The sequence below is a fragment of the Rhipicephalus sanguineus genome, chromosome 4 (assembly GCF_013339695.2).
Source record: "Rhipicephalus sanguineus isolate Rsan-2018 chromosome 4, BIME_Rsan_1.4, whole genome shotgun sequence".
Classification (NCBI taxonomy): Eukaryota; Metazoa; Arthropoda; class Arachnida; order Ixodida; family Ixodidae; genus Rhipicephalus; species Rhipicephalus sanguineus.
Genome location: NC_051179.1, coordinates 142,792,998 through 142,865,086, shown reverse-complemented (window position 1 = coordinate 142,865,086; position 72,089 = coordinate 142,792,998). Strand labels below are relative to the sequence as shown.

General features: G+C 46.6%; 1 protein-coding gene across 1 annotated transcript; it reads left to right on the top strand.

Annotated features, from left to right (window-relative positions):
- Positions 1 to 32,579: 32,579 nt before the first annotated feature.
- LOC119391659 (glutathione S-transferase 4-like) lies at positions 32,580 to 68,756 on the top strand. Its single transcript, XM_037659325.1, has 5 exons — positions 32,580 to 32,720; positions 33,409 to 33,467; positions 61,983 to 62,124; positions 67,138 to 67,308; positions 68,619 to 68,756. The coding sequence occupies exons 1-5, from the start codon at positions 32,580 to 32,582 to the stop codon at positions 68,754 to 68,756; spliced, it is 651 nt and encodes a 216-aa protein (XP_037515253.1).
- The last annotated feature ends 3,333 nt before the right edge of the window (positions 68,757 to 72,089 follow it).

The window sequence follows — 72,089 nt, the reverse complement described above, 5'->3', positions numbered from 1 at the left end:
GATTAACGGGATCAGCGACAATCAGTGAGAACGAACAGCTGGACGTGACTTCTTATCGGATCCGTTCGTGAATGCGGCTATAGCGGTCTAAGTGTAGTGACGTGTGAGTTATAGTACAGCTGGTGGAAATCGTGGATGGTTTTTCTGAAGAAATTATCTATGATGCTTACTCTCCTCGACGTGGCAACGAGGTCTTGTGATGCCCTGTCCACATCCAAGCCGTGTTTCACGCAGTCTAAGAACCAGGCGTTGTTGTGTTTTGATAAATCAATGCTGATGTCTCCGGTAATCATGAGGAACGTGGCCCACTCGGCCGACTTATTGTAGGAAGCATTCACCCCGGTTTTTGCGTAATCCACGTGGTCGACGTTGCGGACCACGTGGATGAGTTGATGGTAGCCCAGCGTCTTCCAGGGGTGCTCTGCCTTCGGCTCCGTAACTTTCCGTGCGTCAGCCCCTGTTGTGCAATGGTTACGGTGCTCCGCTGCTGACCCGAAGGTCGCGGGTTCGATCCTGGCCGCGGCGGTGGCATTTTGATTGAGGCGAAATGCTAGAGGCCCATGTATTGTGCGATGTCAGTGCACGTTAAAGAATACTAGATGGTCAATATTTCCGGAGCTGTTCACTACGGAGTCTCTCATAATCATATCGTGGTTTTGGGACGTAAAACCGCAACAATTATATTATTATCACTTTCCTTCTGTGTCAATGTGTATGTTCACGGTTACTGCGTTGATTGAGACTCTCTTATCACCTGTGGAACATACCACCCGCATAAAATGAAGTCTGGTACGCGGTATGTGCCACACGTGACCGAGAAAAATGGTTTCATGTCTTACGCGACCGCTATTTTGCGTTATTTATGTCATCACCAGTGAATCGTGTTTGTCATACACTCATCCTATGCCATGCAAATTTCGGTATATTACAACTGATGGAGACGACCGGGAGAGCGCCCAGACGTAGGCGGCTAGATAGATAGATAGATAGATAGATAGATAGATAGATAGATAGATAGATAGATAGATAGATAGATAGATAGATAGATAGATAGATAGATAGATAGATAGATAGATAGATAGATAGATAGATAGATAGATAGAAACGCCCAAAGTGCCTGAGGTTCGCTAAGAAATGCTTCGCATTTAAAGTAGATACATTTTATAATGTGCGGTGACCCAGGCATAATACAGGAATAATCAGGGTGAAAACACAGGAAATTATGATTGTCTTAAAACACATAGAATGTATTAGAAGAAAATGGCATGATGGAAATTAACGAAGCCGTGATCAGACTGAGTTCGGAAGCAGCAATCGAAGCTGGAGGCAATGCACTAAGGCAAGCAATAAGCAAGTTCAGCGAACGAAAGCGACTACCTCAAGAGATGAAAGAGAATTTTCTGAACGGTCAGAGCTGATAAAGAGCATAGAACTCATTGCCATGCGGTATTACGACATCGTAAAGGTGTGTAAAACAAGGCAACAGCATCAACGCCGCTGCAAGTGAACTGTATGGAATGAAAAGGACCGAACTGTATCTATAAAAGAAAAGCAGGTCAGTGTTACTAGCAATTTCTATGACCTAGTGAAGTTTGCGCGAGACTTCGGTTATAAACGGTACAGTTTACAGACAAGTCATCCAACCTTGATTGAAATCAAAGCTTAACAGTTAATCATATTACACAGACTTTCCACATTCAACTATTGATAAGCTATCAGTTTGGTAGGGCTCTACAAGGCATGCCACGCGGAAAAGCTGCCGGAGAAGACGGCATTACAGTGGATTAAAACCAAAGATTAATAATAATTGTTGGGATAAAACGTCCCAAAACCACGATATGACTATGAGAGACACCGTCGTGGAGGGCTCCGGAAATTTCGGCCACCTGGGTTTCCTTAACCTGAACCTAAATCTAAGCACACGTGCCTGAAGCATTATAGCCTCCTTCGAAAATATGGCCGCCGCAGCCGAGATTCGATCCCGCGTCTTGCGGGTCAGCAGCACAGCCCCATAACCAATAGACCACCGTGGCGGGTACACGAAAGATTTAGGGCATCTGATATTTAGAAAGCTACCGATGTTCTACACAAAACACACAATGCCTTAGGACTTCAAATGTTCAGCGGTTAGGAAAACGGCTATAATATTGAACACGCATTAGATACATAAAAAATCAAAAACTATGCGCCAATGAGCCTGCGTACAGGATGGTACAAAGTATTCATGGATGTGATCTCGAACAGCATAAGAGACACGCATGACTATTATCAACCACGAGAGAAAGCTGGTTTCAGGACATGGCTCTCTATACCAGATCGAAGCCACGTGCTTATTAAAATGATTGTGAACTCTGCTAAATACAGCATACTGTTTATGTGGCTTTCGTAGACTATGAAAAGGTGTTCCACTCAGTAGAGACACCAGCGCTGTTGGAGGCATTTCGCGTCGTTAAGGAATACGTGAAACATGTGAATCCCTTAGCCAAGGTGTACAAAGGTTGCAAGAAAAAAAAAGTCCGATAAAGAAAGGGGTAAGGCGAGGAGATCTATTTTCATGAATGTTGTTCACTAAAATAATAGGAGTATTAAAACGACTACATTGGGAAGAAAGAGGAATAAAGCTTGACTGAGAATATTTCAGTAGGTTCCGCTTTGCAGACGCCATCGTGCTTATCAGCGGCGACGGCGAGGAATACGAAGAAACCGTTGAAGGCCTAAGCCGAGAACGTGGTGTCGTTGAGCTGAAAAACAAATATGGAGGCGATAAGGGTACATTAGGAGGTTCGATGACAAAACGAGATGTCGCGACTATTAACAAGGCCCACAAATGTATGAAGGCGCGTGTACATCTAGGCAAGTTAGTTACAGGGAAATCTAAAATTAGTGCGCTAAGATCGGGAGAGAAAAAAATACAAACGTGTCAAGGCCTAACGTCGAACCATGCTTATTCTTGAACTTACCTGAATTTATACTATAGAAATGTCATTAATCTCGCACCAAGATGCCTAAGGACACAATGCTCAAAAAACTTCTCCCAGTTCCACCCAGTCTAAAGTCTTCAGAAACAGCAGAGCTGCGGCTCTCCTGTGTTTCCTTTGTGATTTTCTGTGACCTTGCGTGGACGACGGTGATTACTTTATTTGCAGGGTAGAGATGCACGGGAAAGGACTTGTTGCAGACCCTGCCACGCTCGCCCCTGCATCAGTGACCCTACGTCCTATTCACGCTCGAACCACACTTTACCGTTTGATTGTGCGGCTCCCGCTTCGTCAGATACCGAGGCAGTTTAGACATTTATGGTTTTATCTGGGAACCAGAGCGAGACATGCTCCTCTGTCGTCAGGCCCAGCCATAGAACAGCTCCAATCCTAAAACCAATGCACTATTAAGAAAACACCACTAAAACACCGCTGTAATATAAAAATATGATAACCTTACTCACCTCAGTTAGCGGGCCACCATCACGAAATTTAGTCCCTTAAGGGCCTGGGTAGAAAAAAAGGTTGGAAGGGGTTGGGGGAGCGGAATTTCAAGGAAATGTCAGCTAACGTTGCCATTTGAAAGAAGGCCTTTATCATATCTCATATATGGGCGACTTACAAACGGTACTTGTAAGGATTTCGAAAACGTATCCATGGAGATCTCCAGAATTAGGAAAATCTGACGCTTTTTGTGAAATGCAGAGTTTCTGTTCTACGGTTATGCTTCAGTTCATGGGGACCTAATGTTGGGCCTCATGAAAAAAAAAATGAGACCAGTCAAGTAGCTTGCCCAAACAAAGCGAGAGGGAGGATAAATGAGGTATTTTCGAGCTGGAGGCAGGGAGGCCCCAGGCAGAGTTACCTCTCGCGGCGAGCAACATGTTATTCAGCAGCCTTTGGCCGCTATAAGATCACCTATTTACCCAAAAACTTTGGAAGAAAAACGTGTCCGTCGGCCTTGCCTGCAAAGTTCATTTCTGACGCGGACAGCTGACCATTGCTGGTGGAAGGCTTATGAACACACCTATTAGGGGAAAAAATGTGGGATGAAGATAGTCCTGTGCAGGCCGCGCAGCTGGCGAAAGGTTCGCGGACCGCATGCGGACCGCGGGCCGAATGTTTGAGACCCCCGCTCTAGATGCTGGTTCTTGTGTCCAGAAAGAACACCAACTTGCACATCTACCTCTTCTAATGATGTACGTACGGGAAGGTTTATCAGCCACAATACCCGAGGTAGTCTGCTTGTCACTGAACAGATTTGTTACTTGTACGGACTCCATGCAGGTGGTTCGAGAACTGCGAAAAGTGACTAGCTCCTTCGATAGTATTTCAGATGTGCACAGACTCATCCATTCGTGCACCGGTCCTCTGCAGGTATTGGGGACCCTTTGGTCGGCCCCGGCGAAAATGGACGCCGATGCCGCTTGCCATTCAGCGGAAGACCGAACCCAGTGCCTCTACTTCGTCTGTCCCGAAAGGACACCCTGTTCCTGCTCAAATGAACATCCCGGCGCTCCACGCCTGCACTCATCCCTCCGCGTGGATCGGACCTTCCCAGCGGCGCAACTGGTTGAAATGCGGAGCTCAGGAGGAGTCGTCAGGGCGCTGCCTAGACTCCGACCATTCGGGCTACTCAGATTCGGCCATTCGGGCTACTCGGGCCTTTACATGGCCCACGCCTACCCCATGCGCGGCCTTGGCTACCACCCCGGTCGAACACCTGACTTACCGAGGCAGACGCACGATCCGCAGCATCGAACGCTGCTGAATTTTATCCCGCAAACTGAACTGTACCTTTTTATTTAACTTATGCCGTAGGGCATACTGGTGCCAATAAACAAAGAGATCTGGCAAGCTAAACTCTTCGTACGCTGCAGGAACTGGAGGTAATGTTTCATGGCATGTTCCCATTCTGCTTTCTTTTACTATTTCGGTGAGATTCAATTCTTTTGCAAATCCCCATAAGCTTGCTTTTGGCAGAAAAGATCCCATTCACATCGCACCGTGGCGCCACTTTTCTTAAAACTGTGCGACACGTTATCATATAGGGGATCACTGAAAACAGTCTGCAGTTCACGTTCATTCGTACTGCCCGCTCTGAAATACAAAATAAAATATGTAAACCTGCTGTTCCTGACGGAGTCGTTTACCCACACGCAGTGAAAAGTTGTTTTCGAATCCAGAATAGTAGAGATAAAACGGTGAACTCCATAAAATGCTTAGCAAGATACCTTTCACTGAGTTTCAGCGAAAATGTATTGTGTATGTAACATTGGATGCCTGAGATGCCTGCATTCAGTGTCAAACAATGAGCCATGCACTTTTTATGTGGCAAAGGACATTTTTTGATGGCTCTCGTTCAGTGCATTCCATTCCCTCTGCTTGCCCTAACGGATACTTTTCGTTGTACTGCATGCCTGAAAACAAACATTTTTATGACGTGCGTCTCTCCCAGTCTGCACTATGAACCCCATAATATACGTGTTTTTTATATGAAGCACAGGTGAATGGCCACTGCGCTATTGTTTGCAGTGTAATGCGTTGGTTGCACTAACATACAGACACCACGCTGGCGCACACCGCCCAATATTCAGTTCCTTAAATATCCTTAACCATTCTTAATTCACAGAATTCGCTGTAGATCTGCACTGGTTCGAGGGAGGCGCAAACGCTCCATCAGCAGTACGACCATCACTTTATACAGTGCAATTACGTGCCCTACGTGCTTTTTAGTGCGCCCCCTCGCCAAGTACGAGGGCATTGAGCTGAAACTCAAGGACATGGACTTCACCAAAAAGCACCACGTCAGGGATGAATACCTCAAGGCCTACCACAATCACACAAATTTATACAGATCAGCAGACCGTTCCTCATAATATGGTAAGGTAGAAAGAAGGCTGGTTCGTTTGGAATGCTTGCACGAAGAAAGTTCCTAGAGAATAAAATATACAGCATGATCGCCATTTCCTTAAGGCGAGGCTTCGGCAATAACTGTTTTCCATTCTTCGAGGGCCGCCTCTGCACCTTCGGCGTACGTAACAATACTTTATTCTGGCCTGTATACAAAACAGTTACATGCCACCGAGATGAGGCAAAAGGAAACAGACGAAACTGTTTCCTGACTAGGCCTACATCCCGGCTCGTGAACAAAAACAAAAAATCAAAACAACAAACAAGGGCAGCGGTAAGGAAAGCGGAAAACATCCAGTACAGCACAATTCACCAGCATTACTGTAAAGAAGTCATGGAAGGTTCATACCAATTTCAAGCGATTTCGCTATAGATGTACAAAACCCTATAAAAACATATTTCATGTCGATATGTCCATCAGAGTAAAGTTGTGATTATATTTACTGAATGAAGAGGTACAATAGTATCCATCATAATTCAGAATTCAAGTGGAGCTAACAATTTGTGTAGCTTAACAATTGAAACGCAGTGAAGTACAACCAGGTGATCAGAAGTATACATCGTAAGTGGCAAAATACATTGCATGCACATAAACACCAAAAAATAGAAAACGATACAAAAAACAAGCACTTCATCCTGGATCGAAGAGTAATCTTACTTTCTGTTTGAAATAATGTAGAGATCTACTTATCTGTGATAATTCTACTACAGAAGGAAAACTGTTACATATACCTACTATTTGATGGTCAAGTGATTGGGTACCATAATTTGTTCTAGATCGAGCTGAAACAAGTGACGTCCTTCGTAAGGTATATACAATGTGACCAGTGAGGTATGTATTGCTGAATGAAGCAAAATCTTGTTTTATACGATTATAAATAAGAACTATCAGTTTAACTTTGTAGCATTCAGTGAAACACAATACATGAAAAAGAAAATAAATTGCTATGTCTATGTCTATCTGGCCTCTTAGTTATTAGCTTCAATGCTTTTTGTTGCATGGTAATTCATTTTTGTGCATCGGTCTTATTACATGTGCCCCAAACTAAGTTGCAGTATGTGAGGTGCGAATGAACGAGAGAAAAGTATAGCTGCTTTGCCACCGAATGTGGAAGAAGATGGTTAATACGGCTTATAACACCAATGGATCGAACCATTTTCATTTTTACATGACTCACGTGATCAGACCAGTTCAAGTCTTTGCGGAAGTGTACGCCCAGAAACTTACAGCTATTGCTACATATTATTTCTGAATTACCAAAATATAGTTTTGTGTTCTGGTTTATTGCTTTGTTTTTAGCACAGAATAGAATGAAATTAGTGTTATTTACAGTAAATCTCAGCTGATTCACCCTCAACCATCCCTGTAATTCTTCAAGCCAACTATTCGCTCTCTGCTCAAGTTCTTTTAGGTTGGGGCCAGAAAAAAGATGTTAGTGTCGTCGGCAAATATGATAATGTTCGAAGATGAAGGAATGTTTACAATATCATTTCTGAACATAGTGAAGAGAAGAGTCCTAATATTGATCCCTGAGGTACTCCATATTTTATTGTTCCATAGTTAGAGCGATTGTTGTTATGTAGCTTTGTGTATTGTTGACGTGCAGTCAGGTAGCTTTTCATAAGGCTTTTTGCAACGCCACGAATTCCATAAATTTCTAATTTTGCTAAGAGAATGTCATGTTGAACCGAATCAAACGCTTTACTGAAGTCGAGAAATACACCGATAGTAAAGTGTTTCATTTCAATGTTTCGAATTAAGATATTTTTGATATAAAGCAATGCGGTTTCAGTCGATTTCACTGGGTGAAAACCGTATTGATGATCACTTATCACATTATTATTATTTGCGGAAAGGAAGCCAATGAAACGTGTATAAATTATTTTTTCAGCAACTTTAGAAAAAATTGGCCGGTAATAACTGAAATTGGCCGGTAATTACCGAATTGTGTTTTCTTTCCACCTTTGAAGACAACAGTAACACGTGCTATCTTTAATCTATCTGGAAACACGCCAGGTGCCAACATCTGATTGGATATATAGGTCAGTGGTTCTACAAGGCAACCAAAGGAACTCTTAATTGGCAATGGCGAGATGTCATCATCACCAGGAGCACAAGAAAATCTAAACCGAATTTCCAAGGTTGCCGTCCTCGCCAATTTGTCCTTTCTTAACAGTCTATTGTAAATTATTGCATTCAGGGAGATATCTTTTATGCGCATTATAAATTGAAATACAGCGCTCTCGCCTATGTTTCAGCAAGCATGGAAATACTCTAACAGAGCTATAAGGGCTAATATTATTGCATTTGTTCTGCAAACTGTTATGAAGTCGTAGAGCACAATTTGCGGTAATAAGTTCAAAAGTAAGAGTTCGTGCGTGTTCGAAAGCATATATTGGTATCAAAGCATTTCGAATAGAAGGGCACTATGAGCTTTCTTTGCAAGGGTCCTTATTGGATTGTTTACAATGCAAGTACTTTAATGTTACTGCGGCTTATTGGAATTTTAGCTTGTTAGATTGTGTTAGATTTAGCTTGTTAGATTATGTGCACTGACGGGTTCGTTGATGGCTTCGTTCATGTTTTCTTCTGTGAATGGCCGACCTAAAGGAACAAATGAGCCTTTGCAACGGAGTATTTGCTGCAAGGCTAGCGCCGATATTAAACACTGTGAAAATCACGCGTTATGTTGCAAAATGAGCAATTGTGTTTTCTCAATGCCTTGCTGACGCACTGGTTCTTTTTTGATGACCGTTTCTATATTCAGTGAGGTTTACTCCTGTCTGCGGTTGCAAAGTAACGAGAGGTATCTTGCTTTTGATGAATGCTCTTCGAGCTGAGTGCTGAAACAGTTACGCTGACCCCATATGTATGCTTCTCTGATTTCAGATTAATCCATTCCACAAAGTTCCTGCGATGGAAGACGATGGCTTTGTCGTCTGCGAGAGGTGGGATTGGTATATTTTCAGGTATATTTCGACGAACCCAATGTGCATTGTTTTAAATACGAAGCATTTCTTAGCGAACTTCTGCGAGTTTGAGCGTATCTATCTATCTATCTATCTATCTATCTATCTATCTATCTATCTATCTATCTATCTATCTATCTATCTATCTATCTATCTATCTATCTATCTATCTATCTATCTATCTATCTATCTATCTATCTATCTAGCCGCCTACGACTTGGTGCTCTCCTGGCCGTTTCGTTAATTGGATGTATACCAAAATTGGTATGGAATAACATGACCGCATTACGAACATAAATGACAGGTCATAACATGAAAATCACGACATGCATGTCATGAACAGCATGATTTACATTCCACGGCCTTGGGGCTCTTACGGCCATTCCGTTAATTTCATATATACCAAAACTGGTATGACGTGACAAGAGTTCATGGCGAACCTAATGACAGGTCCTAATGTGCAAATCATGACACGCATGTCATGTGCGGCATGATTTTACATGACATGGTCTCGGGGCGCACGCGGCCGTTTAAATGAATGGATATATACGTAAACTGGTATGACGAGACATTCCGACATGACGAACATAACTGACACGTGGTAACATGAAAATCATGACACACGTGTCATGCACGTCATGTTTTACATGCCACGCTCATGACGCACTCACGGCCATTTCGCTAGGTTGATAGACACCAAAATCGGTATTGCGAGATGTGACTGTATGACGAACATGAATAACAGGTGGTAACATAAAAAGCATGACATGCATGTCATGTATGTCATGATTTACATGCCACGCTCATGATGCATTCGCGGACGTTTCGCGGGCTTGATATACACCAAAATTGGTATTGCACAACGCGACTGTATGACGAACGTAAATTAGAGGTGGTAACATGAAAATCGTGACATGCGTGTCATGTACGACATGATTTACATGGCACGCTCATGATGCGCTCGCGGCCGTTTCGCTAGATTGATATGCACCAAAATTGGTATTGCGCGATGTGACTGTACCAAGAACATTAATAACAGGTGTTAACATGAAAACCATGACATGCATGTCATGATTTACATGCCACGCTCATGGTGCATTTGCGGACGTTTCACTAGCTTTATATACGCCAAAATTGGTATTGCGCCACGCGCCTGTATTACGTACGTAAATGAGAGGTGGTAACATGAAAATCGTGACAAGCAAGTAATGTGCGACATAATTTACATGCCACGCTCATGATGCGCTCGCGGCCTTTTCGCTCGCTTGATATACACCAAAATCGGTATTGAGCAACGTGACTGTATGACAAACATAAATGACAGGTGGTAACTTGAAAATTATGATATGCATATCATTTACGGCATGATTTACATGCCACACTCATTGTCCGATCGCGGCCGTTTCGCTAGCTTGTATACACCAAAATTGTCATTGCGTGACGCGAATGTTTGACCAACATAAATGACAGGTGGTGACATGAAAACCATAACATGCATGTCATGTATGGCATGATTTACATGCCACGCTCATGGTGGACTCGCGGCCATTTCGCTCGTTTTATATACACCAAAATTGGTATTGTGTGCTGTGACTGTATGACGAACATAAATGACAGGTCCTAACATGCGAATTATGTTATGCATGTCATGTACGGTATGATTTACATGACACTGTTATGGTGCGCTTCCGGCCGTTTAGATAACTGGATATATACCAAAATTGGTACGGCATGACAGGAGCGCGTGACTGGTCATGCAGTGTATATACCAGAATATACGTTTCACTGGCATGGTATATACCACATTGTGCATGCACGCGTGCATGGCAAACATGCGATATATGGTGAACTAGATGCCATGGCATGAATGATTTCATTTGGCTCAAAGATAAACAAAGCGATGTATGCAGGTCTTTGCTGGCTGCTTCGCATTACATCGATTCGCGCAGTGCGTGGGATCTGCCGGATTTTTTCATACCAAGGTCAGTCAAATCCACAGCCGTAACACTTTGCAGATAAGCCTGTAACATATTACCAGCGACTAGAAGCTATCATTGCACTGCGTGTTCGACGTTTATGTTCTGCGTCTGTTACTTGGGTTGCTAGGCGCATGTCCGCAGAAGAGTTCAGCCTCTGCCACTTTGATTGCTGCATTTTTATTCCTCACAGATGAATAACAAAATAACAGCATTCTTCACAAGCGAATGTGGCACGACGTAAAAAAAATGAGGTAAAAAAATTTGGAGGACGCCTGAGCTTCACCTTCAAGAGCAGAACGCGATAGCGTAATCGGGCACCATACGCATCGCCTTCTTAACTGCTAGCCTTGCGTCGGTTCTCGGTGCATGCCTCAACCGTACCCTACAGAAACGAACGACTGTGCGCGTAACATTGATCGTTTCAAACTATCCTAGAATGCATACTGCAAGTACAGTTGTTCAGTTGCCCACTACGCCATAATTCTTCGTTTTGCGAATGAGCGAAGCGCCCACTACGCGTCCGTAAGGCAACATGCGAACCTACGCAACTGCTCACTTTGTTGATGCTTTGGCAGCTAATCATGATTAAATATCTCTGAGCCCTTTGTAATGCGTCGGACTTTAAAACACACACTCGTTGCGCAATTCCCATGTTTTGACATCTGGGGCGATTCTACGCTTCTGCCACGCAACATCACAAGCGTTCAGGAGACTCGTTCTAGTACATGACATTCATATAGTTTTTTTTTTCAAAGCAGTTTCAAGTAATATCGTAGCTCTGTGGTAGACCAATAAAACCTATGCTCACAAACAGACGAGGACAAAGAACACATTTGACACACAGGCGCTAACTTTGAACGCTTTATTGAAGCCAGGGGAACGTAATACATGAGGGCACACGTGACCTTACATGAAGCTGGCGCAGCGAACGTAAAATACGGCACCATCAATGATTTCGCAGGCAACACAATTCTTTGAAAGATAGAGCCCCAACCTCCACGAGATCGCCCACGACGCAGCGCGCGCTTACTGAACGCGCCGTCACAGGGAAACCTCATCTCGCCACCTCAGAGGCCAATCGGGATGCACCAATTACGTATAACGACATCACAAAACAATTCTACCTTTGACGCCGCATTTTTCTGCACCCGCATCCGAAATTTAACAGGCCGCGAGCGCTTACCGCACGCTTACTGCAAACGCACGCGTATCCAAACCTCGCCAAGCTTCATGTTTTCTATCACGACTCGTACCCCAGCGACACGTGCCCCTCGTGCGGATACACGGCGACACTCGCACAGATGCTCTGGGAGTGTAGAAACGCTCATCCCGGCTCTACCTCAGACAAGTGGGAGACGTCCCTCCGAAGCTCACTCCTCGCCGACCAGCAATGGGCTGTCCAGCAGGCCCATGAAGCGGCCGCCAGGTTTTCTCTGTCGGTGCCTACGTGGGTGACGTCCGATACGCGCTAAGCGCGTCCTGCAGGACACAAATAAACCTTTTTCCAATCCAAAATAGACCTATCGACGGCTTGGCCACACAATAATCTCCTAAACTATCTATTTTTACTGCCTCAATTATCTCCCGCGCGAGTTTACTTTTGCTTATTTTTACAATTGTGCATTTATTAAACTTTTGTAGGCACTTCTCTTCCACGCAGTGATATGCGTTACGCTCGGCACTGGAAACACCACGATCGTCAAAATAATCACAACTTCTGCAGTGAACATCCAAGAACCCTCCGCACTTCCTCCTAACATTTCGTGAATGTTCCCTTAGGCGATCATTTACACACCTCCCGCTTTGTCCTACAGAAGTTTTGTCACATTAATAAGCAAGCTGTACACGTCAGATTCCGCACAATCGATGAACTTCTCTTTGTGTTTGTTCTTGCAACCTCGATTGTGAGAAGAACCGGGGTTCGCCATTCTGAACAGTTTTTGAAGTTTCTCAGGAGCAGAAAAAACTACTTTGACATTGGCCTTCTGCCCTAGCTTTTTAAATAATTTGACACGCCATGAATATAAGGGATGATAGCAAGCTTCTGCCGGCCATGAACACCCTGAAAAGCATAAGCCTCTTTTGATAAACTCTTTTGCAGCAAGCCTTCAGGGACACTCACTAGTACCCGAGTGGGATAACCGGAATTGCCCCGCCACAGTGGTCTAGTGGTCATGGCGCTCGACTGCTGATCCGAAGGTCGCGGGATCGAATCCCGGCCGCGCAGGCTGCATTTTTGATGGAGGCGAAAATGTTTGACACCGGTGTTCTTAGATTTAGGTTTGCGTGAAAGAACCCCAGGTGGTCAAAATTTTCCGGAGCCCTCCACTACGGCGTCCCTCATAATTATATCGTGGTTTTGGGACATTAAACCCCAGATATTATTATTACTGGAATCTGATAGCCGGAGGGTTTGTTCGTGAAAACTTACGCCTATTAGTCCCGGACACGATTTATGAAACGCATTAGAAAGGCATAAATTCACGATACCCCTCTTGACTAGTTTTGAATGGGCGGAATCTTAAGGAAGAATTGGTTTTTAGGAGTTTTTAGGAGTTTTTTTTTTGAGCCGTGCTGGACATGAAACAAGCGTTTGTGTCACATATCAAATTTATTAGAAACAAGTGCATGAAAACAATGATTATTTGAAAGGTTTTGTCGCGCACGAATTGGGTCAGTGACAGAAAATATCTCATGAATCTATACAAGAGCTTTATACGCACACGTATAGACTATGGAGCTATAGTCTATCAGTCCGCCACACCAAGCGCTTTGAAGATGTTGCATCCGGTACACCATCTAGGTATCCGCCTTTCTACAGGCACCGTCAGGACAAGTGCAGTAAAAAGCCTTTACGTAGAAGCAAACGAATGGTCGCCGAAGTTGCAACGAGCCTATTTGGCGTTCACGTATTTGCTGAAAATAAATTGAAACGACAAACATCCTGCATACTATGATGTAAACGATGTGTCCAGCTCTTCTTTGTTCCATAACCGTCCTGCAACAAGAGAGCCATAATCTCTGCGTGTAGGAGCTCTTGCTGAGGAAATTGACGTCCCACTTCTCGAACACCAGCTGATGGCTCCTGCTGAACTGCTCCCGCCGTGGCGATGGCAGCTTATAAACTGTGATTTATCTTTCATACAATTTACAAAGCACGCGTATGTTGAACATATGCGCATGCACTTTCTTGAACTGCGACACAAATATCGTTCTCCTGAACTTTTCACAGACGCATCGAGGTCTCATGTTGACGTATCTTACGCGGCGGTCGGCCCCATGCATGCCGGATGCTCGCATACTGTACTGAAATGCAAGCATATTCACAGCAGAGGCTTACGCGATATTAGTGGCTGTTAAGCACATTAAAGAATCAAACATGCCCAAGGCATTTATATACACGAACTCTTTAAGCGTCGTGAAGGCGTTGAAAAGTCTGAAAAAACACAAAAAAACAGTAATCGTGCGGCTCAATTCACTTTTATGCACCATTTATTCGTCCCAGCAGAACCTTTTGATATGCTGGGTGCCTGGAAACCGAAATATCGAGGGCAATAAACTGGCTCACAGGCTTGCCACATCTGCCCATGCACACGGCTCTGACACGTCCAGGGAGGTCCCTGTATTGAACTTAAAGCCCGCTCTGAAGAAAACACTCGTCACACTGGCAACATCTATGGGACAGCCAAACACAGAATAAACTGCACATGGTTAAGCCCCCATACAGCCACTTAACACCATCATCGACCACATGCTATGTCATGTACTGGCGCTCTTTGGCCATCAGTGGCGCTTGCGCCATAAAGCATAATTTATCATCATCATGTTTACCATGTTTACAATCGGAGAGATGTTCGCTCCACGAAAGGCGTGGAGCGGACGCGTCCTCGAATGGCTGAAACGCACGAGTTCGCACAATTCATAACAGCGCTTTCCTGCAAAGGATAGGGGCCTTATTTTTAATGTATCGCCAACTCTAGATTGCTCAGTTATAGAAGAGCACATCGCTAGCCCGTGCGACCTCCCGCGTACTATGGTATGGGATTCATGCACTACAAAAACACTGAAGAATGCTATATGCAAGTAAAATAGGGTGAGTTTCAACTGAAAATGTCAGACGATAACATTTAACTAACCTACGTGGCTACAAAAAACTTCGCGTAGCTGATATACGTACGCTGTGGGCTAGCATTGAAAGCGCGAGTTGCCCCATATTTTCACGAAAACGTCACGTCTCGCAAGAACGAATCAGATATCTCATGTCACAGATGGCCCGGTTTGTTCACTCATGCGGGAAACATGCAAAGTCATAGTGGTCCTTTCTTTCCAACGCGTTAACACTGAGGCTAGCACAGCCACACAAGGGAGCGACTGCGTAGTGCTGCCATTTTGTCGTCAGTAACCCTCCTCGAGACGATGCTCCTGAATTCCGTTTGGCGGCGCGACAGTCTATGGGTATTGTGAATGATCGTATATGGTCTGGCAGATTGGATAATGAGTTGGCTCTAACGCTGAGTTAGAAAAGCGAGCGTGACTAACGACGGGAAATTGGGCGAGTTGGACTATGACAGAGCTCCTATGGTCTGGCTCGAGCCCCATTCCACTGTTAAGCATGGGCGGGGACCTGAGAGGTCTCTTTCGAGTTCACTTTTTGAGAAGTTTGTGTCTGAGTGAGCCCGACGTAGTATTATGTCCGAGTTAGCCAGCTTGAATAGTGTTCTGGTGGGTATGAATCCGGGTGAGTCCGGGTGTGTCCAGTTCTTGAGCTAAGCGGCGACTTTCTAGCCTGCGTTGTTGCGAGGAGCAAGCGATTATCAACGCACGCTATGACACCGGCCGAGTTTAGAAAGCTTGTTAGGCTTCGGAAGCTCAGTGACAGCTTTCTTTAAGCATTCTTTCTATCCGGCTTCTGTTTTTTTTTTCTGTACTAAGTGTCCGCCTTGTTGCTTTTCTGGTACACCTGTAATGGCTTGTGTTGAGCGGAAAAGATGGCTGACGCCATGACAGTATTCTTTTGCTGTGTGCGTTGTGGACTTCAGCTTATCGGAAATTCTACAGTGGATGCAAGTCATGTTTCCAAGAGATGATATGAGTGAATGTGGCATATAAAAATGCACATGGGAGGTGCAAAGTTTGCAGCCCACATTGCCATAGGAACACATGGTATAGTGGCCTGCGAACTGTCACCCCTCCCCCTCCCCCCAAGGGGCATAGCGAAGAGAGGGCGGCGGGGATTTCGGATGGTTCAAACCTTCCCCCTCGAAATTTTTCAATTTTGCTTGCGTATATATACGCGCACACATACAAACACACGCACCAACATACATAAAGTATGGTTGAATCCCCGCCCACCGGAAAAATGTTTCTGGCGACATGCGCCCATCAAGAAGTGCCTTGTTACCCTAAGGGACAGTAAAGTGAAACAACAAATTAGTTTAGACTGATAAATGATACTCTGAAAACTCTAGTGTCCTTCATTTCGCTACCAAATGTTTATTAACAGGTGAGAAAATGAATGTTGGAAATTTTACTTTAAGTTTCCTGCCGAAATCTCCTATGATGACCTCATGGTTTTCCAAGTGTATTTTTCGTATATTGGCGATATTGGCTCAAGGAAATTTCCTGAAACTGGCTGCATAAAGTCTATGGCCCGCTCAGAGGACAATGGTGTGATAAGTGAAGTGCGTGTTTTGGTGAAGTGCGCGAGTGCAACTAGTGTGTCATTGGAAAAGTGCGCTAGTGCACCGGCGCAAGAAAAACGACGACGACGACGGATTGTGTGGGCGCGCGCTTTCGCGGTGTATTCGGCGAAGAAGACGATGGGCAGACGAGGCGCGTGAATTTCCAACCAATGAGAGACCCCCACGCTGATTTGGGAGAAGCCCGATGGAAGAACGGGGCAGACGTGGCCGGGACGCGACGGAGGCAAGCAGGCGACCAGGGCGCGGGGGTGGCGGCTGAGTTCCTGAGGCAAGGCCGCTGCGGGCTCCCACCTGGCCGTGTACCCGAGCATCAACCATGGTCTGGCGTTGGCCAGGCTGCTCGTCGTCTGGGGGTGGCCAGGCTGGTCTTCGTCTGGCGCTGGCCAGGCTCATCCCGTCCCCGGTTCCACGTCCCAACGTCGGAGGAACGCTGAAAGGGCGCCTACCTTGCTTCTCCCGACGCCACCTTCGAGCGAGCGACGCCTGGACCTCAGGTCTACATTGACTGCGTCTCGCCTCATCAACCCTCGACGTCTGCACGAGTGCCGCTACTGAACGGTGACCGTCGCTTCTCGCATATGCTGAATTTATACACTCTTAGCATGTCGCGGTTGTTTGGTTAGTTCAGCTGATTTCTCCTCTCACTTGCATGCTTTGTTTGTTTTTTTCTCCTATTTCTTTCTTTTTATCTAGTTTATTAAAATATATTCAGTTGTTTTTCTTCTATGCACAAACGGTCTCGTGTCCCCTTTATCGATGTCGGTTTTGACATCCGCTTACATTCACACGAACCTACACGAGAGCTTATTGGTTATTTAACAGCCTGGTGACAATTGGCGTCCGCTACGACAGGACGAGACCGTTTATGCAATTTAGTGTTTTGCACAAGGAAGGGAAATGAGCACGTCAGATCTAATGGCGTTAGCGATACGCATGGGGCTTGAGGGCGATGAGTTGAAGGCATGGCTTGATGAGCGTGAGGCACGAGCTCGCGAAGATAGGGCAGCTGAGCGAGAGGCAAGAAAGGAGAGGATGGAACAGGCGGAGTTGGAACGGAACCTTGAGGCCGAATGCCAGAAGACGATTCAACTGCGTCTTCAACTTGCTCAGGTGGAGGGGGCCAGGGGATCCGCGGCGTCGGACCATGGTCGACAGGTGCGAGAACCGTGTAACGTTAACCCGCACAATTTCATACCCGGATATAACGAAAACCGGGATGACCTTGATGCTTATCTGAAGAGATTCGAGAATGTGGCCACCGGTCAGGAATGGCCTAAGGATAAGTGGGCCACGGCCCTGAGCCTTTGTCTGAGCGGAGAAGCTCTCAAAGTATTTGGTCGCTTGTCTCCAGAAGACGCACTTGACTACGAGAAAGCCAAATTAGCATTATTTCAACGTTTTCGTTTCACGGCAGAGGGCTACCGGGAGAAGTTCCGGCATAGCAAACCTCAAGATGGAGAAACCGGCAAGCAGTATGCAATGAGGTTGGCAAGTTTTTTCGACAGATGGGTGGAGATGTCCAAGACAGCAAAAGAGTATTCGTCTGTTCGAAATCTCATAGTGGCTGAACAGTTTATCAATCAGTGCCATAACCGCGTGGCGCTTTTCCTACGGGAGAAAGATTGTCGCAAAATAGATGAAATAGCCGAGGCTGCAGATAATTTTTTAGAGGCCCAACGACAGTCAAATATGTTGGTTTTTCGAGACAAAACGGAGAACGGCTCCGCGGGAAAATGCGGAAGTACAGCTGGGAAGTCTCTCACCCGATGTTTTGTCTGTGATAAAACAGGTCACAGAGCAGCAGATTGTCGTGCTCGGACGAGACAACCGTACTGTGACTACTGTCGCAAAACGGTGCATGATATCAATGTATGTACGCGAAAGCAGAACGTCACGAAGAAGACTTCTTGTATCTTGTCGCCAGAGGAAAAGGCAGAAGTAGTTATTGATATGCCTGCGGCCAAGCAGGAAGAGAATATGGCCAGTGCGGTAAATACGCAGCCAAAGTCAGGAAAACACCCGATGCCGGTGCTGCAAGGCATTATATTCGGTCAAGCTGCTGCAATACAATGGTGGTACGGCGTTCTTTGGTGCCAGATGAAGCACTGACAGGAACCACGACGGCTTTATTCTTAGCAGACGGGAGCCGGATCAAGGTACCCGAGGCGAAGGTGGAGATTTTTTCGCCATATTTTTCGGGCACGTGTATCGTGAAATGCATGGCCTCCCCGCTATATGACATCATCGTTGGTAATGTGCCAGGGTCTCGTGCTGCTGATAACCCTGACAAGAAATGGAAAGAAAAATTGGATGAATGGAACTTCAATCCGAACGGCGTAGCCGAGACCTTGTATAAGAAGAAAGAAGACCATCGGGTAAAGTATCACTTGGTAGCATGAAGAGCACAAGGGTCCGGCCGGATTCAGCTGCGGTCAACGTCAGCAGTTTGAAGATGAACAAGAGAGAACTCGAGATGGCCCAAGCAGAAGACAAGACCCTCGAGGCTTGCAAGAACAAAGTCGGGCAAGTTTTTTATGGTAGAGGATCAACCCAGTATTCCTTTGTCGTAGAGAAGTCCTTGTTGTATCGCAATTACCGACTATCCTCTGGAAAATTGATACAGCAGGTGGTAGTTCCTCTCAAGCTGCGAAGTCAAGTGTTGAAGATGGCCCATGAGAGTTTGATGGCCAGGCATCAAGGGGTAACCAGAACGACCGATCGGGTGTTGGGTTCATTCTATTGGCCAGGAGTCCAGGAAGAAATTAAAAGATACGTGCGTTCATGTGACACATGCCGAAGAATGTATCCAAAGAACAAAGTAGCAAAGGCACCTCTTGGGAAAATGCCCCTGATTGACACTCCTTTTGAGCGCGTGGCCGTGGACATTATTGGACCCTTAAAGCCGGTCTCCAATAGGGGTAATAGATACATACTGACCATGGTCGATTTCGCTACGCACTATCCCGACGCCGTTGCTTTGTCGGCGATTGACTCCGCAACTGTGACAGACGGGTTGGTGGAAATGTTTTCCCGTGTTGGATTTCCCCGCGAAATCTTGTGCGATCAGGCCTCCTGTTTCACGTCGGACCTGATGAGAGAAGTAAACGATCTGTTGGCAATCAAACATCTGAGCTCGACGCCCTATCATCCCATGTGCAATGGGTTGGTAGAACGATTTCATGGGACCTTGAAACAAATGCTGCGCAAGCTATGCCAAGAGGATCCAAAGTCATGGGATCGATTGCTCGCGCCACTTCTATTTGCATATCGAGAAGTTCCTCAGGCCAGCATGGGGTTTTCTCCTTTCGAACTTATTTATGGGACGTACGTCCGAGGACCAATCAACTTGCTAAAGGAGCTGTGGACGGGAGAAAAGATCGAAGAGGAGATGAAAACGACCTATGGATATGTCCTCGATCTCCGGGATCGTCTGGAGAGGACGCTAAAATTGGCCCATGAGAACCTGAGGCGAGCGAAAAGGATTCAAACATATCACTATGATCGGAAGAGCAAGAGTCGTCAGCTGAAGGTTGGAGACAGAGCTCTTATTTTGCTTCCTACAACAGCGAATAAGTTGTTGATGCAGTGGAAAGGGCCGTTTCCGGTCATTGGGAAAAAAGGCGACTACGACTATTGGCTGGACTTGGGGCATGACGCCAAACTTTTCCATATTAATACGTTAAATCGCTATGAAGACCGGCAACCAGACCCAATTAGCATCCTTTGTGGTCATGAAAGAGGAGGAGACAGATACCCCTCTACCAGCTTGCACAGTTAAGCCGACTGTGGGCGTAGAAGCGGTTCCGATCGGCAGTGGTTTACAGGAAGACAAACGTACAGAACTTCAGAAGATTCTAACCACCTACAAAGATGTATTCTCTGAAATACCGGGAAAGACGAATCTGTTAGAATGCCGACTTCAATTGACGACTTCTGAACCGATCAACACACCGCAGTATCCTTTGCCGTTTGCCATGAAGGAAGTGGTAGAGCAAGAAGTTCAGGACATGTTAAAACTGGGTGTGATTGAGCGATCCCAGTCGCCCTACAATTCGCCCTTGGTACTTATTAAGAAGCCAGATAACACTTATCGCACATGCGTCGACTTCCGTCGCATCAACGAGATCCTGGTTTCCGACGCTGAACCCATACCTAGAACCGACATAATGCTTACAGAGGTGGGCACAAAGAGATATTTCTCGAAGTTCGATCTCACAAAGGGATATTGGCAAGTCCCACTTGACCGGAACTCGAGGCCAATAACGGCATTGTCCACGCTATCAGGTCATTTCCAGTTTATATACATGCCGTTTTGCATAAAGACAGCGTCTGCGGTGTTTACGCGTTTAATGAGAACACTCCTACAGGGCCTTGAAAATGTAGTCCACTACATCGATGACGTTCTCATAACCACGAACACCTGGGAAGAACACGTAGACACTTTGCAACGTTTGTTGCAGAAAGTCCGGGAGTCTGGCTTAACCATCAAGCCTCAGAAGTGCGAAATCGCTGTGGAGTCTATAGTCTTCTTGGGACATCATTTAGGAGGTGGGGATATTCAACCTGTAGAAACTACGGTTTTGAAGATAGCCAGTGCACCTCTACCTGACACCAAGAAGCAGCTCCGATCTTTTCTGGGACTAGCTGGGTATTGCCGAGATTTAATACCTCGCTATGCGGAGAAGGCGCAGCCTTTAACTCGGCTAACCAGAAAAATGGAGAAAAAGAACATTCATTGGACTCCTGAAACAGAAGAAGCATTTCAGACGCTGAAGAAAGCCCTTGCTTCTGGGCCGGTCGTGAAGGCACCAGACCCAAAACGTGTGTTCGTGCTCCGTACAGACGCATCAGACACATGTATCGGTGCAGTCCTCATGCAAGAACACGATGGGGTGTTACACCCAGTATCGTATGCCAGCCGCCAGCTGTTGCCTCGTGAGCGGAATTACTCCACTATCGAACGAGAATGCTTAGCGCTAGTGTGGGTGGTAGAAAAATTTCATATTTTTTTGTACGGAGTACAGTTTGTAGTGCAGACAGATCATCAACCGCTGCAATACTTAGCGAAGGCAAAACACCTCGACAGTAGGGTGCTAAGGTGGAGTCTAGTACTACAAGAGTACACTTTTCATATTCAACATATCAAAGGCTCTGAAAATGCAGGTGCCGACTTCATGAGCAGGTTACAGCCATAAATAGGAATTCAGGTGTTGCTAGAGATGGCAGGCAAAGCTTTTCAACGGACCAGCTGGATATTGGTTACCACATGTGGATTTTTTCCGTGTATATGTGCTCATTAAGACTTTTCACAGCGATACAAGTGTGCATGTTTTCGTGCGAACTCAAAGAACGTATCCTGTGTGGTGAAACACGCATCCTGCAGTTTTTTCCGTTGGAAAAACTTTTCGAAAAAGGGGCATGTTGTGATAAGTGAAGTGCGTGTTTTGGTGAAGTGCGCGAGTGCAACTAGTGTGTCATTGGAAAAGTGCGCTAGTGCACCGGCGCAAGAAAAACGACGACGACGACGGATTGTGTGGGCGCGCGCTTTCGCGGTGTATTCGGCGAAGAAGACGATGGGCAGACGAGGCGCGTGAATTTCCAACCAATGAGAGACCCCCACGCTGATTTGGGAGAAGCCCGATGGAAGAACGGGGCGGACGTGGCCGGGACGCGACGGAGGCAAGCAGGCGACCAGGGCGCGGGGGTGGCGGCTGAGTTCCTGAGGCAAGGCCGCTGCGGGCTCCCACCTGGCCGTGTACCCGAGCATCAACCATGGTCTGGCGTTGGCCAGGCTGTTCGTCGTCTGGCGTTGGCCAGGCTTCTCATCGTCTGACGGTGGCCAGGCTGGTCTTCGTCTGGCGCTGGCCAGGCTCATCCCGTCCCCGGTTCCACGTCCCAACGTCGGAGGAACGCTGAAAGGGCGCCTACCTTGGTTCTCCCGACGCCACCTTCGACCGAGCGACGCCTGGACCTCAGGTCTACATTGACTGCGTCTCGCCTCATCAACCCTCGACGTCTGCACGAGTGCAGACGTCGAGGGTTGATGCAGACTGCACGAACCTACACGAGAGCTTATTGGTTATTTAACAGCCTCGTGACAAATGGGTGGTGGTATCAACTTTTGTTTGACTAAAAGTCACCTGTCTGGTGCCTCAGTGTGGCTCCACGCCGGAAGCGGCTCTTTCAGTGCAGGAAACGATGGCCAGCTGTTTCTCCCGGTCGGGAGTTCTCATAAGTTCATCCCATGTTAATTTTAAGGGAGCTGGTAGGAGCGATTTTCTAGGGGTAAAACCCTCCCATCCCCGCAAGGTGTTGTCTTTAGTAGCTAGTGCATTTTGATTACAAATTTGACAGTTCGGTTTGAATTCTCCGTTCGTGATAATTGCCATTCTATAAGGACTGGTGAGAGAGGGCGTTTGCATGCGGCGTAGGACTCTGGCCTGCGTTAAAGCCTCCGTTCGTTCTTGTAGTACTTTGTGACGTCATTATAGGTAATGGGTGCCCCACCCTGGAAAGCAGGCTCCGAGGGGCGCACCTCCCGGTTTGTTAGACCTCGGGAGGCACGATGCGCCCCCTGATTCTCCGGATTCCTCGATTGGGCAGGGACCCACACAAGCTCGACGGTTGCTTCTCCCCGGTCTTGTTCAAGGATCCTTGCCGCAAGGATGGCTACGCTGGCTTTAACGAAATTTGAAGCGTTTGCTTTGCAGAACGCTTGTGACTACCCATCCGCTAGTTTCTTAATATTTCTGCCTGTACCGCTGGATCTCAGCCTCGTTTCTGGCGACGGTGCAAGTATAGACGTCCCCGCACCCCTGCCGGGAATGTCGACGTCAGCGGCGGCGGTCTCCAGGAAGCGCGCTGGGCTCCATAGGGCTGCGGACAGCGACGAAACCAGTGTCTGCTCGCTCACCAGTGAGGACTGGTCCGATGACGACTTTTAGCTCGTACGAAGCCGTAAGGCGAAGCGAAGAAACACCGGGTCCCCCTTGTCTTCAGGCAAGGCAACCCTGAAATATACTCGGAAGACCGCAGTCAGTACGATTATTTTTGTACCAGCACTCGCTACCGACAACCTGAGACAACTCATCAGACAGTCGGTCTCGGCGCTTCTCGAAGCGACGGTGCCAAATGGAGTAAGGGACGTGAGAGTGAACTCACGAAAAAATGTCCTGGCTGTGGACGTTACACATCAGTCTGCACTGAGCACATTGAGCAGCAATGCGGAACTTGATGGCATAAAAATTCGCTCGTACATCCCACTGGGCAGTGTTACCACTACTGGTGTCTGCTATGTTTATGTCTCTCTTTCCAGCACAGATTTGTACAGTCTGGTGAAGCTAGCAGCAGATGGTATCCCTATAATACATGTGTCGCGCATGGACACATCTCGATGTATAAAACCAATATTCAAGGGTGAATCTCTGCCCTCGCATGTCAAGGTAGGCCACTCTCGGCATCCTGTACGACCGTTCATTCCAAGGCCACTGCAATGCCACAAATGCATGACGTTTGGACACGTGAGTGCCATGTCAGAGCGCGGTAATTTGCTCGCGCTGCGCCGTATCACACGCTGCAGACTGCTGCGATGCCATTGTCCTCAAGTGCTACAATTGCCTCGGTTCCCATGACGCTTGGTCAAATGAGTGCCCCAAGAAACAGAAGGAAAACGAGGTCCTAAAGCAGATGGTGCGAGACCGTTCGTCTTGTCGGGAAGCTGTTGCTACCGTCAGAAAGCGACGCTCCCGACGCCGTCGAGGTTCAAGGAACTCTGTGAATCGCAGTTCAAAGGGGACATCACCTCCTCTGCTTCCTCGACAAGACACGCATCAGTCGATTTCTGAGGACAAGACCGCACCAGAGCAGGACATGGACACTGAAGCATTGCCGGCATTACAAAAGCTGCAGCCAGAGCCACAGCCAGAACCACAGCCAGAACCACAGCCAAAGCCACAGCACAATCCACAGCGACTCCAATGGTCGCAGCAGACATTGACCGAGTCAACGACAGCGCTGGTTTCCCACGACTTGCCCGAGAAAGACCAGGACATTGCTGCGATGATGCGTTCTCTTCTGGACACCATACTCATGCTTTTCAATAAGCAAAACACTCCGACAGCCCGAACTGCCCTGCAGCTGCTGGAGATTCTCGATCCAGTGTTCTCAGCGCTTCAGTAATCAGCTCGCCCACGGCCCTCTCAAATGCCGCGATTCTTCAATAGAACGTCAGCGCGCTGGTGTCATGTAGGTCAAAGAAGTTCCAGCCTCAGTGACTGATCGTACTCCTTTGCAGATGCAGTGCTCTCCTATTCTCTCTCTATCTTCCTCTTTCTATTCACCATCCTCTTATCCCCAGTGCAGGGTGGCAAACCATACGTTCGTCTGGTTAACCGCCCTGCCTTTCCCCTTCTCGCTTTCTCTCTCTCTCTCTGTTATTGCTCGTTTCGAGTCGCTAATGACCGTCCGAGTGGAAGCGCTCGTGATGGCCAGCGCGATGGCAGTGTCTTCCGCCTCCGGAGCGGATGGCACTTTAAAAACAGCAGTGTTTAAGATTCGCCTCTCGCCGGTCACTACACTCACGACGTAAAGGCGTTCGTTCTGTTTTTCTGCATCTACTTACACTGCAGTTTTGTCGTTCTGATACTTGTCCTGCGGGGCCCTAGCTCTGGGAGGCCGCCTTCCCTCATGTCTACCTGCTAACACGTTCATTGTAATTGGCTTGACTGCCAAACGACGCTTAATAGCCTGCTGCAATGGAGCTCTTCCCGCTGATTCCATGAAGAGTTTCAACCCCAGATTGCGTAATACTTGCCTATCCACCTCCGTGCAAGATAAACGGGCCTGCTGTGCAATTTTGTGAGCTTCTATAGGCTCTTCAAGGGTATTGTAAATGCCCAAGTTGAGCGCTGTTTTTGTGCTGGCATACTTAGGAAGTCCTAGAGGCGCCTTAAATGCAGTACGTATTATCCTGTTGATTTTCGCTCTGCACTATCCGAAAGGCGTAGGTGGTAGTATGGGAAGGAGTATACAATGCGGTTGACCAGGAAGGCTTCGGTCAGCCGGCATAGATCTCCCTCCTTAATTCCGTGATGTCGCGTGGCGAAGCGTCTAAGCAGGCCGCAAATCTGGCGGGCCGTGGCCTGTAGCCTCGCTATCGCCTCAGAATTGTGTGTATTGTGCTACACCAGCATTTCCAGGACTCTTATCGTTAAGACTGGCCCGCCTGGTCAATCCTCAATAATCACCTCTATATTGTCACGATTAATAACCGGCAGGACAACAGAGGACAAAGAAGCGAACAGCACGAGCTTCAGCTCTGGGCCCTCTGAGGAAGACGACGTTGAAGCGTCTGCTCTTGTGTTTTCTGGTTATCCGAATACAGACTTGTCTTTCGTCGTCGCAACGTGGTCCTGTATCTTGTTATTTCCGCGTTGCGACACTGGTGGAGGTGCTGGGTACGTCTGATGCTCGGGACTCCTCCACGATCCGCCACTTCCAGTCCGACACCGGAACCTGTTCCTGCAGTGGATACTCCTGTCCACCGCTACAGTCGCCGACAGCGAGGTCTCAGTCCCGAGACGATCCCTCTGGAACCTCTCCAGCCAAGGACTCCGTCTGCAGAAATGGCAACTGGAGGCGCTTCACAGCTGACTGTTGAGCAGCCTCGGATTCCCGAGACCTTCCACGGCGAGGTTTATGAAGACGTCGAGGATTGGTTAGACCAGTATGAGCGAGTCGCCAAGGCAAACCACTGGACCGTAGAACAGAAGCTCTCGCGCATCTACTTTGCTCTAGCGGACAGCGCTCGTACATGGTATGAGAACCGCGAGGCCACCTTGTCTTCTTGGGATGCATTTCGGCAGCAACTTCACAGCACCTTCGATAACAACGACCGCCGCGATTCGGCTCAGCAACTCATCGAGTCTCGTATACAGAAACCGAATGAGAGTGTCGCCATGTTTGCGGAGGACATGACCCGCCTATTTCGACGAGCTGACCCTGAGATGCCTGAGGCCAAGAAACTACGACATTTGATGCGAGGCGTCAAAGAACAACTATTTGCCGGTCTTCTTCGCAACCCGCCGACCACCGTTGCGGAATTCGTCCAAGAGGCTACACTATCGAGCGAGCACTACAGCAACGGTGCCGCTATTACGACCGACCAAACAACGCCGCGATCAACGTCTCTGCCCTGACGGCCGGCAGTGGAGGTTCTCTACGTGAGCTCATTCGCGAGGTTGTTCGTGAAGAGATCCGCAACCTCCTTGTGACTCCGCAAGAACCTGCAATGACTTCTGTTGCAGAAGTTGTACGGCAGGAAATCAGGCAAGCATTCTCTTTGCCCGATTCGCTACCAGACCAGCGATCTGTCAACTATGCATCGGCCGTCCGTCGTCCAACGCCAGTGCCGTACAACTCGTCTCCTCTGGCTGATACTTGCAACGAGCCGGTGATCCCAGCGTACATTCCACCGCCGCACGAGCCGGTGATTGCAGCGTACATTCCACCGCCACCGCCGCCGACTCCACAGCTTAATGCGCGTACGGAAACATCGCCGCTCTACCCTCCACCAGCGTCTCCTACCTGGTCGCAAAGGATGACCACCAGTCGACCATTTGTTCGTAAGACGGACTTGTGGCACACCGTCGACCGCCGTCCACTTTGTTTCCATTGCGGAGAAGCCGGCCATGTTTACCGCATTTGCCCTTACCGTGAACAGCGATCTCAGATTTTTGCGCCGACCTTTCCACGAGCTCGTTTTGACAACCGCCGCGACAACAACATGCCCCCGCAAGCAGAGCCATTTGGTCCGTATCGTCGACCCCGCTCTCCGTCACCTGCGCCGAGCTCTTCGCCGCACCGTCGTAGCTACGCCGACACTGTCCGGGGCAGATCCCCCAGCCCTCGTCGGGGAAACTAACAGCAGCGACCTTTGAGGGGAAGGTTGCCGCCCGTCGAGATGCTACAACACCCCCAACCGTACGATACGGCGACACGACGGACGATACGACGTCGCCGACCCGCAAGGAAATCGTAAGCGCCGACCTAGCTGTTTACATAGACGGACGCCCAGTGACAGCGCTGGTGGATACTGGTGCGGATTTCTCTATTATAAGCCGGAAGCTCGCCGACAGCCTCAAAAAAGTTAAAACTTCATGGATGGGGCCCAACATTAAAACTGCGGGTGGTCAACTGATGACGCCGACTGGCAAATGTACCGCCAGAATTCAGATTGGTAATTCGGCTTTCGTCGCTACGTTCCTCATTTTGTCGGAGTGCTGCAAAGACCTGATCTTGGGCATGGATTTCCTGTCTGAATACGGCGCCGTTATAGACATTCCGGACAGGTCGGTAACGTTTTGGATGGCCCCAGATCAAGTTTCGGATATGCACTGTGCAGATCAAGACGTAAACATATGCGGGTGTTCGACGATGACGTGATTATTCCTCCGCGGTCAAGCGCTCTCGTGGCTGTAACATGCGACCTACTAGGCAAGTCCGACAAGATCGCCGAACAAATTCCAACATTGTTATTCAGTCATGGCCTATCCATTGCAAGAGGCGTCGTAAGCATAAATTCCGGACACACGCAAGTTCTAGTCACAAACTTAAGCCCCGAGCGACGACATCTTGCTCGAGGTATGGCAGTCGCGTACGTGGAGGAGCTCACTGAGGTCGCAGGCTGCTTGACTGCGGAGCAAGACGATCACACCGACCTGCTGCCCGTACGTCTATCCGTCGATGTTGGCCCAAGTTTGCTGCCTACGCAGAAGCAAAACCTCCTGGAGCTTATTAATCAGTTTCAAGATTGTTTCTCTTCGACGTCCAGAGTTCGCCAAACGCCTTTGACGAAACATCGCATCATTACGGATGAAATGGCCAGACCCATACGGCAAAACCCGTACCGAGTAGCTCCGCGGGAACGTGAAGCCATAGAAAGGCAGGTGCGAAAGATGCTTCAGGATGACGTTATTCAGCCGTCGAAGAGTCCTTGGGCATCGCCGGTAGTATTAGTGAAGAAAAAAGACGGCACTTTACGTTTCTGCGTGGACTACCGCAAGCTCAATCAGGTTACGAAAAAAGACGTTTACCCGCTACCTCGTATAGACGATTCCCTCGATCGACTACGGCATGCACGTTATTTCTCGTCGATGGATTTAAGGAGCGGATATTGGCAGATAGAGGTCGACGAAAGAGACCGAGAAAAAACAGCATTCGTGACACCCGATGGCCTTTATGAATTTAAGGTACTTCCTTTCGGCTTATGCTCCGCACCAGCAACATTTCAGCGGCTCATGGGCACCGTACTATCAGGCCTCAAGTGGCAAACGTGCCTGGTATATTTGGACGATGTCATTGTATTTTCTGCGACATTTGACGAGCACTTGAAGCGACTACACGCGGTATTTCAAGCAATACGATCTGCTGGACTAACGCTTAAACCAGAAAAATGTCACTTTGGCTTCGAAGAGCTTCTGTTTCTGGGGCATCTTGTCAGCAGTGAAGGTGTGCGGCCTGACCCCGACAAAATAGCTGCCGTGGCAAGTTTTCCCGCACCATCTGACAAAAAGGCAGTCAGACGATTTTTAGGACTGTGCGCCTATTACCGACGCTTCATTCAGAACTTTTCACGCATTGCCTCGCCGTTGACACGCCTCACCAGAGAAGATGTCAGATTCGTGTGGGGTGAAGAGCAGCAGGAAGCGTTCAACGAGCTGCGGCAACGCCTCCAAAAGCCGCCAGTCCTCGGGCACTTTGACGATGACGCTCCGACAGCGGTTCACACCGACGCCAGCAATGTCGGCTTAGGAGCCGTACTCGTGCAGTGGCAAGATGGCGCCGAACGAGTAATTGCTTATGCGAGCAGGACCCTCTCCCGCACGGAAGAGAATTATTCCACCACTGAAAAAGAGTGCCTTGCAGTGGTGTGGGCTGTTATAAAGTTTCGCCCATATTTGTACGGCCGCCCGTTTGAAGTTGTCAGCGACCATCATTCCCTTTGTTGGTTGACGAACTTAAAAGACCCATCAGGACGACTGGCGCGCTGGAGCCTTAAGCTTCAAGAATTCGATATGACTATTGTATACAAATCAGGGAAGCGACATACGGATGCTGATTGCCTTTCTCGTGCGCCATTTGAACATGCAAATGTCGAAGATGACGACGACGCGGCCTTTGTCGGTGTTGTCAACACCACTACAATCGCACAGCAGCAACGCGATGACCCCGAATTGCAATCCATTATTGGTTTCTTGGAGGGACGCACATCCACTGTGCCAAAGCTCTTCGCAAGAGGAGTAGCATCATTTTGCTTGCGAAACGACGTCCTATATAAGGTGAATTTTTCGCCGAACGGGAACACCTACTTGCTTGTTGTTCCAACACCGCTCAGGAGAGAAGTACTGCAGGCGTGCCATGATGAAGCAACATCCGGTCATTTGGGCTACACACGAACGCTATGCCGACTGAGACAAAAGTACTTCTGGCCAAGACTGACGGCGACCGTTCAACAGTACGTGCGGACTTGCCTTGAATGCCAGCGTAGGAAAGTGCCCGCCGTCAAACCAGCCGGGCTCCTCCATCCTATTGATGTTCCGGAAACTCCATTCGCCCAAGTCGGAATGGATCTCCTAGGCCCATTTCCAACTTCGGCTGCGGGACGCAAATGGATAATTGTAGCCACAGACTACCTCACTCGCTACACCGAAACCAAGGCTCTGGAGAGGGGCACGGCAAGTGAAGCGGCCCGGTTTTTTATAGAGAATGTAGTGCTGAGGCATGGAGCTCCATCTGTAGTAATAACTGACAGGGGAACAGCATTCACAGCCGAGCTGTTACGCACAGTTTTAAAGCTTAGCGGCACCTCTCACCGACGTACAACGGCATACCACCCACAAACGAATGGTCTGACGGAGCGGCTGAACAAGACACTTGCCGATATGCTCTGCATGTACGTCGATGTGGTGCATAGAAACTGGGATGAGATCTTGCCTTATGTCACTTTCGCCTACAACACGGCACAGCAAGAGACAACACGCATGACACCGTTCCGTCTTGTCCATGGCCGTGAAGTCACAACCATGCTCGACGCTATGCTGCCGCATGAAAACGATGGCGTCGAAACGGATGCCGACTACATAACTCAGCTTGCTGAAGAAACCCGACAACTTGCGCGCACACGTATTCGTCGCCAGCAGGACTATGACACAAGGCGCTACAATCTACGTCATCGACCAGTCTACTACGAGCCGGGAGAGAGAGTTTGGGTCTGGACCCCAGTTCGCCGTCGTGGTCTCTCAGAGAAGCTATTACGGCGGTACTTAGGGCCGTATAAAGTCCTCCGACGTCTCACTGATGTTAACTATGAGGTTGTTCCCGACAGTCCACATTGTTCAAGGCGTCAAAGGCATACGCCAGAAGTTGTTCACGTGGTTCGGATGAAGCCCTATTTGTCCGAATGAACTCATGAGCTGCCAGTGAGTACAAACCCTGCTGTCGTGACGATGAAGCATCGGGACGATGCTTTCTTGGAAGGGAGGCTGTCACGATTAATAACCGGCAGGACAACAGAGGACAAAGAAGCGAACAGCACGAGCTTCAGCTCTGGGCCCTCTGAGGAAGACGACGTTGAAGCGTCTGCTCTTGTGTTTTCTGGTTATCCGAATACAGACTTGTCTTTCGTCGTCGCAACGTGGTCCTGTATCTTGTTATTTCCGCGTTGCGACAATATATAGGGGTAGCCGCGTCTCCCGCCGTACCAGTTTTGGCAGATTTGTCTCTAATGTACTTCATTTTTACTGATTAGGAACTACGTAGGACCTAATAGACGCCGTCAAAATCTGTTACATCGCGCCGTTTGGTGGGAGAATCGCAAGGTGGCGTCGCAACCCGTATTTCTTTTTTGCGTGTTTTCTCGCTTACTAAGCGTCTTCTCCAGACAAGGGTTCGTTTTTCGTTTTTCTCTTTATTTCCCGTTTAAGTAACACAAATGGCAACTTTGAGGTATCGTTTGCTTGTTTTGTTTGCTGCTGCAAAAGGCGAGCTTGTGTCTGTTATATTGCACTCCAAAACGATGCCTTACTATGCAAAAACGGCGGTGCAAGGACGTCCGCCTTTCAGTGAATATTTGCAGCTTAGCTTCTCTAGCAATTCAATTATCTCCGACGCACCTACAAACAAAAAAGCGAATTAAAAAAAGCACAAAAATGTAGCGATTTAGCAAGACGAACGCGTTTGTTCGAGCAGCAAACCGCCATGTGGCTGTATTGATGGTTCGCCAGGCAAAAACGCTTGATGGCCCGCACTTTTGAATGGTGAACCTTGAAACTTTCATTAAAGCTTTCCCCAGAACTATCGCGCCCAAAACGATATTTTCGATTACTCCATTAGGCTCATGCAACAAAACTCTCTTTCTTTCCGGTAACCAGGGCAAGATCAAAAACATATTCTCGGAACCAGTCTTCCCTAGAACACTATCCAAAACAAGTCAAATAAGTTATAAGCTTGAAGTTGAATCACCTGTTATTTTTCATATACCTTTAAGCAACTATTCTGAACAACTGTCGTCCAACATGAGGTTCAAAAGTATGTTTGTGCCAGGGTGAAACTATACTGCAAAGCACCTTTGGCCCCTTTTATGGTACGCTCATGCCGCACTGCCTTTTTTGAGTACTTTGAACTTCCTGTGCTTTCGCAAAGAGTTATAATCGACATTCAGTGCACCTCCCCTAAAAGGTGTTTTCTGCTCTGCGATTGCTACCTTTCCGCCGGGAACGCCTATTTATTTTGGTTGATTTTATGTTTAACTTTATTTCCTACATCATACCATCCGACCTGCAAACTGCACATCTGTAAGCTCTGTGCTGCGTGCGTGTGTATCTTTCAAGGACACTACGACGGAGCAATGCCACTAGGGCGCCACATGGACGGTATAATTGGCATTGCGATCTCTATATATAAGTCGCGGTGACCATGTCCCACTATTCGTTGCAGGCCCGTCTTCGAAAGAGGATTGCACCTACAATCCGAACTGAATCATGACCATCACTCTGTACATGGCAATTGCGAGTCCTCCCTGCAACTTCGTGCGCTCAGTCGCCAAGCATGCAGGCATTGAGCTGACGCTCAAGAAGGTGGACATGGCCAACAAGGAGCACTTACGAGACGAATACCTCAAGGTACACCTTAAGTACAGTAATGTGTGTTAATGGTCAGTAGAGAGCGGATCTTGAAGTGAATGTTCTTCTCTTCCTGAATTTGTGTGAGCCTGAATTTTTATTGTCACAGCCAAGCGAAATAATACTGTCGCGTCTTCGCTTTGCCGTTTGATTGTAAGATATCACATTAAATAATTTCAATGAACGAAGATAACTTATTAACACTCTCAAGCTCAATAGGACAGATTTCGTGGTTTAACGATAAGCAACGGCTGCGACAATTCTGGTTTGGCTAATATTGAGTCTACCAACAATATCTTTTACTGATGTTGTGACTGTGTCGATTCTGCCTACAGCATTAGATGATGAACTGCGAGTTCTTAAGTGTTTTGTGATAAAGTGCTTTGTCCTACTGTTCCCGCTGTTCTGAAGAAAGGAATCGACAAGCTCAGCGTTGCACCATAAGAACATTTGCTATAAAATCAGCGAATCTCTGAAAATGAGTCAAGTTAGGCGACACAACAGATTCGTGTAAGCCTGAAAATCTTGCGTATAGGTTATCAGCGCCTTCTGCAAGGTTACTCGTTCACTAGGAAACAAAGTCTCATAGAATGTTTTTGCTTTACCTGATGCATCTTCCTAGAAAAGATTGTTGCAGCGATTGCACTAAGGGAAACGTGCTTTCCGTATGCTTTCCATTCTTTGTCAGATCAATCCTTTCCACAAAGTACCTGCGATGGACGATGACGGTTTTGTAGTCTATGAAAGGTAAGGTATACATGGGGCATCGTTTTCTTTAAATGCGAAGCATTTCTTAGCGAACCTTTGGCCCTTTCACCGTTTCTATCTATCTATCTATCTATCTATCTATCTATCTATCTATGTATCTATGTATCTATCTATCTATCTATCTATCTATCTATCTATCTATCTATCTATCTATCTATCTATCTATCTATCTATCTATCTATCTATCTATCTATCTATCTATCTGTCCGTCTACGTCTGGGTGCTCTCATGATCACCTCTTTAACACGCTGTAGACCAAAATCGGCATGGGAGGGTGAGAGGATTTCAGGGATATGACTGTCGGGTCATGATGTGAATAACGCGAAAATCTTGTCACGTACATCGTGAAACCCTTTCCTCCAGACATGTGCGGCACATACCCGTTTACCACGGGCTGCGGTGTACGGGTATGCGCCACAGGTGATTGTTTATATCTACCCAGGAACGGCGAGAACAGACATTTGTAATCCAAATGCTAGAGCGTTAAGAAAAATTCACAGCATATCCACGGGTGAATGATGAAGACCTTGGGCGAAGCTCCTGAAGCAATCATGGTTACACCGTGAAATCTTCAGTGGTTTCGCCCAGCAGTAATCAAAGCAATAGCCCAGTACATCATCAAAGACGTGGCAAACACTGTATATATTTATACAAGAAATTTTAATAATCGTAAGTGGTAGCTACACGTGGCTTCCGTTCCCCCTTCATTATAACGGCTTTATGGTCGGTAAAGTGATTGATCGGTGATGGGTCGTAGTGGGATGATTACAAAGACGAAGTAGTGGGCAGTTTGCAAAGGTGGCTTCCGTTCCCCCTTCATTATAACGGCTTTATGGTCGGTGAAGTAATGGATCGTTGATGGATCGTAGTGGGATGTTTGCAAAGACGAAGTAGTGGGCAGTTTGCAAAGGATCGGTGATGGGTCGTAGTGGAATGTTTGCAAAGACGAAGTAGTGGACAGTTTGCTAAGGTGGTTACACCGGACAACGGAGACGTGACAAGGTTAGACTAAGAGGAGCTTCGCCCCTAAAACCGACCTCTGCAGCGTTGACCCGACAAATGGAAAGAATAGGAATTAGAATCCCAGCAGGAATCGATCCCAAACATTCTGCGTGGCAGTCCGGTATTCCACCACACAGCCACGCCTGTTCTAGAAACTGGTTTGAAAAAACAGCGTATGCAGGCGTAATGTTGGTGCAATGTCAGTTGTGGTTGTGGTGCTGGTTATCTAATTTTGCAAGACAGCAATAAACACTACATATGCACTCCTAGGATACAGGCGTCATGTCAGATTGACGTCTGCGGTTCCAGTGTTGGCTCCGTTTTCATAGCAGCCTAATAAACATTACATTTATATTCCTACGATTCACCAAGCTATGGTGAAGCATTGCTCGACACTGGGGAATACATTAACGAAAGTTACGTATGATATTCACATGACTGCACCATAAAGTGCAATTAATTTTCATAGTACTGACGTTTGTACGCTAACGTGAGGGCTGACGCTACGTCGCACCTAAAGTTACCCTTTAATTTGCACGTATCTTTAACGTCTTTTCGTAACGTGTCGCTCAATGTAAAAAGTTACGCCACAGTCACCTTCCCGCCGCATGCTTCGCATAACATTGATTCCCACAGTCTGCCGAATTTTTAGATGCGAAGGCATCTCTTGCTCGGGGGTATGTCCCGCGGCGTGCTAGTCCGCACTCACACTACGTATGCGCAACTCTCCTCCTTCCCTCTCTCAAACAGCTGCGCATTACTCTCTCCACTTCTCTACCAGCACCTGCTTGCGCTTCTCCTGCGTTTTCGCTTGTGTTCTCGCGGCGCATGCGCTACCCTCCTCCTCTAGTCTCCTCTCCTTCAAGTGGTAGTGCGCTGCGCGCGTTCAGTTCAGCGCTTGCCTCGGTTGACTCCTCTGAAATGCGGGCTCGACATGCCGAAATTCTCTCCTGCGCAGCGCCGCGATGAGCGCCAGCTCATGCGCGTCCACTCCCCCTCTCTCTCCTATCCTACGCTGCTCCCGTCTCGCGCGCCTGCAGACCGCATTCCCCGCTCGCCCTATGAGAATTACCGGCCAGGCTAGAGGGAAGACACGACGCGCGTAGTACTCCTCTTCGCGTTCCACGACGCGAGGTCGGTAGTATGCCCGAGGTCGGTAGCATGCCCAGCGAACGCCAACGGAACGCGATCGTGCAAGTGCTCCGGCTTCGCATCGCCTTATGGTCCCATTTAGCGGGAGATGGTGTAATTTTTTTAGGAGCGGAGCTCCTTATAGCATCACCTGGTCGGTCGTCGCTCCATGCGGCGTGTCGCCGCCGTCGCGTCTCCCGTATCATTCAATAGATGGCGCTGTCCCATAGAGATGCACGCAAACTGCAGTTGGGTGACGATATACTAGATGGCGCTGTCCCATAGAGATTTGCGGACAGTCAAGATGATATACAGCGACTGGCAGATATATGCGGAAGGGAGTGTGAGGCTCTAGGACTAGGATTTAGTGCAACAAAATGTGGATTGATGGTATTCAATGATCACGGAGACCATACGGTCTTAATACAGGGCCAAAAAATACCGAGGGTAAGCGAGTACAAGTACCTCGGAGTATGGGTAAATGAGGGGGATAGATATATGGAAGTACAAGAGAAAGCATCGGTAGCAAAGGGAAAGAGGAATGCTGCAATTATGAAGCACAGAGCTTTATGGGGATACAATAGGTACGAGGTGCTTCGAGGGCTGTGGAAGGGTGTGATGGTTCCGGGGCTTACATTTGGGAACTGAGTGGTGTGCATGAAGTCAGAGGTGCAATCAGGAATGGATGTAAATCAAAGGACGGTGGGCCGCCTCGCGTTGGGCGCTCACGGGAAGACGACAAATGAGGCGGTAAAGGGTGATATGGGATGGACAGGCTTTGAAGTGAGGGAAGCGCAGAGCAAAATGAGATTCGAAGAGAGGCTGAGGAAAATGAAGGAGAGTAGATGGGCAGAGAAGGTTTTCAGGTATTTGTATAGAAAAAGCGTTGACACGCAGTGGAGAAAAAGAACTAGGAGGCTCACCAGTAAATATACGGCTGGCAGTGCGGGCGATATGACAACAAGGAGCATTAAGCGGAAGGTCAGAGAGGCGGAGAGGACTTACTGGATGACAGCGATGGAAAAGAAGCCGGCTCTGAGTAACTACCGAAAAGGAAAAAAACGAAATAAGGAGGGAAAGGTTTTATGATAATTCAAGGGGAAGCGCTTTACTGTTTGAAGCAAGGTCGGGCTGCCTTAGAATGCGTAGTTATAAAGCGAAATTCAGTAACGAAGAAGAACAATGTACATGCTGCGGGGGAACTAAGGAAACGATGGAACATGTACTGATTGAATGTGGCGATATTCACCCAGGTATACGTGTGGGCACGAGTCTACATGAAGCCTTGGGTTTTAGGGACAACAATGGAAAGCTGAACACGTCCGCGATAGAAATAAGTAAGAGACGGTTAGAGTATTGGTGGCAGAAAAGTAGAGATAAAGTACAAAAATAAATAACTGGGGAAAAAAAAGGTCATTCTGCCTTAAGAGGCAGAGAGATGGACCGTGAATTTATATTTTTTGGTATAATAACGTAGATTTAATCAATGTAGATAAGGCATTAGGACAACATGAAACAAGGAAGTTTATTTTTTTTTCTTTCTTTTTTTTCGCCTTCGAGCCTGGTGGCAGACATGTCACCGCCCCGTTAAAAAGGGGACGCTCATAGCATCCATCCATCCATCCAGAAAAAAATTTTAAAATAAAAATAAAAATAAAACAAAAATAAATAAAAATAAAAAATTATGAAAAGAAGAAAAAAGGAAAAATAATCAATGCGGCGTATCGCTTTGATTACTGCTGGGCGAAACCACTGAACATTTCACGGTGTAACCATGATTGCTTCAGGAGCTTCGCCCAAGCTCTTCATCATTCACTCGTGGATATGCTGTAATTTTTTTATCTAAAGTGGAACAAAGCCCTATTGCAAAAAACCAGCGCCGTTCCAGTACCCCCTGCGTGATACCAGTACGTTTTTTGGCACTTAATCGCACTGGGAACACTGGTATACGATCGGATTCACTGGGACTCCGGCGAACGCACTGGGAAAGAGCTGGGTCGCACTGGTAGGGGCACTGGCTTTGCCGCTGTGACGCTGGCGCTCACTGGGAAGCGCTGGAGACGCTGGAATTTTCGCTGGCGTTCGCTGGCACATACTGGAGCCTGCACTGTTTCTTTCAGTGCCGCGCGCCTTTTTCAGTACTTGCGCGGCGGAACGCTTCGGTATCGTTCAATATCGATTGTTTGATTAGATGGTAGCGATAGATGCAATCCTAACAGGTCCCAAACATGTGTCACAAATTCTATATACCTTGTAGAGAAAGACGTTGATATATACGCACTATTTTCATGATTTACGTGGTATATGTGAAATGAAATCACGGTCACTTTTAATGTTTCCTTGTCGAATGCGGAATAAAATGTTAATAACCCAAAGCAGCCAACACTGATCATTTTGCTTTCTAGCACGCCTCTTCTTTTTTTTTTGCAGTGCCAATAACGTCGTTAATTCTTGCGGAGCACACACTAAACATTTTTACACCCTTAAGGGTGTAAAAAGGGTGTTAATGACATTAACACCCTTTTTCGCATTGTACAACACCCTTTTTGCTCAATGTACACCCTAAGAGAAGGGTGTGCGCGGAAAAAGGGTGTTAATGTCTTTCATAAGGGTGTTAATGCAAGAACGTAAGGGTGCACATTGAAGCATTAAGCTGCATCCATGCATGCATATTAAAATCGCGTGCATTGCGCAATGCGTCTGTTGTTGTACTGCCTTTTCTAAGGTTACGATGTCAGTGACATTAGAGAAACAAGGAAATGGTGGAGCTATTGGCACAATGTTAGTTCTCGTGATATTTTATTTTCACATAGAGAAATGACGAAGTATCATTGCTTCACAAAATACTACAAGACTCGAGAAAATGTACAAGAAAATCAGCAAACACTTCTTTTGCACAGGCTCGAGGTGTGCCCTACCGTTTCATATTTTCCACAATATATGCCAACCGCATGAACATTTATACGAGCTATTGCCAGCGATTATACAAATGTAGAAGCAATTAAAAACAAATGTTGAATTTATACAAAGCCTTTCTGGATATAAAGCTGTAAGTGGGACAGAAAACTTCCCGCCGGCATGAACACTGTTTACAAGTTGCGGTATGAACGCTTTTAATTACCTGTTCACTTATCCAATAAGACAGACAAAAAAGAATTACTTTGAACAGACCAAGATATAGGATAATATAGTACAATTGTACATGTGGAATGTATACAACATAGAGCACGCAATTCTGACATACATAAATATATACATACATTACACAGTGATGCATAAAGTTTCACGACTCACTTGTTTAAGCGCGTGCATTGGGAAATGTATCTGCGCTATGAATTTTTCTTCCACAAACATTAGAGTAAGCCGAGGCCTCACTGAGGTTCATTAAACAAGATGGGACACAATGACACTAGCCTTGCAGTATTATTAGCCAGCTAACGTAATTATGGAAGCTAACTTTTCGACACCCGAATTTGTACCACTCATCCATGCAAGGGAAACCTGCAGGGAAATCATTATCGGTTACATATACCATGCCAAGAACTGGCCGCACAATTCCTCCATGTTAATGATTTCCGCACAGAAGCACTTGGAAAAGGAAAGCAAAGATTCGGAAGGAATTCAATGTCACTTTAAGGGGACCCACATGAGTAGCAATAATGTTAGCACCTCGCTACCGAACGAGGAAGATGAGAACATAGGCGTGCTCAGAGTTCTCCATCAGTGGGGGGGGGGGGGGGGGCATGTCTCACCGCAGCAACCTCTTTGTCGAGTCCTAAAAGAACAAAACAAGCTCAACCATGGATGCAAAAATGAAAATGAAGCGATGGCGTGCTTCTCCCGACGGCCTCCGGGGATAACGGTAGGAAGTAAATTGTGCTTCGAATTCAACGTCGAAGGTCCTCGGTTGCCACTATTGTCGAAGAGCATACGTAGCCGTAACCCTGCGCGTTAAAGATGACGTGAGAGGTTCGACAGAGTAAACGTATGGGGCAGAATTGGCGTCCGCTTACGGATTACTTTAGAAAGCTGCTGTCCCCCCCCCCCCTTCCTCCCTGCTGCCATCGTGCGCAAACCTTTGGTAAGAGAGTTTCTAGGACACCGCGAACTCCATGCATGTATACATGTCGCCTCACATGCTGCACCGATTAAGCGTAGCACGCGCATGACCGCGCATGCTCGTAAAACTTACGGCATGGGAGTAAGTGCAAGTCATATGCTGTAAACCCAATGATGCCTGAATGCACGGCACGACGAACGCACTGCCAACTCCCATCCCACCGCTCAAGAGGGAGAAAGGACGACGGCAACTACGGGAGAGAGCGAGACCTACGCACGCTATGACATCGTATTTGAAGTGAAGCTACACACACAGAGCGCCACTTTCAACAATGTTCATTTCGAAAACATCACAGTTTATATGCCCATCATGCGCTGTCACAAGTGTGTGTGTACTGTCCGTTGTCGTTGCCGCGCCTTACACTTCAAATTTGCTAAACCAACAAGCCCAGTCTGCCATTCTTACAAACTATGCCATCGCCTCCGAGATAGCGCAACGTCCATCTCGGAAGCCAAGGCTGTGCGCTCCCTTCTTGCTTCTTTGCTGCCGATCGTTTTCATCGCTCCTGGCGATGAAAACGATCGGCAGTCACGTGACGGCGCGTAGAATCACGTGGGGTGTTTTAGCCTGGAAGCCGCGCGCCGCTCCGACCGCGCTATGCTCCGGCTTCGTTCGCGCTTGGCTGTGGTTGTGCGTCGCCGTGCGGTATAGTTTGGTTTTCGTTCGTGTGCAGCGATGTGTTAATTTATATGTTGCGCAACTGTGATTGATATGCGCGTGGTGTGGTCTAAGCTGTTGCCCCTACGTTGTGCATTAGCCATGCGTCTTCTCAGTGAAAGTGGCTGTACGCTGTCGAAAATGGATACGTCGAGATTCAGCCATGCCATTGTGACGCCATTGTTGGCGGTATGGGATCTTGTCATGTCGAATGTTCCAGGCGAGTACCTGTTTCTTCTTTTATGTTGGTGCTTAGCGTTTGTGTCAGGTGTCATTGTATGTATTGAGCGGTTCACTGCTAAATGGAACATGGAAGCTCGGCGGCCGCTGCCGCCTGCGACGAACATAGCGCAGGCGCAGCACGCGCTGTTCTGAACTCTTTCGTCCTTTCGTTGTTTGCTGTCGCGCCGGCCGCGCTTCGATTCCGCGCCTTGTTCTCTGCCTTCGTGAAGCGAAACGTTTCAGCGTCGAAAGTGCGCCGTCCGCGGTGTCGGGAAGCGGCTGTTAGGCGCTTCCTGTTACATTTGGCTGTGGACCGCTGCGCACAACCATTTTGTCACTATCACAAAGTGCGTGTGTAATACTCGGATGTAAGTGAATGTGTGCCTGAGCTCGCACAATGCGGCGGGACACCTACCTAGGTTTTATAATGCAACAGGGTCTACAGCTGGGCTGCTTGGTGACTCATAACGCCTGTGTTAAGCTGCACACTTAACAGGAAAAATCTGTAAAGAAAACTTAAATAAACGAAACACTCGCTGCCGCTACTTGTTCGTGTTTTCTCCGCGTTGGGCTGTTTCGGGTGTCGCTTCCCGCACACACACATCATGATCTTTGACACGTGCAGTTTCACGTTTTCCAACCGGTTGATCCTCCCCTTTCGGCCTGTGCAAGACCGGTAACTTATTTTGACGGCCCATGTACTCAGCTTTATGGACGGTTTGCAGTCAAAGCGAAGGAATTCATGGAACGAACAATGATTTACAAAACGAATAAAATTCACGTTTGTGTTTATCACGCATCTCCTAAGGTTTCAATTTACAAACAATCGTTGTAATGCCAACTGCAAGCAAGTTTTGTTCTTGTCTAACCCCATTTGTGGTCAAAACTGCCATGTCGGCCCTTAGATAGGTGGTGAAAAGAGGAGAGGGGAAGAGATCCTGACCTTGTGTCGGGGGCCACATAATACTGCCCCGCAGGCCTCAGGTTGTCAACCCCATGTTGTAGAATATTCTTCGTACCCGCTCCTCTCCTATCAGAGTGCAGGTGCCGCGGGTGTGGTAAGTATCTTGTTGGGTCGACGCCGCGAGAGCCAGCTGTTTTAGTTTCCGCGACGGACGCGCACTTCGCGGTTCATCACAAGGAACGAAGGTGGCAGCCAATGGCGGTCAGGTGCATTTGGCTCGTCACCTATTTAAGCCGTGCAGCACGCATACAACAGCGCTGTGGCAGATGGCTTCATTTTCTGATGGTGATAGGGCTGTGCCGTACTGGCAAGTTCATAGATGGCCGTAATCGTGTTTTTCGTGCTTTCCGGTGTTTATCTGTAACGGTGTTGCCGCGTGCATTGGCGCTGAAGTCACACTTAGTGGTAGTCCTTTCACTTTCCCAAAGGACGAAAGACCTTTTCCGTGGCGTCGGCCATATCACGAGTTGAGGGGCGCGGTTAATCTTTCCGCGACAAATCGTGATCGCGGCATGCGCCAAACGGTATGCATACGGCCAGCCACTACGACAGGGTATAGTCTTGGTTGGCGATTCGTCGCAATTACGTTTTAACCTTAGTAGGCTTAGAACGATTACGTGTTAGTGATGTCTTACTTGAAAAACAAAAATGCGCATAGCACTGAAAGGTCTTCATTTGTCCCGGAAAAGCGCGATTTTGCATTTTTTAGTCCATTATGCTAATAACTAATATATAACGGAAATATTCGACTCGTATTCGAGATTCCGAATACTTGCACACACCTATGTACTACCGATCAAGCACAAAACTATAATTGTTATTAAAGGAGAGTAGTTGTTCGAGGGCTAGTTTCTTTGTTAGACAGAACCAAATGAAACTAACAGCCAATTAAATCAACCTTCCTTCGCTTAATAAAGAAGTTATTACTTAATAATTGTCTGTTGGTTTCATTTGTTGCGTATATGAAAGTTATTACAGCACAATAGCTCGCCTAGGTAGATCACATAGCTAGTAGGTGCTCCATATAAACAATTTTTTCCAGCTCGCAAAACAAAAGCAGCTGTATAAAAGCTTCACCACTGTGTGCTCCTTCTTTTTCTAATGCACAGGGAGACCAGTAGCGCCCATAGCATCAGCTTTGTTCCCTTTGCCGTTTGTTCCCTGCGCAACTGATTATGCATGCCATCACACTGCCACACAATTTTCTGCCGTGTACATGGACATTAATGAGCGATATACTGTAGTGAACGGGTCTGAGGAAGTTTGTGAGTATTCACGTTGTATTAGTGCGCGAACACACAAGGACACAATAAATAGCGAACACATGTTTACCATTGTGTTTGCGCTGTAGTACGAGGTGCATATGCAGTACACACTCACTATGCCTTTTATTTTTCAATGCAGGGTGACATTCTTGCAATCCCTTGTGCTCCATCTACTGACAGTGGTATTTAAGAGGTGTCATGTGCTGCATCAACTAGACAGTGGTGTTCCAATGAGTCCAAGTGCATCTACGTGATGTTTTGCGGATTTCCCCTATCTCGAGGTCAAATATGAACATTTTCTGTTAAGGACGATGAAACCGCTTGCTGTATGAAAACGCCTGTTTCAGTTTTACAATTTTTAGTACAACGGGCGATTTTCAGCATCTGTTTGCTTGGATTATATTTTTAGTGCTTATATCATGCGAAGGTCTGTTGTTAGTTTTCGAGCACAGTAAGAATGGTTTAGATTTTTTTTGCTATTCAAGACATCTTAATAACGAATTCATTATTTTAAGTGCTGGGTAAATTTTGTGCTGGTGAATTTTAATTCTGATGTTCAACTTGCACTCTGTGGTGAAACTGTTTCTCTTGAAAATTATGTGCAACATTTACGACAAGAAGTTCTGCTTTAAGAACCGTAATGATGCTGCACCAGTATCACTGCAAATCATAGCACAGAATGTGATGTATGCGCTGATACACTTATGGACAGAGCAGCAGAGCGCTGTTATGTATTTCTGTGCCTCTGTGTATAGGTTTTCGTTAAAAGCAGCGCAGTACCAAGAAACACAAGCTTCAACTCCTGTCACCTCTAGTAATGTTCGCCCAATAATTTCAGTATTTTGTACCACTTGAAAGAGGCGTTAAACTTGCATTACTGCAACTTTATGCAAGAAATTTAAAGTTTGGTGATTTATATTCACTGGGGCTATAGTGCAGTTGTGCTGTTGGTTGATTTTGGGTTGACTTTTCACTTCATCAAGAGCAGAATACAGGGTGTTCAGAAGTCAGCTTTATTGCTTTTTTTATTTCAGCACCGGGAGGTACGTTATAATCACCTTTGCTGATAAGTTATGTATCCATGGAGTCACAGTGAGACAATAATTATCGCTGTCAGCCGCCCAGTTAACTATGATTGAATGGAGTACTTCTTAGTGACTGCAGCATGCGGGCATTTTTGTATTGAAAAGTTGGAGGCGGTCGCTTTTCTACGCAGTTCCACTTAGAAGAATTCTAGCATGTCTGTGCTGCGAGATATCTTGCTGCAAATTTTCATTGCGATTTGTATTATTACACATGCAAGACGGTGAGCGCTGGCGCTAAGCCCCTCCCCCTCCCCCCACGCTGTTACTACCGACTGGCGATAGCAAGCAATTACTGCTCGTCACATCACGGAGGAAGATTGCGCCGGTCCACACCGCCCTGCATGCGTGATTATGCAATCCGCCATCAAACTTTGCAGCGAGATATCTCGAGCACAGACATGCTGGAATTCTTTCTAGTGGAACCGTGTAGAAAAGAGACTGGTTCCAACTTTTCAGTACAAACGTGCCCGCTTGCTGCAGTCACTAAAATATTCAGTATTGAATCTTAGCTAATTTGGTGGCTGACAGCAATTACAATTGTCTCACTTTGTGTCCCCCTGGATACATGTCTGCAAAGGTGGTTTTCACATTCTTTCCAGTGCTGAACTTTAAGAAAACCATAAACCATAACTTTGAACACTGGTATAGTAACGTAAAGCTGTCGTTTTACTGTACAACTCCCCACAGTTGACGTGATTTTTTTTTTATATTGTAGTTGTGCGTTGGTATTAGAAAACATTTTAGAAGTATATAGTACTGAAATGCTGGTGCAGAGATTTCCATTGATGGGATCAACCTACTGAACAAAATATTTACAATGCAATGAAGCTACTGGCTCGAAAACTATTTTGAAGCAAAGTTGTATTCTTGGAATACTATTTCGTCCTCTCCATTATATTCAGTATCGAAGCATCACATATACTTTGCACAAGGCCCGTATATAGCCAGGAGGCAGAGGGGGCCACACCTTCCCCCCCCCTCCTGAAATTCTGACCGAGGGGGATGTTTTACCGAAAAAAATATGAAAATGAGTGTTTTTCAGGGCTTTCAGCAAATGCCTCCTCCCCCCCCCCTCCCCCCTCGAAAAAAATTTCTGGCTATGGGCCTGCTTTTCACAATGGCTTTTTAATACAATGCTATGTAAAAAAATGCATAGTAGGATTCAGTTACTGTATTAGAATTCGAGTTTTGGTATCGCCTTCGGTAAAGTTTCCATTGTGGTTTTTTTTTTGCAAGGCCATAAAAACTGAAGTTTACATTCTATCACATTTATTTTTCATACACAAACAAATTGTTTTCAAGTGTCAGGCACCCTCATTGGCAGGTTCGGTCAGTTTATGTTTGTTTGTTGTCAAAGTGCACACAACATGCAAATTTTGTTGTACGTAAAAGAAGTTTGATAATTACCCATGTCTGTTTTTTTTTTCAATTTTTCATACCTTTCTGTATCACAGCAGACAATAAATATTTTACTTTTTTTTTTGAAAATCAAGCGTTATGTCTGGCAGACCAGTGTGACTGGATGTGCAAGCCATATTAGGCATTCCTTTGTACATATGCTCGTACATGATGTTGTATATACATATGTATATGTGTGTGCTACTTCTGATTTCATTTCATGATCCTTAATATGCAGCACAAGTGAGTGATGACCGAATTTGAAGCTTCAGATGGACACACGAGGCTTATGCATGGACCACTGCAGATTTCACTAATTCGGGGTGTCTCTCCAACCAAGCCTTCCTTATGTGAACACGACCTTTGCCAAACCAATATGAAGACGCGTTTGTGCAAAGGAAACAGACTCGGTAGTACACCCCGAATTAATGATATCCGCAGGAACACATGCATGACGCCCTTTGTGACCACCTGAAGCTTCTGTTTCGGCCATTAAACATCATGCGAAATGAATGGTGTACACCCTTCCAACACCCATACGAAAGGGTGTTAATACGAGCTAACACCCTAACACCCCACAAGATTTTTGCTGAACACCCTTTCTCTAGGGTGTTAAATTAACACCCTAATTGAAGGGTGTTGTCAATAACACCCTAAGGGTGTCCGTCTGGCGACAAGCCGATTTACACCCTTAAGTGTGTAAAAATGTTTAGTGTGCACGTAGCAGCAATGAATACCTATTTTGCGCATGTCGCGCATATATATCAGTTTTGCATTCGTGATGTGTTCCGGTAATGGCTTCATATTGTAACGTTTATAAGTCTGGAGGCGTCGCTCTGAATATAAGAGCAAATCGTTACATCGCCGGGCAGTTGACAAAAAGTAAACGAGATCTGGCTTCGCGACCGCTCCCAACGGAGGTCAGAAAAACAGCCGTCGTTCGATATCGCGACACCGGAAACGCATCTCGGGCCATTCTTGCACTTCCACGTACTAGAGCTATACGTAAGGTAACAGTGAAAAAGGTTCGGAGGCCAAAATGCAAAAACATCAACCATCGCAACTCATCTGCGCTGAGATCGGTCCTACCCAGTGCGACTCCCAGCGAGCGTTAGGCCTAGCGTACCGGCCGAGTCCGTCTACATGCCACCGGCACATGTTGGTTTAAGTACACGCAATGCCAACGCGTGAGGATTACTGTAAAGCACAGTCTGGACATATGTTAACTTAAATTAAGCATTTTTTCTTGTCTACGGTGTCCGCACAAGGAGCGATGATCATCGATGCAACGCGCTTTCAGCAACGGACGCATGCGCTCACCGAAAGCAGCCGGCCTCATTCGCCGGTACCTTCTCTGACGCATACGTCAAAACACATACCTGTGAACTGGCACGCGTTAGTGAACTAACACACCAGCATCTATTTTCAGCGAATTGTATTTGTTTTTGCTGAGCGGTTTTATAGTTGTAGGTATCGATAGAACTGCAATTCAGAATACAGGCACGCCCGCCCCGCAGTAATATCGCCGCTCGCGATAGAAAACTACTCAGTATGAATTCTTGTAGGCGCCTGTTTATCGAACGAGTCATCATAAAGCTTCTGTATATGTTCATCATTAGTAAGGGCAAGAAACGGCTATTAAAAATCGGCAGTAACAGCCGTCAAGCTGTAACCTGCTCCTCGATCCATTTGATATTTTTCGCAGTTAAGACGGGAATTCTTAAAGAAACTTAGCGCTCTTCTCATTTTGGGGATTCCATTCGTTGCCAGCAAGCCTGTTTTTTTATTCTAATAAGGAAGCAAGCTGGATGTCGGAAGGCAGCTCGTGTCTCCTTGAGTGCGCGATATGAAAATATGAAACGAAACGCTGTCTTACTGTATTGACTAGCCCTTTTACAACGGCACCACCACGTTTCAGCGTGGTTCACTGGTAGAGTACTCTGTTGGAGATTCAGAGGAAGCGAGTTCGAATCCGCGTGGTGGGAAATTGTTTTTTTTTTTCACACGACTTTTTTTTTTATTGCACTAACGCTTTCTATAGCACTTTCTTTACTAATATAGTTATGTAGGTCAGGTAGGCACCGCCGTTTTAACGCTATAGAGCCGTTTTGCGCTTCAGTCCCAGCGCCTCCCAGTAAAACGCCGCTCCAGCGGCCCAGTATCCAGCGCGACACTGGGCCCATAATAAGGCATGGCACTGGACGCAGGTACCCAATGGCGCTGGGTTTTGCAATAGGGAAAGCGCAACACATCCGTCAACATCCAGCTCTACAATATAACTTTTTTTAGTATGCATGTGGATGCTCTCTGCGCTATTTGACGCTTACGTAGTATTAATAAACATTTCCATTTGATGTGCAGGCTGTTTGCATTATCTTTGACGGGAAGGCGCCACGCATAATTTATTAAATTTCTTAGGTATCAGGCACAATCAATATTTAAAGCCGTCCACAAAACTCTAAATATATCATCAGGAGACCAGCGAACACAACGTCATCAGTGCGGGCTGAGTCCCGGAGCAGTAAAAAAAACTGCCAATTTAGTTCAGAAAATCGGACTTTGCTTCCATAACAAATTTCCAGACATGCAAACACAATGAAGAAAGAGAAAACACAATTTCCCGAAGATATAACAAAACGGTATTGAAACGAGGAAAAGCTCGCGGGACAATAAACTACGCGATAATTACATGAAAAATTGCAACCAATGACGATTTGCTTGCTGTGGAGGGATATAGTTTGGAGGCGCTAGAGAGCAGGTGAATAATGTTTGAGAGATTGCAACACGTGAGAAGCCAAGGCTGCTGTAAAGTGGGCGCAAGAAGCTCTTCAAGAAGGACTGTGAAATAGGAGCGTAAATTGAGCGGACAAAACGGAAGAACGTGATGTCGTGCCGTTTAAAGTGTGTATACCGCATAGACGTACTATAGGGGTTGGCGTGGGGGTGGGGTGGAGGGTTCTATGTATTGACGTCTACCTCCCCGGAATATTTAATTGTTTCCATGGACATAATTTAACACACGAAAGAAAATATGAATAAAAGATTGGACTTCCACCTTCGACCAATGAAGTGAAATTCTGGCTTTGGCAGTGATTTGAGCTGGTAACGGCATTTTATTTCACGGTTTAGAATCGCTTGCCCTGTTGCTGACATCGTGCGCTTTTCGCAGTAAGGACTTGCTGTGCAACCGGGAGGAAAGTGCTCTATTGAGCTTAGAAAATATCCAGGACATCATCCGAAATTTACCGAGACCAATTTGGCGAATCTCGAATAATTAACAACAGAAAGTGTACAGTGTTCCGGTCGTAGCTACCTGACATTTCCCGCTTGTCCGATTCGTTCTGCTGCATCTCGAGTAACAAATCGAAACGATTAGACGACTGCTTATAAAACATCTGCGATCAGGCGCTTTATAATCAAAGGTATAGTGACCAGCTACGTTGAAGGGCACACAGAAAACAAGAGTGGTTTTCACGGGCCGTAATCACGTAACATTTTGGTCATAAGTTCTTACGGCCACTGGCCAACTAGATTATGTGAAGATATTTACACGCGTATGACTCATACATGAGATATAGAAAAGGCCTTCAGTCAAATGGCGACGCTAGGTCACATTGTTGTCAACACTCTCCCCCCCTCCTGCCCCCCCTCCCCCTTGACCACTCTAACCATCTTTAGTATCCCGGCCCTTGCTGGAGACAAACTTTCGGGACTGCGGGTCACTAGCTTAGGTGAAGACTGTTCCGATGACCTTGCGCGCAAGACGCGAGTGATCGAGTTGGTTGTCAAAAGCAATGTGGGCACCAAAGATTCCGCTTGTATAAAAGCAGAAGGCATTGATCAACCATCAGGATACTCTACCAACAAAGAGTTTCAACAAAGTTCGCCCAACAAAGAGCTTCTTCTTCGACATATTTACTACAACCCTTCATCATCCTGGCAGCCGCGAGACGGCTCCACGATTGCCTGGAGATTTTGAAAACGAACCATTCTAACATGACGTTTTTTTCGTGAACACGGGCTGAGTTTACTGGAAGCGCCAGTTTTTCACTTATTCTATGGGCTCGCTGTCACCATAAGCATAGACGCGTAACTGATGCCGGCTCATTGAATAGCTATGCGCCAATTAAATTTTAACCCTAACGAATATTACATTATCTCGGTAACCTCCTTGGATAGATGGCTCGATGCAAAATTTTATTGAAAGTCCTGAGGTGCACGACTCAGCGTGCGGCAGGCTACTCCAGCGTTCATGGCAGGAATTTCAGTGAATTATTCAAAGCTTCAATCATAACGTGTACACCATGTATTTAGGTAGAAACGGCGATTTCAACGGTCTGCGCAACTACGATTGGCCGCGTGATCGATGGCGCGTACAGAGGATACGAAAAGTTTCCGCAATGTTCCTGGTTTCTTGGAGAGTTTCCTTTGTGCAAGCCAGCACGATGGGGCGCAGGGCGCATGGTTACACCGATTACATTGTGTCCCCCGATTCGCCGTCCAAACAATCGCGGTTGCCAATGAGTACTTCACGAGCTACACATTTCGAGATTCCAGCGATTCATTCCTAGTTGTGTCAAATACTAATATCCCTAAAGTGCTGAAGTGGTAAACGGGGGGACTGGGAGAGATACTGATGACATACTTGTTTTGTAAATCCTGTACTGATTCTGTCTTTGTTACTCTTGATATGGCCGGCGTGAGCAGATTTGTCTAAGATATCATTCAGTACATATCTACCTAAAAATGCACCGAACGCAAGAAACACGTCTGATGGCGGACGCAAAAGTTGCGAGGCAGCGTTAATTGCTCATGAGGAAACGCAGCTTAAAATGGTATACGCTAAGGGGGTTTCCTGACGAAATAATTAAGCTCCTGCACACTCAACTCACTCACTCAGGCTTATGTGCCATATAATATTGTTACGATGGGGTGTGTTTATTTACGAATGAATAGATGAAAGGGACGAAGGGTTGCCGCGCCGACACCGAGTTGCTTCAAAGACAGACGCCCTTCGTTTTCCTCTTCCTTTGACCCCGTTGTCGCTTCAGCGTAACCTTTCCCAGACGAAGCCCTCTGGGCGAGTATAAATTACGTGCACTAAGAGTCACGGGGATGACAGCGCTTTAGGCGGGTGATGTGAGAAAGCTGCCTCTTCCTAGAACGGTAGCCGTGAGCTACGAGGCGAGCGATCGAATATGTGAGATCATTTAAGCGATCAACGATGACGAAAGGGCCGGTGTAACGAGCCAGGAACTTTTGGCACAGACCGCGCTTGCGAAGTGGTGTCCAAAGCCACACTTTGTCCCTTTTTTCGTACGACACGTCCTTGTGTCGCGAATCATAGGCGAACTTGGAGCGGTCCTGGGACGCCAACGTACGGAGCTGAGCTATGCGACGTGCTTCTTCTGCGCGGCAGAGTCTGGGCAATAGAAGAGTCCGCATGAGCGTTTAAAGGTAGAATGGTGTCAAGGAAGCTGCGGGGTGTTCTGACATAAAGAAGATAGAATGGACTGTAGCCAGAGGTTTCATGCTTTGCCGTGTTGTAGGCGTACGTGATAAAGGATAAGATGTCATCCCAATTTTTGTGCCTGGAATCGACGTACATCGAAAGCATGTTGGTCAATGTCCTGTTGGTGCGCTCGACGAGACCGTTTGTCTGCGGGTGATACGGGGTCGCGTGGCGAAACTGAGAAGCACAAAGACTCAAGAGCTCTTTTACTACATCGGCCACGAACTGGCGACCACGATCGCTCACAATAATACGAGGTGGTCCATGGCGCAGTATAACCGAAGACAGGAGGAAACTCGATACATCGATGGCCGTGGTCGTTGGCATCGCTTTGGTTTCCGCATAACGTGTGAGATGGTCAACGCAAACTATAACCCAACGGTTGTTGTTTGGTGAACGTGGAAATGGGCCGAGAAGATCCACTCCAACCATTTCGAAAGGCGATGAGGGTGGTGTCACAGGGTGAAGGAGACCGACCGGAACAGTATTTGGTCGCTTGAATCGCTCACACTTATCACAACGGGCCACATACTTTTCTGTATTGCGTCGCATACTAGGCCAGTAGGATCGACACAGTATGCGGTGGTACGTTTTGGCGAAACCCATGTGCCCAGCAGATGCGTCATCGTGCATAGCATGAAGTACGTGCGTTCTCAAATTCTTAGGGACCACTAAAAGAAGGCGGGCACCATCAGCTGTGTAATTCTTTTTGTAGAGCAAGCCATCTTGAATAACAAAGCCGTTTTTACCTATCGGCTGAGCGGCTGAATCGAAGAGGGCGTCCAAGCTGCGGTCGTTGCGCTGTTCCTTCCGGAAGGTGGCGAGATCAGGAAAAGCAGTATCGTCGATGGCAGCTAGAAAATCGTCAAAATTGTAAGCGTCACATGCAGTTGTTGGTAGAGGGAGCCTCGAGAGACAGTCGGCGTCAGCATGATGGCGACCACTCTTGTAACGGATTTCAAAGTCAAATTCCTGCAAACGTAGCGCCCATCGCGCACGGCGGCCAGACGGGTCACGGAGATCAACCAACCAACATGGCGAATGGTGGTCAAAAATGATCGAAAAGTACCGCCCGTAGAGATATGGGCGGAACTTATGGACAGCGAAAACCACAGCGATGCACTCTTGTTCAGTCACGGTGTAATTCTTCTCGGCCTTGCTCAATGAACGACTGGCGATGATGCTCGGCGTCATCGAAGCGCTGGATGAGAACAGCGCTGAGACCTATTCCACTTGCGTCGGTGTGAACTTCTGCTGTGGCAGAAGGGTCAAAATGGCGCAGTATGGGCCCAGAAGAGAGAAGGAACTTAAGTTGCCGAAACGAACAATCACAATCCGCTGTCCAGATGAAAGGTTTATCCTTGCACAGCAATGAACTCAAAGGGTAGGCAGTATCAGCGAACTTGGTCACAAACCATCGAAAGTAGGAGCAAAGACCCAAGAAACTTCTTAGTTTGCGTTGTGATTGCGGTTGTTGAAAACTGCTAACTGCAGCAACAATTCTGAGGGTCTGGACGCACACCATGCTTGTCCACGAGATGTCCAAGTACAAGCGCTTCTCGTTGGCCGAAGTGACATTTCTTCGAGTTCAAGGTAAGGGCAGCTTGTTCAAGGCACGTCAAAACAACGTCAAGTCGATTATTGTGTTCGGCAGAAGTGCGACCAAAAATGACGATGTCGTCAAGGTACCATAAACAAATCTCCCATTTCAGGCCGCGTAGTACCGTGTCCATAAACCTTTCAAATGTCGCAGGAGCGTTGCACAAACCAAACGGCATTACATTGAATTCAAACAAGCCGTCTGGTGTGACGAAAGCGGTTTTCTCTTTGTCGACGGAATGCATTGGTATCTGCCAATAACCCGATCGGAGATGCACAGATGAGAAGTAGATGCGGAATGAAGACAGTCGATAACGTAGTCTATACGGGGAAGTGGATACACATCATTTTTCGCCACAGAATTGAGGTGCCGGTAGTCTACACAAAACCTCCAGGACCCGTCTTTCTTTTTCACGAGGATGACCATGCGCAGCCCATGGGCTGCGCATGGTCATTCCCGTGAAAAGTGCAGCCCATGGGCTAGCAGAATCTTGGATGACGCACTTGGCCAGCATGTCGTCCACCTGTTCAGCCAGGGCTGGGCAAAGATACTTTGAAATTGTATCGCGATACGATACAAGATACGCAGGCAAAAAGTATTGGAGATACAGATACAAGATACTGCCGCAAAAATTGTATCCGATACGATACTTGGCAATTGTATCTTAAGATACTTCGATACATTCTCAAATTCATTATTATAGATCCAAATAATGTAGCAGCAAACGCCTATGCACGAAAATGTGTGCTTGAAAATTTCTTAACTGTGACCTATTTTGTTTCACTTGAATGAAATGTCTGTTAGTATCTCAAAAGTCTTGCCCTTCTTGCACAAAGTGAATGAGTTTCCTTCCCAAAACAACTTGTTGGGCTTGTTTTAGCTTCTTCACCGGACAACTCTTCATACACTTCGCTGACAGCGGTTCTTGCTTGTCATTTGTACATTTGATGGGAGTCGCTGCTCAGCTTGCCGACCAGCTAGTGGGTTGCCATGTAAACACAATAACGTCAATAGGAAGCCCTCGCACGACGGCGCAAATACTGGTGTGGACTTTTGCCTTGTCCGTAGAAAAAGGTTTGCACAACGCCGTATATCCGAACAGGCGTACAGCAGCAACAACGCTGGTAGCGGCTTTTTTTTTTTTTTTTTTGAAGGGGGGGGGGAGAAGGGAACGCATGGTGTATACGGGGTTTGAAACCGTTCACTAGCGGCCCGGCCGGCACACATGACCGTCTCCGGCCCATTTGTTTTTATTTTCTAAATAAGTATGTTCGTGAGCTACACAGACATGACTGGTCTCAAGCATTTCTTTCGTGAGGAACATGTGGTCACCATGTGCTGAAACATAACCGTGGAACAAGAAATCTACATTTCAGTCCGCGTCCAGATTTCACTCGTTGTGTACATCGGTATCGATGTTTCTCGAATCCTGACTCCAAATCCCCTCAGAAATGACCTATATATGAGACATGGGAAAGGCGTCGTTTCAAATGGCAACGTCATTTTGTTCAAACTCTCTCCGACCCCACCATCTTCACTGTCCCGGCCCTTGGAGCTAAATTTCGCGACGGCGGCCCGCCGGCTGTAAGCTGAGTTTGAGACCCCTGGTGTATACGTAGATGACGTAAAACTGCAATGAATTTCCATGGTTCTACTTAGCTGCTGGCGTAAGGAATTCTTTGTTGATACACTCACTAACGTGCAATATTTTAGCAATATTTCTTCAACGAGAGAACATGTGCAACGCAGAAATGTCTCAGACGTATTGTACAGTTGCACAAAGCGTCGCAGGACACTGCCGCTATCGCACTATTGCCGCTTATAGCTCCCATTTCCTCCCCTCTAACTTTCCTTCCCCCTGCCCCCTTCCTCAGTGCAGGGTGGCCTACCGGGCTCAGCCCTGGTTAACCTCCCCGCCTTTCTTTTATTCTTATTCTCTCTCTTATTACGTGGCGATTAGTAATAGGAAAAATATTTAGGAAAGCCTAAAACAGGAAAACAAATATAAGTGAAATATAGAGGTGGTTTTGCATCAAACATTCACATTGAATGAGTACAGAAACAATACAGATTGCGCCCTTAATAGCTATGAGCATGAAGTATCGTAGACTTACCTGTTGAGACAATAGAAAATTCAGTGCCTAAGGAAAATTGCCTGAATCGGCTCGTTGGGACGCTGATGAGTAAGACGGAGCATTCAGTAAAACAACGTTTCTCGAATGCCCTTCCTAACATCTTTAAGATGGCTCCTAATTATTTCCATTATTATAATAATGCAAACTCAATTTCGCTATTTTCTTAAGCGGTAAGCAGAATATTTTGTACTGCATGCTCAAGGCACGCCCACATAATATATTTGTTTTAAAAATCGCCTTGGCAACGTCTAAATGTGTAAACAGTAGTAGAAATAAAGCAGACAGAAAAATAAAGCAGAAATCTTATTTTGGGAGCGCGTTACAAAATACATATTGCAGTGACCAGACCAGAAAAACAGTGCAGAGACCTAGGTAATGTATGTGATGCAAAATGACAGCTAAGAAAGCACTTGTGCTAATAAACAAATTATGATTTCATAAATTCTTTGAATAAATGTAGATGGAAGTGAAAAATACGGTACGCCAAGATATTTTCTGTTAGGTAAACGCTAGCTCTATTAGATCTAGCATCAGTACCAGTGGTGTTAAATTTGTTAGAATCCTATTTGCATACAAGTTAATTCATCGCATGCAAGTCAAACTTACATCCACGAGATCCTTCAAATCGCTGATATGTAAAATCCACGCGACGCAAAGCAACCCCATTCTTGCACGCATCACATCTCGTTACGGAGCAAGACGCAAGAGAATCTTCAATAACGACACTGTAACAACATCAGAATTTGTGCGATAGACGCCGCGCGCAGTGGAGTACGCGGCGCAGTACAGTGGCTAAGTGCAAGTGTCACGGGATTGGCGCAACTAAAAAGAAAACAAATCGAGAAAACAAAGGTGCGTGGGCTGGGCGTAGACGTCCGCGTGCTTGTCTTCCTCATTTTCTACCCTCACTGGATGACTGGCGTAAAAATAAAATAACGCCACGGCCCTTAGACTTATTCAGATGGCTTAGTCACACCAGTACCAGCTTGAGAAGCGGAGCTTGGCCAGCGATTATTGTTTCGCACGGTTGTGTTGCTATAGAAGTATCTTGTATCTTAAGATGCACGATACATTATCGAATGTATCGGAAATGCAGATACAGATACTCGTCTTTCGAGACGTATCGCGATACAGATACAAGATACCCAAAGAGTATCTAAGATAGTATCTAAGATACATGTATCTTCGATACTGCCCAGCACTGTGTTCAGCTATCACCTTGCGTTCAGATGCGGACACGGGGTATGGTTTCTGCCTTATAGGATGAGCGGACCCCGTGTCGATCCTGTGGCGAGCCCGCGTATTTGGAACACGAACTTTGGTAGCGTCCTGGGTGAAATCAAACAATGAAGCATGCTTTCTAAGCACGCTGACCAGGGCGCTTCACGCTTCTCCGAGGGCAGTGCCTTGTTGACCATATTCAGAAGCGGTGACGAGTCTTCAGGGACACCAGGGCAAGTTTCATGCGCTCGGCCCTCGAGCGAGGTGTCGTCACTTAAGGCGTCTATGCTGAGGCTGGTATCCGCTTCAAACGAGGCAAGTCGCATACCGCTGGGTAGCACAACAGACTGGTTTGATAAATTTGACGCCCTCAACGCACTTGTTCCACAGCCCACAGAGATAATACAACGGGGTACAAGCACACCTTTCTTCGCAATGACCGAAGGCACGGGCTCGACAATAGCATGAAATGCTTCGGTGTCGACACCACCAACAGTAACTTGGACGCTGGACAAAGAACGCGCCGGTAAAACGGAATCTTCAAGGACGGCGAGGGTGCGCGAACAGGTAGCAGGTTGGTCGGCAAGAGGAGAGAGGAAGAGCTCGCTACTACCGCAGTGAAGAGTGGCACCGCACTGTTGTAGGAAATCTAGTCCAAGAATGACATTATGCGTGGATTTAGCGAGCACTGCGAATTCGCCTTGATACACGATATCAGAGAAATGAACGTTCGCGGTGCACACACCAAGGGTTGGAGCAATTCTCCACTCACAGCACGAAATGTGTTATCGTTATCCCACCGAAACATCACCTTAAGGCCTAATTGGGTTTTGAAGTCCATGCTGATAACGGAGACACTCGCTCCCGTGTCCACTAAAGCCAACGTAGTAACATTGTCCACAGAAACACAAATGTTGTTATGACGCATGGTGACTGGCGGAGGCATAGGGGTGTATAGCTGAAGATGATTGGCGACCTCACCTCCATCGGTCGCGCCGCCTGGTTTCCCGGTGGCGGTGCCGTGAGACGTCGTCGAGGAAATGGGGACCTTCGTTGGCGCGAAGACGGCGGCGTCAAGCTCCGTACGGAAGCCGGCCAGTCGCTGCGGTAATTCACCCGATGGTTTGTCCTGCTGTCAGGGTCAGAAGGCCAGTGTGTCCCGTCAACGTGCTGATAGCTGCGCCGATAGAAAGTACGCGGTCGCTCATAGGACGGTGCTGACGTGCGACGGAGATGAGGACAAAATCGGGCGACGTGGCCGCGGACGCCGCAGTTGAAGCATATGGGGGCTCACGGGAGGCACTGATGTTGTCTGCAGAAAGATGAATGGCCCGGCCGTCCCACTCCTGAGAAACTGCAGGTGGTCTGCGTGGGTAACCATCATACGACTGGTAACTCGGACGCGCATTCGTAGAAGGGCTTGGCACTTTAGCACGAGGCGCGAAGGTGTAGGCATCAAAGAAGGCGGCGTTGATGGACGTCGCGCCAAAGTCGCTGGGAGGAAAGGGCTCTCGGGCCTTAGGAGTCGGGAGAGAAGCCGCCTCACGTCGGTCGAGCTCTTCGCGCACTACTTGCCGAATCACCGACGCAAGGTCAGATGGGGCTGGAAGCACGTCAACAGTGGCGACATTAGTTACCTTGGCCAGGCGTCCGAACTTTGGTGTAATCCGTCAAGCTTTCAGAGCTTCAAATGTACGGCAGTGCACAATGGCGTCACTTACAGACTCTAGACTGTCTTTTGCTATGAAGAACTGCTATACGTCCTCCGTGATCCCCTTTAGAAGATGACCAACTTTGTCCTCTTCTGTCATCCGAGGGTCCAGGGCCTTGCACAACTTGAGCACTTCCTCGATATACGTCGTGCAGGTTTCCCCGGGAACTCGAGCTCGCTGCATGAGAGTTTGCTCGGCGCGCTTCTTTTATAGCGAAAGCTGTTATGAGATCACAACAAGGGCCGTTTTTGTCGCCGTAGTTGTGCGCCTCCGCCGCCGCCGGTGTCCGTAACTACTATCGCTCGCAATTAGAAAAAAAACTAAATAAAAAAAATTCCAGGATGGAACGAGGTTCGAACCGGGGCCCCTCTGCGTGGGAGCCCAGTGATCTACCTCGGAGCCATGCCGGTGCGTGAAACTGCGCTGCAAAAAGACCGTATGCAGGCTTCATGTCGCGAAGGAACCACATTAACACATGCAATGTAGCGTGGTAGAAGAGTAAAATAACAACCAAGTGTCAGACAACGCGAATTTCGTAGCCAGGCGTCACACAATGCGAATTGCGCAATGAGTGGGTTCTTGAATGCTTCCAACCCATTACAAAGGGTTTTCCCATAATTCTTCATCGTCATCAGCCGCAGCATCAACAAAGTGCACAGAATACCTTAAAGGTGTTTAGCGGGTACCACGATTATCTGCAGAATGAAGGAAAATGAAATAGTGGCTGCTTCCCTACATCAAAAAATTATGATCATTTATAGCGTAGTGGGTTCCTCGCAAGTGCACTTCTATTGGTTGCCAAGGGAGCCCATAAGGCTCCCATGATGCATTTCCTCAGGGTCTCAATAAAGTTCTTTCCCTGTCTCTCTCTTTCTCACGTTGACCTATGTTATATAGCGTGGTGGGAGAGTAAAATAACGACCGGGCGTCACACGATGTGAATTTTGGTTGTTTTGAGCTTCCAACCCATTACAAATGGCTCAGCCATTACTCTTCATCGTCATCAAGCGTCTCATCAACAAACTGCGCGTAATACCTTACATGTGGTAGCTCGTTCCTCCGAAGAATGACGAGTCATGTCGTGGTGGGTGCTTCCCAACTTCACAAAAAATATGATTTGTGCCGTAGTGGGTACGTTGCTAGTTTACTTGTATTATAGTAGCCACAAGAGAGTTTATAACGGGCTTAGAAATGCCGCTCTTCTAGCTTTCGCTGTGACCGTGCTGCGCTTTCTGCTCAGGCCTGGCGTTTTTTTTTACAGCGAAAGCTGTTATGAGATCATTTCACCGGCCGTTTTTGGTGCCGTAGTTGTCCGCCGCCGCCGCCGCTGCCGCCGCCGCCGCCGGTGTCCGTAACCAGTATCGCTCGAAATAAGAAAAAAAAACGAAATAAGAAAAAATTCCAGGATGGAACGAGGTTCGAACCTGGGCCCTCTGCGTGGGAGCCCAGTATTGAACCTCTGAGCCATGCCGGTGCTTGAAATTGTTTTGCAAAAAGGTCGTATACAGCCTTCATGTCGGAAAGGAACCACATTAGCATATGCAATGTTGCGTGGTAGAAGAGTAAAATAAGCACCAAGCGTCGCACAACGCGATTTCTGTAACCAGGCGTCAAACAATGCGAATTGCGCAACGAGTACGTTACGTTGTTGAATGCTTCTAACCCATTACAAAGAGCTCTGCCATAATTCTTCATCGTCATCAGGCACAGCATCAACAAAGTGCGCATAATGCCTTACATGCGTTTAGCAGGTACCACGGCTCTCTGTAGAATGACGAAAAATGGCACAGTGCCTGTACAACATACGTTGACGTGGGAAATTTATAGCGTAGTGGGTTCCTCGCAAGTGCACTTGTATTGGTTGCCAAGGAAGCCCATAAGCGCATGATCCATTTCCTCGGGGTCTCAGTAAAATTGCAACGATTTATAGCGTAGTGGGTTCTTCGCAAGTGCACTTGTATTGGTTGCCAAGGAAGCCCATAAGCGCATGATCCATTTCCTCGGGGTCTCAGTAAAGTTCTTCCCCCCCCTCCGTCTCTCTCCCACGTCAACGTATGTTATACAGCATGACGGGCGAGGGAAATAGCGACCGGGCGTCACCGAATGCAAACTGCATAACTGGTGGGCCGTTTAAACCTTCCAACCCATTACACAGGACTGAGCCATAATTCTTCATCGTCGTCAGTCATCGCTTCAACAAAGTGCACATAATGCCTTACAGACCTGTAGCTGGTGCCTCGCTTCTCCGCCGGATGACGAATAATGGCTTAGTAGGTGCTTCCCATCTTCACAAAAGTTGTGATTTATGGCGTAGTGGGTACCGTTCTAGTGTACTTGTATTGTAGCCCCAAGAGAGCTTACAACGGGCACTACAAACGCCGCTCTTCCAGCTTTCGCTGTGACTGTGCTGCGGTATCAGCGCAGGCCTGGCGTTTTTTTCAGTCCGCATATTGTTCCTCTCCCGTCCTCCTTCGAAATCTTGCTAGACCTAAAGTGGTTTTGCACTGCCTCGAGCATTGGATGCATTGCAAGCTTTCTACACCTCACGTGGTTTTGCAGTGCCTCCGTGAACGGCCCACCGATCACGGAGGCAGTGCAAAGCGAAGATATCATGTGATGACGTCGTCATGTGAGTTCACGTTATGTGACGTCATCACTGCGCCATAGTGACGTCGTAAGTTCTGGCGATCTGTGACGTCACCACGAGAACATTTCTTTTCATCACCCGTGTTGACGACGCCGACGGTATATTTTCGCGTTTGACGAGGAATGTAAGGTTGTCGCCCTTAAATATTCTATCATGTTGCAGCGCGTTGAAGATAGCAATAATCAGCCAAAGGGGCCGAAAGAATGGTAGAAAATAGCGCTCTTTCTGCTCTTCCTGGGCCATTTCGCCGATTTTCACTACTGTTTACCAAGTTTTACAATATCGATGTCAAGTGAAACACGAATATTGGAGCGCGTTGCTCAAGCATTCGGAACAGTAGAGTGTGCGCCGTCACTGCTCCATCGAAAACATGAATGTGGCTCATCAGCAAAACCGTATCAGCATATCGATCTCGAACCATGTGCGAACTGCACCACACGCACGACTGCTCGCTTTTCATTCGGCGCCGATAGTACGTGTAACAAGTTTTTAATTTGCACCCAACTCGCCCAATCCACGCTAGTTGTCCGCACTTACCCGCTGGTCGGCGAACTTATCAAGGTTATTTCCGCGGCAAATGTTTTGTGTATACAGGTCTACAGGTCTACTTCACTACAATTGGGCGAGGAGTGTGAATTTCCGTTCAGCTGAAGCCTGTTTACAAAACTAACTTTTGCGAGTAGGCCCTAACATTGATCGCGCCTCGCTTCCAAAGCAGCACAGACTCTCGTGAACTCGCTTGGTGAGGCGATCGCACTTTCACGAGAGTTACTTTAACGCCATCTAGCCCAATGAATTACGCTACTAACTCGGGGGCATGATGCTGACCACGATGGCTGTGGGTATATAGGAGATGCGCTAAACGCAAGCGTTTCTTAACCTCCTGTAATGCTGGCAGCTATCTATAGAACTATTACAGAAGAAAATACACCTAGTAGTCGAGAAGCGCTGTACGACGCGAGCGAACGATAACGAAATTGATGCTGTTCTAGCCAGAGCCTAGCAGGCGACAAACGCTGAATCGCCCCATTTGCGTCACCGGAGCGCCGTTCACAGCGCCGCCATCGGTGGTGCAGGAGGCGAATAGCAGGAAAGAGCGCCCGCAACATCAACATGCCACGACGGGATCGCGCACGCGACCGCTACTGGCGACGCTGATTGTCCAAGCGCATGGAGCGCCACCATACCGGCTGTCGAGGCCTATAAACATTAGCGTTGCATCGGTATTTTTGCAAAAGACAGTAAAAACAGCTCTTTATCGCTCATTTTCTTGCACTTTTCAAAGATGCGGAAGTTGAATGCAAAATAGAGATATAAAATAATGCTGGTAGTATGAAAGTCGCGCAATCCTTCACCTTGTTTTATTGATTTACATTATCTCACGTCTGATAGAAATTCCAAGCCGCCGAGCAGTGACATAATGTTCGCTATAGAGAAACCGCAAGGACAGTACTATATAAGAAACATACTCTGTTATATTTTGCGATAAATACACGGACGGTACATTAGGTTAACAAAAAGTGTTTGTTAAAGAGTATGGCGCAATCCTAACTGAAACACGAGCGCAGTTTTCGTGACGTCTCTGTCAAAATGATGTCCAGGTGTAGACGAGAGTAGCACTTGCCATGGCTAAATATTCTATGTGCCTCGTTAGCCAACGATAAATAAAAACATTATTACGCAACGACATAGCTCTTTGACGTTGCCAACAATATTGACCTCATATAATGCCCAAAATAGGCTACATTCCGCGGTACTTGCCATGCGAGTACACATATAAGTATATATGTATATATATAGGCATATAATATTCATCTTCACAGCAATGCCATTGCCTACCACTTGCTTCGCAAGTACGCTCCTGAGTCTCAACTCTATCCAGCGTGCATTAAGACTCGCACCCGCATCGACCAGATTCTCTCATCGATTTCCACTACACTTCACACCGCCGCCATTGCCTTCTTGGTAAGCGCATCGTTTTCTATTTAACCTCTGGAAACCCATTACCAGCCCACATAAGTTTGTACATTACTCCTGAACTGTTGTTAAAAACTGCTGTTAGAATATGGGTACACTCTGAGGCAAAATGTTTGCACACGGCACGAATATCTCCATGGTTGCTATTTAAGCAGACTAATTGCCCGCTGCGCGCGCCTGTTGAACCCCATTACTCCACTGCTGTGCAAGTTTGAGTTCGAGTGTAAAGTGTTGAAATTGACCCCACCAAACTTTTATGCAGTTTGCAGGCGCGACAATTTTGAAGCTACGCCGCTGGAGCTGCCGCTTGGAAAGTATTATTGGCATGTGCTTTGCTGTCGACAAGGAAAAATATGACAGGCGAGATTTGAACCCCAACAAAATTTCCGAGTACGTGCGACAAAGAAAATGTGAAATCGGCCCGTTATTGATGGTTTGACAGGGAATCACTGTGTAGCGTTTTGGCTTGGGCTTCGCTACTGACAAGATCAGCATACACATAGTCTGAAGTATTCGCATATGAACTATTTTAGCATCAGATATTTTCTGTCAATGACATCGCATTGTATGTACATGTGCCCTGCAACAAAAACATTCACACTGAAAATTTCAAGAAAGGCTTGAATGAAAGATAAAAACCGTCAAGTGGCGGATGAGCTTCCCGATTCTTTGCTGGCAACTCTTGTACAAAGTCCGGCTAGAAGCATTTTTTTGCCTTTATGCATTCTTCAGCTGCTCTGCGGCAAACAGGGCAGGGCAGAGATACGTTGGAATTGTATCGCGATACGATACGATATACTCAGGCGAGAAGTATTTGAGATACAGATACAAGATACCACAACGTCGATTGTGTCCGCTACGATACATTGCAATGGTATCTTAAGATACTTCGATACACTAGGAAATGTTTTATTATATATCTATGTATACGGTAATGTAGCACTAAACGCCGATAAACAACAATGTTTGCTTAAAAGTTCTTTACCTGCGACTAATTTTGCTTTATTTGAATGGAATGTCTGTGAGTATCTCAAAAGTTTAGTTTTTTTGTTGCAGGTATAATACTTTTGTTCCAAAATAACTTATTGGGGTTGCTTTAGCTGCTAACATGATAGCTCTTTACACACTCCGCTGATAACGCGTTTTACTTGTCGCTTTTTTATTTGAGTGGAGTCGACGCTCTGCTTGCCGACCAGCTAGCGGACTGCCATCTAACCGCAAGAACTTCAATAAGAAGCCTCCGCACAATGGTGTAAATACAGTTGTTAAATTCTACCTTGCCCGTACACGTATCACGGTTTTCGCAGTATCCGATCACCGGACTGTAGTACATCAGCGAGAAGCTGGTAGCAACATTCTTTGCGACCCTTCTTCTTTACGTAGAGTACATAAAACTGCAATTACTTTTATACTCGACTTATCTGCTGGCGCAAAGAGTTCGTTAGCGACGACCCAGCAGAAAGCGTTTCTGGTGTCCTGACTTCTTTCTTGTGTCTGTGTTTTCACGGTCTATCTGTTTAGAATGAATATTTACCAACTAGCTCAGCTCTCTGTTATTTTAGGTAATCAGTAATGCGCGATCTCCTAACAATTTTTCTTTTATGAGAGAACATCTGCAGCCCAGAAAACGTGCCAGACGTGTTCTATAGTTGCACAAAGTGCCGCAGGACACCGCCGCTATTCACACTATATTGCCACTGAAGCTCCGATTACTTGGTGATTAGTAACAGTAAAAACATTTAGAGCAAACTAAAAAAGAAAAACAAATACAACTAAGTAAAATAGAAAAGTGGTTCTCTATCAAACACAGCGAATAAGTATAGGAACACGATACAGGCAGCGCCCCCAAGGGCTAATAATAATTGTTGAGTTTAACGTCCCGCAGAACCACGATATGATAATGATAGACGCCATAGTGGAGGGCTCCGGAAATTTAGACCAGGTGGTGTTATGAAACTCAGAATTTAAGCACACGGGCATCGAATTGCGGCCGCCGCGCCCTACGTGTTGGCAGTCAAGCATCATAACCACTAGACCAAACCGACGGTAACATCTAATAGCCACAACAATTTGGCATTTAAGGTAGGACCACAGAAAATTCGCTGCCTATCTAAAATAGCGTAAACCGACTCGTTGAGACGCTCATCAAAACTGTCAAAATTTAGCCGCAAGGGCTAAGCATTGACATGATTTCAAGAAATTTGAATGTCACACGGAGCACCAGAAGCAGCTCAATACTTGCAGCGCGCAGCTGAAGCACAAAGATGGACTCCCGAAAAGAACGCACAGGCACGCGCAGGGCAAGCGTGAATTGACAACTGTCGCAGTTACGTCTTCGTGCTTCAGCAACGCGCTGCAAGTGTTGACAACGGAGAATGAGGTGCTCTTAGATATTTCTTTTCTTTTAAACTGCGGAGCGTAGATCGACCCCCTGCGTTTCCTGTCAAATGGGGGCGTCTGATGCAAGGTGTGCCTAATTCAGAGACTTTAAATGTGCTCGGTGTTCTTTTTTTTTCCTTCCACATCACGAGTGGGTACAGAAAAGGGTCACTTTGTCGTGCGCGTCTCAAGCGGAGTTTTCAAAGTTAAAGAAAATTAGGAGCGCTGCGCGATAGAAAACACGCTCAAGCTCCTCCGAGATTTGCTTACCACCAGCGGTAAATGGTGTATATAAACAGCTCGCCGTTATTGCGCCGGCACATGCATGGGGCACGGTTGAGTTGTCTAATGCAGCGGGCTGGGGAGGGAGGGGTTGGTGGTGCGAATCCCCGGTCGGGTGCTTCAAATTTTGTACTGCGTTGTTTTTCTTAGTGCCTTTTTTATATATACACATACATATACATAACCTGGACATGACGGCTACGGCAAAAATCAGCCGTGAGTGTCCTTATAATTGCTATCGCAATAAAAACGCGCAGAATAATATTTTTTTCTCAAGGTCACCCGCCTTGGCATAACAATAAACTTAAGTAAAATATTATTTTGTAAACAGTATCAGAAATAATGCAGACAGCTAAAAGTAAAAATAAATCAGAGGACTTACATTACCCGCACGTTAAAGACATATTGCCGTAAGCAGATCCGAAAAAAGCAATAAAGAGACATAGGTAATGTATGGGATGGAAAAGGACAGCTTACAAAGAACTTCTGCTTACAATACAATCATGATTTTGAAAACTCATTGAATAAAAGAAAAGGAGACGCCCGTTAAGATAGCTTCTGTTAAGTGAATGCTTGTTCTGTTAAATCCAGCGTCGTTACCGGTGGTGCTATAGCTGTTAGAATCTTATTTGCATATAAGTCAATCTCATTGCATGTAAGTCACACTTGCATCGAAGATGTCCTTCAAACCGCCGATGTGTAAAATGCATGAGACATAAAGCGACTCCTTTTCTTGCATTCTCCGGATTTCTTAACGAAGCACATGGGACGTTAAACCGCATAAGCTATCATTAATAATATTATCGTAACGAAGCACAACACAAGAGAAACTTCGATAACGACACTGCAGCGGCATCACAATTTGTGCAAGATACACCGCACGCATTGGAATACGCGGCACGGGATAGTGGGTAAGAGCCAAGGGCCATAGCACTGACACAACTAAAAAGAAAAAAAAAAAGAACTGGAAACGCAAAATGAAGTCTGGGCCTAGACGTTCTCGCACTTCTCTGTCGAGACGACCAGATGACTCTGCTCCCTCGATATGGACGCTCAGAGCTCATCACCTGCCCTCGCTGGACAAATCTGGCGGAAAGATAAAATGTCATTGTCTTTAGTTTCAATCTGGTGTCTTAGTGTAATAAGTGTCAGATTTAGAAGAACAGACTGTTGGGCGAGTTGGCAATGCATTTTGCGAAAACTGAGCGAAAAACGTAGACAAAGGAAGAAACGAACGACACAAGCGCGTACTAACAACTGAAAGTTTATAGAAAAAACGCAGAATATTAAGAGCAAAAGAAACCACGTGTGCAAGATTAAACAGCAGATAAGAACTACATGTGCGCATCAAGGTACGCAATCTCCGCCTCTTGCAACTACACAGATGGCCTGGCAACACAGCTATAAGCTCTTCGACGATCTCACGTACAGTACCTTCTTTATGCATGCCTGAACATTTGTTCCGCGGAAAAGTGGGCTGCACTTATGATCACGACAGTGTAATGACAGATTTGTAGAACGCTGTCCTTTCATCGATAACCTGTGGTCATTCAATCTCTGATTGAGACAGCGACCGGGCGACCGGTCTGCCCGATATAACTGTTTCCACAGGAGTGAGAAACAGAATTTGCCACACCCTTGCCACATTCTGATAGGCCATCCCTGTGTTTGACCCCGCCCTCAAACCACTTGGGAGACGCTCCCTCCACGTTTCTTTGCACAGCCCCGCAAATCCTGCCCAACTTATTTTTCGCGGAAAATACTACGTGTACTCCGTACTTCGCACCAACCTTCTTGAGGTGGTACGGCACACCATGTAGGTAAGGGATGCTGGTCAGTGCCTTCTTATTCGAATCACTCGCAACAGGGGCTGAACCTTTCCGCTCGGACTGCAGGTTGAGCAAAATCTTTTCATAAAGGCGAGCCAGAACGCGCACAGGAAAGCGGGCCTCCCTAAGCCACAGCTTGAGGAGCAGCTTCTTAGAAGCAGCTTCTCAGCTTGAGAAACATGGTTAAATCAACGTTTATTGTTTCACACCGCGTTGTTGCGATCGCAGTGTCTTGTATCGTAACATGCACGACACATTCTTCAATGTATCGGAAATACAGATACTGATACACGTCTTCCCAGAAGTATCGCGACACAGATACAGGATACCGAATGAGTATCTAACATAGTATCGAAGATACATGTATCTTCGATACTGCCCAGCACTGGCGGCAAATGCTGCCTGTTATGAAAAAAAGTATACGCGAAATTTACCGATTAGGCGATATGGAACGTACGCATCGACATTGGATGCCAATAAAGACCGAATTGTGTATGTTCGTTTCATACAGTTTCCTCGATTCATTCAGAAGACCAAGCCGACAGCTGAGGAGCTGGCGGATTTTGAACAGAATTTCGTCAGCGGCTTGGAGCACCTCATAGGTGACGGCAAGTTCGCGGCCAGTGACGCCTTCACTCTCGCCGATATCGCACTGACCACACGCATCGTCGTGGCTCTTGAGGTAAAACTTCGCTCTGTTTGTACAGCCCAAACTGGAATGCCACGCTGATGCGCATAAGTTAACTCCTCATGCGTTTTCGTTTCCCTGGGAAATAATCAAAACTTGTGCATTCAAACGTCTTGAACTCTAACGCCAACAACCAAACAATAAGTACCGCGCCTATTTGGTTTGGCGAAACATAAACTCACATTTCTTAAGCTATTATTATTGTTTGGAAGAAACAATAAGATCGCATCTGCCAGAGCCTTATTTTAATTAGACAATACAGTAATTTCACTAAAGGGGTAATCTTCTGAACATTTTTACGACTGCTCAATATCTTTCGGACATATGATCAGAATTAGTATTATACATTTCAATAGACTATAAAAATCAAGGTACCAAGTTACAAAGCCTTTCTTTCATTAATACCACTTGCGATTAGTAAGCAACTTTTCTGAATATATGTGACCCGAATTTGCCTTGCTTATGGTGTTGCGGAAAACAGCTGCGTTTCTAACGATAGGCCGAGTTTTACAATTGTATCAACTACTTTTATATGGTGCTCAAGCCGTACACCTTCGCCAAGCCACAACTACAACTTAATTTTGATAATCTGACGTGTGCACCTCGAAATAATGCAGCTATCGATGTACCAATGCCGTGGACAACTCTGGTATTTCTGCTTATTTATTTTGAACTTGCGTCGTCTTTGACGCCTTATAGCAGGGGGTATAAAATGACTACGCCGATTGTTGCTCAATTCAAAGGCACAAAGGAGGTAAAATTCGTCATCAGACCTTATACGTATAATATGTGACTGAAGACCGTTTCACTCTTCTCTGGTTCAAGGAAATATAGTATCATAAGGCGTCACCCCTAAAAGGAAACTCACAAAGTTTGAAGCAATGGCCCGTTCTCCACGAGGTCTACGATAGTGGCCTAATATATATTTTTTCTCTTGAATACTGTGACGGTTGCATTTCGATGGAGGCGAAATGCAAGACTTCCGTGTAAGGTGCGATGCGAGTGCGCGTTAAAGAACGCAAGTGGTTGAAATTATCCAGAGTACTCTGAAACTCTAAGAATAGATGACAGAGTAGCAAGAGGATACCGTGTCCTAAGCTATGACGAGAGATTAGAATTTTCTGCCGTCACATTCTGTTGCAATTTTCAAGGGGGCTGTCACATTACGCATTTCATGCGCGGATTTCGGGGCATTTGCGCTCACGTAGTTGATACCACTGTTAATCAATGCGGGTTCTTTATCTCTTTGGCGCTGGTTTATTTGCCCCGTCAAATAATGCTTGTCCCGCTTATATCGATTTCAGAACGGCTACGTGGACCCTGCCAAGTTTCCTAAGCTCGCAAGTTATTACGACCGGGTCAAGCGTGAACAGCCCCATTTTGAGGAAATATGCATGCCAGGTGCCAACAATCTCAAGGAAGCCTTTGCGAAACTTAAATAGCCATAGATGCACTAAGAAATGGTCCTGCTAAGTGTTCGAGGTGTAGTTTTTCTGTTCTTAAATCACATGTATTCATATATCATGTTATTGGCAAGATCTTTTACCTGCACTGTAAGCCTTAATGGGTTACTTTTTTCTATGCATGCCCTCAACCTATCTATAGCACACTGTCATGTTGACAGTGAGACGCGCAGGCCACATGTATAGTTGCTGTAATTAACGTTCTATCTTATGGAATCCTAATGAGATGAGCTCTATGAGCGAAATAAAGAATTCGTGTTCTTGATAATCGGTGTGTTTACGTGCCTTAACACTTTCCCGACCAAAGACGAGTTGAGCTTCTCCACGCGGTTTGTACTGCTCCTACTGAAGACGAGCTGGGCTCGTCCAGCCTGAAAAAGGCATTTGGGGGCGCCGCAGTTTTACTACCCGTAACAAGTTTGCTGTGTTCTCTTTCGCTTCAACAAGTAGCGCAGTAAAAATGTAAAAACGCGCTCAAAGCGTGCGTTTTCTTCGAGAAACGAGTTGATTCTGGTACCTGCAATTAGTAAATGGCGTCAACCTATATGCGCGAGCAGTGCGCGTGCCGGCATCTGCTCTTCCCAGAAAAGAAAAAAAATCACAGCATATCCACGTGGTGAATGATGATGAGTGGGGCGAAGCTCCGGAGGGAATCATTGGTATACCGTGAATCTTCCGTGTAACGCCCCATCAATCATCATATAAAGAGTGAGAAACACTGTGTGTATATAACAAACGACAGACTTTTATTTTTCTTAATTAGATGATGCTTCGCTTGCGTTGTCCCTTCTTATCACGGCTTTATAGTCCGTGAAATGAAGGGATAGCGGTTCCTGTACGGGTTGCAATTAGAAATTTGAAAATACCAGGTCTATACACGTCCCTCGGTTGGTCGTTGGTTTCATATGATCAAGGACGGGCACGTGAGAGCATAATTGGCTGCCATATGTTGTATTAACCCCTCATTCTTCTTTTCGGTAATATCGACATTCAGGTCCCCAACTAACACAAATGGTCTATTCTTGTACTTGTCATAATTACACAATGCCGTGTCAATGAGTGTCTTGATAGTCCCACTCGACTTATTGGGTGCAAGTTACATGGTCATGATGATGCATCCATCAAAATCGATGGCAGCATATTCACCGTTGTGGCTCTGTGTCGTTGGTAGTAGTTTCAGATCTTCTGCCTTTTTTGTTTGTTTGACGTATACGGCCACACCACCTGCAGGACGCTCTACATCATCGATGCATACGACGGGAACGTATCCTTTGATTTACGGTCTCTTGGCGTTCCACGTCTCGGTAAGGCAGAGAACGTCCACCGCAGTAAGTGTGGGTCCCGTTCCACGTCGTCTACGTGGGCATGCAGAGTTCCAACGAAAGAAGTTTGCTTTCATCCATTTTATTTACATTCCTCCTGGCTTCCTCTACCTCTTCTTCTAGCCTCTTAGTTTACGCCTTCTCCAACCAATTCCTTTGGTTCCTTTGGAACTTTACTAAAACCAGCACCATCTCGAGATATTATATATATATATAACTAGCGCAGCCGAAAGTAAACTGACTGCCGAAGAGTTCGGGTATGGTCCGTTCCCCCAAACTGCGCTCCCGCTCATTTCAGAAAATTAGGAAGTTAATTGAAAAACGGGTGAAGTACGATCTCCACTATTCGATGCTGACTGCATATTTAAATTCTAATTCAGTACCGAAGGGCTTGTCTCTGAAACTAAATCCAGCAATGACAACATTAAATAGAGAAGAACAAGCGCAGTGGGAGAACACACTTCAAGATGCATCGCTGCAGCTCATGAAAATAATTATTCAGCACAGTGAACACAAATCTCTCGAAATTAAAGAGGCTGAGCTTTCAATGAGGCGTCAGGCCGATCTCAGCGAGGAGGACCTTAATGACTTGGTGGAATATGAAAATCAAAAAGCAGCAATGACAACAGAGCGCAAGCGTCGCAAACTAGAACGGGATGGGGTAACTGAGACAATCACTACTACACATGTAACTATACCGGCGACACCGATAAAGGCCAACCAGAACGTAAAAACAGCTCTTCCAAGTGTGATTAATTTTTCTTCTGGACAGTTATCTGCGTCCGAAATAAGCCTCCTTTCAAAGGGTCTTACATTCTGTCCGGCAAGTGGCAAATTTAATGAATTTCAGTTATATCAGGATTTGGATAATTTTGCCAGAAGCCTTCGCCTACGGGAGTACTTTCACGATCATAAACCGAGCCGAACAGCATTCCCCGGTTCATCAGAAAAAACTTGGTCGCCGCCTGAGCAGCGGGACAAACACCTAGATATGTATATCTCGGCCGTACAAAAGGACATCATAGCGGCTTGCTCAAAAGCAAAACGGTATCGAAACAATCTCACCTCGGAAGAGCGTAAGTCACTGGAGTGCCTGGGCTGTCGAGCGGATCTGGTAATAAAGCCTGTAGATAAGGATGGCGCAGTAGTAATACTAGATAAAGCTGACTACCTGAGAGAAGGTTACCGGCAACTTGAGGACAAGAACTTCTATGCGGAACTTGAAGAGGACCCCACTAAATTATTCCAATCAGAAATAAACCGCGAACTATACTCGCTCCATAAGAACGGAAAGATCACGGCCGATATGCTAAAAGCAATGCAACCGATTCAACCTGGCCCAGGCCGTTTTTATCTGCTCCCCAAAATCCACAAAGCCAACCACCCCGGCCGTCCTATTGTCTCAAGCAACGGCACGGTGACAGAAAGAATGTCAAGCGCGCTAGACTTTATCATTAAGGACATAGTTCCAACTATCCCCTCTTACATTAAGTACACGAACCACTTTCTCCGCGAAATCACCGGACTCGAGGTTCCTGCGGATAGCATCCTTGTGACAATGGATGTAGTGTCACTTTACACAAACATTCCACAGTCAGATGGCATTGTCGCAACGGTGCAAGCTTTCAAGAACGCTAGTACACACTTATGCTTAGACGAGGACACGCTGTCGACACTTCTGAGGTTGGTACTTAGCCACAATAACTTCGAATTTGATAATAAACATTTTCTCCAGATAAACGGTACAGCAATGGGTACAAAGATGGCTCCTAATTACGCGAATATTTTTATAGCATCTATTGAAGAACCTTTTCTTGCAACCAGAACATTGAAGCGTCTCGCCTACAAAAGGTTCTTAGACGATGTATTCATTATTTGGCACCACGGAGAGGAAAGTCTCCTTTCGTTCATAGATGATTTCAATTCAACTCACCTTTCAATATCGTTTACACACAGCTACTCGAAATCAACCATAAACTTTCTTGATGTC

Bases quoted from the DNA above. Each gene is read 5' to 3' on its own strand.
- LOC119391659 (XM_037659325.1), top strand. From the start codon at position 32,580: ATGACCATCACTCTGTACATGGCAATTGCGAGTCCTCCCTGCAACTTC. The intron at 33,468-61,982 runs GTAAGGTATACA...TCATCTTCACAG, and splicing joins GGTTTTGTAGTCTATGAAAG to CAATGCCATTGCCTACCACT. The intron at 67,309-68,618 runs GTAAAACTTCGC...TATCGATTTCAG, and splicing joins GCATCGTCGTGGCTCTTGAG to AACGGCTACGTGGACCCTGC.